Here is a 72,089-nt window from a genome sequence, read left to right on the forward strand (position 1 = left end):
AACTACACCCTGAACTACATATCAGACCACACAAGATACACTTATATGGACAGCTAAAAAGTATCCAGGACATTACTATGCAGATTCACCCTTTTTGGTTTTTTAAACCTTCTCTGGGGGAAAAAAAAAAAAAACAAACACCAAAAAACAATTGTCATAAATCCCAGAGTATGCCAATAGAAATATTTTAATTTTCAGGCACTTTGTTGTGGTAGGAAAGTAACACACTCTGTCTTTTTATTGAGCATGTCTATGGAACAATTCTTTAAATCATTAATTTCTTTTCTCCTCCCCTCTGGATTAATCCACATATCCATTAATTCATATATACATCTCACCTGTTGTTTGGGTGCTTGGGGGTTTTTTTGTTGTTGTTTTGGTTTGATTTCTGTTTTTTTAATTGATAAAAAAAAAGTAATTCACTCAAGTGTCAAATTCAGATGCAGTCTGCAAATGGTTCTGGATAGCCTGACATAGATCTCATACTGTAACAGCCATGTTATGGTCTAAGAAGAACACAATCCACAAACTAGCTAGGGACACCAGAGTTGTAGCCACAAATATCTTCTGATGTTCTAAACTGATCCTTGCTCTCCTTGCATCTGTGAGAGCTGACACTGGTACACTAGTTGATGTGCACAGACACAAAACTTGTGATACCACCATGAGAGTCATTAGAGAGGAGCTGACATCAAGTGACCTCTTCTAAGTGGCAAAACAATTTTCAAGTAGAACATGGGCCTTCAAGGGCAAGCAGCAGATGAGCAGAACGGTTGGGGGTTTTTCTGGTTCATAGTTTTTTTACTTCAGTACCTCTTTTCCATCTTTTCCAACCAGTTCATTCATTTCTTATATTGAATAATAAACAAAATCCACTGGTTTTGTTTGGATTGACTGGGCCTGAGCCCTTAGAAGTAGAATACTGAAGAATTTGTTAGCTGTTACACAGAGTTTTTATCCTTAGCATAGTTTTCTTTCAATATGTTCTGTGTTAAATGTAGGTCCATCACACATGAATATATTACAGGATGTATTTTTAAAGATAAGCTAACAGTTAATTTTTTCCACTTGGTTAAAAACTGTGTGTCTTTGTTTGAAAATCAAAATAGGTGTTTTCTTGCAGGAAAAAGCTATATCCACAAGATTAAAAGACACAGCAAGATACAATATCTAAGATCAGTTGGGGAATTCTGAGACAATGTTGTATTGATAAATTATGAGAAGTCATTGACTCATCATACGTTTTGAAAGGTCACTCACCTTATGATAACAAAGGTTGACACTTCAGACCCCAGCTTCCTCTTCCAGATACTAAGCATCTGAGAAAACCCAGCAGCATAGCACACCAGAGACTACTCAACAGATGTCTGTAACCAGTGTCCCCAGATCAAGCTTCATCTACCCTATTTCAAAGCTATAGTATTTATATTTATCTATGGTGTGTACCATTTCTGTACATGATTTTCAATTTAAAAGTAAGCTTCAAAAGGAATTTAAATCTGTCTCGCAATGCATATATATCTGTAGTGCACAAATAAGACAAAATCATCAGTCATATCACCTTTTCTGCTAAATCTACAGAATATCAATTTAACACAAAACCAACACTTTGGCAGCAAGTATAGGTACATTTAGAGCTGATTAGAAGGCAGAAATAATACACAGAACCATCCATAATAATTATGCCATTTTTACAGTATTTCATTCTTGTCCTAATTTTCCTGTAAGCTAGTCATGGGATGCCCCTGCAAATCCCATTGATATATTAACATAAGATGGCCTGAAAGTTTGTCTTTCTCTAAAAATACACTTGAACTAGCTGAACTTCCTGATCTACTTCTCTCCCCAAAATAAACAATGAATGAGATCTGTTTATATTTGAGAAGAAGCTGCTGTGAATATCCCTTAAGTGCTTTTTTAGAGTGCATTTAACTGCACATATTATTCTAAGTTTTGTATTATCGATATACCCAATATGAAAACTCCAAAGGATTTAATTGGAACATAAAAAGAGTAATATCCTTAATCTGGTATGTTAGAATTTAGTAATTGTATTTAATATTTTAAAATTTATGAAAATCATGAATTGCAATAGATTATTTTGGAAAAGGTCCCATGTTATTTGTTCCCTAATAGTCCCAGGACCATTATATTTTTTCCAAAAGAAATATAAATCTTATTAAAAAAACTTGAGAAAGTTGGTGTGTATATGTCTAGAGAGGGGTTACTTTCCTTTTCATTTTTTTTTCATCTAAATTCTGATTTCTTTGCCTTTGTCAGCTTAAATTAGGCTTTTAATGTTTTTTAACATTTTGTATTTAATATGTACTGAAAATGGTCTGGGCCTAATGTTAGCACAGCTGTGAAATTTGATTTTTATCCTCTTTGCTAAAAGACTTGCAGGAGTATAAAGATTTTTATAACAATGCTTCCTAAGGAGGTAAAAATAACCAATATAATACCACTTTTAAAAATGTAGATCATTTGCACAGTACTCCTGACCATAGCAGTGATTAAATAAACACTAGATAGGGTCACCCACTGCTTGTAAGCTGGTAAGTATAACTTAGCCATTACCATCCACTCCTGCTTTTTATGTATCAAATTCTCGCACTGTGACAACAGCTCCAATGCATTTCATAGAGTCATACAATAATTTAGTAGGAAGAACTTCTGGAGGTCATCCGGTCCAGCAAGGCCAACCGAACTTAGACTGCTCAGGTACGTGTCCAGCTGAGTTTTGGATATCTCCACAAACAGATAATTCAAAAAATCCCTGCACATGTTTGAAAACCCTTGTGGAGAAAAAATTATTGATAATATCTATAAGTTGCATTTTCCATCCATCACCTTTTATCCTGTCACTGTGCAGCTCTGAGGAAAGACTGGATACGGCTTTCTATGTCCTCCAGGGCAGATGAAGACAGAAGTAAGATGTCCCTTTCACATTCTCTTCTTACTGCTGAACAAAGAAATATCTCAACCTCCCTGCAGGTGTCCTGTGCTCCAGCTGTTGTTCATCCCAATGCCCCTCTGATAGGCTCTCTCCAGTGTGTCACTGCCTGACCTACACTAACTGGGGATAACAAAATGGTCACAGTACTCCAGGGCCCTCCCCTCCTCAGCGCTGAGCAGAGCAAAACAAAGATTTCCCTTGACCTGCACCTCCCCTGGTCATCTCACCAATGTCCTTTGTCTGGAAATTATGTTCAGTTTTCTTCAGAAATGTTTTGGTTGCAGCAAAAAGTTGGCCACAGCTGGAAGTGTGCTACCTGCTCCTGAATGGGACCAAGTGGATGCATGCAGGAGCTGTGTTATTGTGTGACTAGGTTGATTTTTCTCCAGTTTCTCTTTCTCCCATGCTCCTACCTGCAAAAGTGGCCTTGTTTGGCCTATCCAAGACAGGCACTCTGAGCTTTCAGCTTCTCAAGGATGATGTCTACCTCTTCTTAGCCCCCTTTGGAAACATAAGGCTTCAGATGGGAAACAAACCACCTGCTATCTCATGGCAGAGACAAAGGAGAAAACCCAGAGTGCTAGTCCATGCCTTCGTTGCTCTTCACCATCTGCACTCTTTGCAGCTTTCCATGGACCATCTGGTGCACAGTCCACTTCCAGGGCACCCTTCCGCCTTTGCCTGTGCTCCCCCACTCTCCCAAGGCTTACATCCAAGCTTTTACATCCTACACTGCTTTCTCTGAGGGCCCAGTCACAGCCTGCTCTCTCCAGAACCAGCCTCTCGGCAGTCTGGAGAACCACCTGATCACTATATATTACAGCACTTTCCACCCTCAGGTCAAGTTTGACTGGTACCACATTATTTTGGTCAGAAGCTCCCCCTGAGTCTCTGTCACTCAGTGGGGATGGGGACAGGCAGTGAGGGGACCGGAGACCCACATCTGCTGAAGCCAAAGGAATTTTGCAATATTGCAAAGAAATCCAGGTCCTCTCTACCCAACTTCTTCCTCAGCTGGTATAGAAGAGATCCCTCTTCTCCACTCTACAGAGGAGGGCAGAAGCACTGCAGGTCACGAAAGTTGTTACATGAATAGTATTTTTGCTCACTAGGAGACGATGCTCAGTCTGGCCATTTCCTGCCTTCAAGATAGCTCACTATCCTCCATCCCAGCTACTCACTGGCAGGTATCTGTCACCTTGCACTACTTCAAGGCACTGGTCCCAGGCTAAGCAATGTTGTGGGCTACAGATGCTTCCAGTGCCTGCAGGAGATTGGAAGCAACAAATTTGGCCCTTCTGCAGGAAGTTTGTTCTCTATTTCTGGGAGGAATCTCAGCCAGGGCCATGTATATAGGCAGTGGCTGTACCTACTGCTGGTCTCTCACCATCTCCTCTTCAATGTCATCTTGATCTCCAGTGGTTCTGGGCCCCCAGTGACCTGTCAGAGCAAAACTTTTGTCCCACATGTTCTCCCCACGTGCTCATTTCTTGCCCTGACTCTCCATATCCTTCCTCCTCTAGGCTTTCTCCCTTCACTTTATCCAGGCTTGACAGGCAGAGGAGCTGGAAACACTTCCAGGAAGGAGTGGATGCCTACTCCTGCATCCCAGGGGTGTCTCTCCCACTGCTGGTGTAGTTGGTATAGCCACTTCTCATCAGGTCTTTGTTGGAAATACTTGGTTGATGGGGCAGCCTCGTGCCAATCTGGGCTCTGGGGAAATGTTCTTCCTTCAAAAGGTCGATGTAAAGTCCTTCATGCTCCAAAGAAAGAGCTGGCAACAACTCCCCTTTTCCTCCTTACCTGCTCCAAGACCCCTCAATGATCACAGGGATGACACACTCAGCAACTTGAGGAGCCAGTCATGTGGGCAGACTTCTTTCAAGGACTAGGGTACAACAGGTTACCCAGTATAAGCTGTCAGGTGTCTGGTAACAGCAGGCAGCTATTGGAAGATACTGTACCTCTATTTCCTGCCTCCAGGATTTGAAGTCCTCTATCGAAGCCACCCACTGGGTGGCTTCTCCAGGAATGTCTGGAAAGCACTCAGTATGCCAAGATAACTTCCATCCCCATTCAATGGGAAAGCTTGCACATGCGTTTCTTGCTCATTCTCTCACTCTTGATGAGTTTACAAAGAGAAAATAGGAAATGTCAGTAAAGATAAGTTTCTTATTAACATTTAGAATTAATCAGAAAGAGTACTTGTTCCATATGTATTTCAAGATCTCTGGGTGAGAGTGAAAATATTACACCGAAGTAAAACATGTTTTACAATTATATTTTCAATTATTCTACTTTTAATCACCTTCATTTTTTAATTTATTAGTGTCTATTTAGCATGTTTTTTCTCAATAAGACAAATACTGATCATTCATGATCACGACCTCTGTCATTTTTGACATGTAATTTATAAAACCCTCAACATAACACAAGTTCAAAATTATAAGCCTTTTTTCTTATATTACAGTGTACTCTATTTAACTAGTAGTATTACTTAAATCCAGAATCTCCAAAATGTAATCTGGCATCTAAAATATTTTACATCAATGGCAGAAATGTCTTGAAAGTAATGTTGAATAATATTAGTCTGTTCCATGTACAATGAAAAGTAATAATAGAAGTTAGTCCTAATGAATTGCAATAAATTAAAATATTTTCTAAATTGATATACCACACTGTTTTCTTAACCACTTAAAAGCAGTTATCTACCAAGATCTGGACTTCAAAAAAGATAACTTCACAGAACTGTGTTTAAAATGATGTAGAGGAGTGTAACACTGTAGTTTCCATCATTACTAAGAAGCAGAAGCTTGAAGAATCACATAAACCCACAATCAAACATTGATAATATATTTGTCACAATAGCAGTAGCAGAAATATACTAATACCTTAATTATTATGTTGTACTTTAACTGATAGCCATAGAGGTTAAATAAGGGGATTTGAAGAGAGTTTAAATAAGAGGATATTACTGTAACTTTTGGCAAATTAAACTGTCATTCTATTATCTGACCTTTTAGTCAGGTGGTTGTCAGTAGCACTCCAGATTGTTTTTTGATAGAATTAAGATATATTTTTCACTAAAACCACCTTGGCTAAGCTTATATCAAGAAGTAGTTCTTTTATATTACTAGAAAACCAAGGTATTACCTGTCTACATCAAATTAGCTACATGTCAGATATTTGACTAGTAACACTGTTGAATGTGTTACAGCTAGCAACTAGCATTGTTTAGATATGACTTTTATATTCACTGGTTTTAGTTTTATAGCAAAAGATATCTCTGTATGTGTGTGAGCTATCCACTGGTATGTAAAACAGATGAAACAAAATAACTGCTAAAACTTTGTACATTATGTATTTGGTGTAGTTGGGGAAAAAAAACCCACAAATCTTGAAAATATTCTGGTCCATTGTTTTTAACAAATTTTATCTGAGGGACAAAAAAATAGCCATTATTGGAAGTGCTTGTCTTCTGTGAGCCATGGATTTTTATGACTGTCTGTGCAGATGCATGAAAAATGAAGCGAAGGTAAGGAAGAACAGGAGGGACAACATAAAAAGTTGCTAAAAAAGACACAGTGAAAGACCTGACAAGAAGACCAGATTTAATTCAAGAAGCATCAAGGACCCAATGAAAGCATTACAATGCATTTTTTACTCTCAAAGAATTCCCACAGCTCTTTATAATTATTCCAGCTGATACTGCAGTGATTGTGGAGGTAGACTTACCAAACAGTGTACCATTAACAAAACTAAAATATGCATAGACTTTATTCATTACAACCAGTTCTTACTCTTATGAAAATGTTGACCCATACGCTAGACTTCTTCCTTCTCAGCTTTGAAAAGCAATACAGGGTTGTTAGATTCCACCTAAGGAACCTCCTACAGGGCCAAAAGAGATATATGCTTAATATGGCATTGGTTTAACTGGAAAGATTTCTTTACTGTATAAAGAAATAGAGTATTCCCTGTTCTTCCACTTCATTATCAGCACTGAGTCACTTCAGCTTTGAAATGAGTTTATTACTTTCCAGACTAAAGTTGAGTGCTATGTTGGCACATAAAGGAAAAACTATCAACATACACCTTTGTTTCATGTGCTCAGAAATCTCTGAATAGTCCCACCACAATTTTAAAACCAGAGAATTCCCTTCCTCCCTATTTAGGTAACTGCTGTAAAGCCCCATTTTTAACAGCATTGAGAATACAAAAGATCTTTAAAGGGATACTGAAATATGTCTGTGGAAACATTTTCTCTCCATGTCTTGAAGGTAAAGGAGAGGAGAGGTCTGTAGTTTATCCCCTCAACAAAAGCAAGAAATCTTTAACATTAGGGACACAGCTAAAAAGTAATAATTACAAATTGTCAAACATGTTTATGTGATGTTGCCATCAACATATATTTAGCCAGATATATGTTGTCAAGACAAAACTTCAGGGAAGGTAAAACTTCAGGCTTACATAGACTCGTGAATCAATGTTTGAAACCCCCTAGATTAAAAATGTATGGAGTGTGAGTGCACTATTCCAGTTCTACACAGATGAAACTTCATTGATTTCTGGCATGAAAGTAGAGTATTGTAGTGATAAATCAGACCTCTGCATTTCCTACAGGTCTAACACAATGTTTTCTAAGGCAACTTAAGCAAAAAACCCCAAAACTAAAACCAACCAAACAAAGAAAGCAACATTCCCCCCCTCCCCCCAAAAAACCCCACCTCCTAAAAGCACAAAAGGCTTTGCAAAAAAAAAAAAAAAGAAGAAGAAAAATAGTATTTATTTAATGCTACATATTGATTTTAAAATCTATCTCTTGAACACATCATGAAAGTAGAAAAGAAATAAAAGTTGTACTTATTTTGTAGTGACCCGAATTTAGCATCAGATGTTAAAATCAAGACATGAAATTTTGGTAGGGAGATAAAAGTCAGAACAGAGACCTGACCACATGCCGGATGATATTAGTGGCAGATGTGATCGTCAGAAGTGTGATGGCATTTCCTCTGAATAGGCGAATGTACTCTTCAAACTTTGATGTTAACATGATTAGCAATGAAAGTATGCTTTGTTCCTTTGCCTTCACATGGTCTCAATATTGGCAGTTATCGTTTACTTGTATTTTTAAATCAAATATTATCCTGTCCTGTATTCATGTGCAGATGCTTTGCACAATGCTGCTTTTTCTGTTGAACCTAAAAGAAAACTGTGAACCAGTGTACTGAACAGGGGCTAAATATATATTTTTGTTCTTTTTTACTCGATCCAAGTATTTGTATTTCCTAGTTCTAGAAGACCCAGTACCATGCTTTCCACTTCACACCAATATCCCTAATACTTTGTCCATTGCCCCCAGCCAGCCATTAATTGACTACAAACACAACTTTATTGCAAAATGACTCCAGCTTTATTAAGCAACAGGATTTACAGGCAATAACATAATCAATATAACATTAATATATCACTTAATTAAGTAAGATTCTTACAAGATCTGCCTGTATCCTGAAATATATAGAACATCATTGTGACCAGTGATAGCAGTTCTCCAAAAAGATATAAATCATGATTTCTGAAGTGGGAAAATACATATCCTCTCTCAACTGAAGGAAAAATGCCCTGTTTATCCCACACACATCCTCATCAGTCACCTAAAAAATCTCATTTGTCAATCTTAAAATATAACAGCTGTGTAAGAATGTTACTATAACGAAAGTTAGAATAGCAAGGTATGTTCCTGAGAACACACTGGGATCAACTCCTTTATTCAAACTCCTTTGAGTACACCTGGAAGTCGGTGATGCTTCCTGTATTTGACATGTTACTTGCGTGAGTAACGATGGCACACCGATCAAAATAGATAAAATGTTAAGTCTTGCACATTAGAATGCCACTGAATGTCTTTCAGCTGCTGCAATAAATCTGGGTGTACTTATGAAGTTCTGTGAACCTAAAATAGAGTTTACTATTTCCATGAACTCTATCTGTACGTGAATGAATGACACTTGAGATGATGGAATCTATTCAAATGGTATCTCTCAAGAGCAGAAATGCTCTTGAACATATAATTTTCCAAAAACTTGCACAGATAGTCTCTGAAGTTCTTCTAGGCCTTCTTTTTTAGCCAAAATATTAATTATTCTTACTACAGTGGAGACACGCCAACCTGGAAAGCCGTGTCTGCATTGCTCTGTTGGAATTGGGTTCTGTTGTCAACCCTGAGGTCAAAACCCTGGCCAAGTTCCCTTACTGCTTCCATCTACTTTTGAAATGTTCTCTGGGGCATGGTAGGCATGTTGTTGCTTGAACAGGGAAATGGGTAGGAGAGAACCATGGAAGTGTCCACCTCCAGTATATACCTCCATACAGCCTCAACACCTGTGCTCTGTAGTGCCTCTCCTGAAGAGCCTAAGCCTACCCACACCTCTCTCACAAGACTTTGTACAAGATCATGAGATCTTCATGCCATGACCCTGTACCTCCTTTCTGCACACAGAATGTATCTCTTCAAAAAGACATGGCACACATAAGCCTCTTATTTCTAAGTATGGCACCCAAGCAAATAACAGTATGCTATCTCTGAGAAACCATCAATCTGGACAGGGTTAATTTAGGAGTATGGTCTGGGAGAGTCAGATGCAGCAATTCTAACTCTACAGAAAGCACTGACAATTTGGACCAAGCCAACTTAATGCAGAGAGGAAAACAGTGACATATTAAGAAAGAAAAGCTGATGGAGCTTTGCAAGTCAAAGGCAGTAACTCTGCCTGGAAGGGGGCTATGTATAAGGAGGTCCATCATAATAGGCTACTGTGCAGCTCATTCTATTCTTGAAATGGAAGATGGGAAGACAGATCTCCAAACTAGTAACTCAGAACATAAAGGAGAAAAATGGGACAGAAGACAGTATCTCCTAAAGAAGGATACTTCCAGAGAGACAGACAACAAAACATCTGCCATGCACATAAGCCCATGAGTGACCTCTTCCTACCATTTGATTTGTAGGGACTTCCAGCCAAGCAAGACCTTTGTCTTGTTTGGAATCACTGCCTACATGCAGTGAGAATTATCCCAAAGCTATTCACTGTCCAGCACCATGCTTCCAGGCTGGCAACCTCTTCCCTCATGCAACCCGGAAGTTATTCTTCCTCCATATATCAGTGAGCACTACTCACAAGCCAGAGATCAGTTATTCTCTCACACTGTGTAGGATACAGTTCTACTACACCTGCAGTCATCTGAAAAATCCATATTGGGATATTCAGACTATTCTACAACAGATGAGGTGGTACAATTATCTTGTGTTGACTCCCTACTCCACAAGCTCCATTTCAGAAATTTCTGAGCAAATTCCTCAACATCTCTAGGAAGCAAGACAATTGAATCTTTAACTGAGATTTACAGCAGAAAATCCCAAGACAGCATTCATTCTGTAGGAGAGGAAGCAGAGGGAAGGATGGAGATCACTTTCAGAGCAGACTTCACACAATTTTCCCATCGCTCAGAGGGACTCTTGATTTACACACAACACACTTACATAACTAGTCCTATTGCTGCTGCCTGAACATGAGAATGAACATGGATGTAAGCCCAGAATTCCCTCTGGCAGAGAACTGTGTATTATCAAACACAACAAAAAATAACCAGATCAAGGGCTGAGTCCCAGGAGAATCTCAGAATCTTATCCACTCTGGACACTTTCTTATGAATAACTGGGCAAACAGCCCAAAGCCTGATCTGGTTAGAATTGCACATCAGGTTTATACATTTGACAACAATAAAATATTTTTGTACTTTCCAACATGTGTTTGTTCTCTGGGCTTGAGGTCCTTTGGGACTGCCCTTAGCTCTACTGCTGTTCCCTGTCTTCCCTATGAGATCTGCATGTACATGGCTCTGATCCTGGGAGATGAGGACCTCTGCACATTCAGGTAAGGACTAATGGTCTCTTACAGAAGACCTGGGAATCCCAGAGCTCATTCCAACGAAAGACATGACTCTCAAGTGTAAAAGTTCTCCCTGGGATGAGGGATATGAGAGATTGTACTTCTGACTAGGAGGTGCACAGCCAGCATTTTTCTGTCATCCTTTGAAACTGATATAAGGAGCAGCTTCTGTCAGGCAAAACAGCAGTATTTTTGTATTCCTCTGCTTGGATCAAGACTAGCAGAAGACTGGCCAGGATGACAGGCTGTGATGTTTGTAGTAATGGTTTGGGAGCAGCATCCCATTGCTCACCCTGTCCCAAAAGTTCAGTAAAATGGCATCTGTATACCCTCAATAGTGAGTTGAGTATGTTTTCTGGTGTAAAGGGATAATGGAGGCTGGTATTCAGTGTGGAATGATTTTTTTTTTTCCTTGTAGTTTCACATGAAGTTTAAAAGTGTCATTTTTTCAAATAAGGGGGGAGAAGAATGTTTTCAGTTTGGAGAGGAAAGCAAGAGTAGAGGTAGGCAGACATTGAAGTCTGTGGTAGACAACAGAATGGTCAGTCTGTCTGCTGACAGCAGCCTATTCTTGCAGCAACCAAGGGAAAACCTCCTACCTGCTGAGAGGATACAGAAAAACAAATAAGAGAATATTATTTGAAAGGGAGGATGAAGAAAGAGAGAACCAAAATAAAAGTCTTGAAGCCAGAGAAAGACCCTGACAAAAGGTGATGAAGATGACCAATGAACACTTATACAAATGGCCTCCAGTCACAGCCTTCCAGAAACAACTGACTGAAGCCACATCCATGGTCAATGAGCCCAGAACTATGAGTGCTTATTGTCTGGAGAGACTGAGCAGACTGTGGCTCTCAAAGATAAGAGCCACTTGCCAGTGATGCAGGTCAGAACCCTTGCATTTTATATTGGTGATTGTACCCAAGACCCCAAAGACCTGTACTGCGGGCATAGATATCATGTACTATCAAAGGGTACTTTCCACAGAGGTGTGAGAAAGCTGAATTATTTTCTCAAAGCCAATAAGAGGCTACCAAACAAACGCTCAAGTACTATAAGCAAAACATTACTTTTGGGGGGGAAAAAAAAAAAAAGATGGCAAAACCAATAAACCAATAGCTTAGTGAGACCAAGAACATGAACGCACCACTTACAATGGAAAAGCAGTCAAGAGGGACAAGTTTGTTGGCAAGAACAGCACTTCCATTCTGCTCCTCTGATCCTACATACACCTTGAATCAATTGGTAAGAGAGGGCCTAGGCAGACTGTAGGACTTGTCCTACCTAAGAAAGCCATGTGTTTGGGCATTTCAAGGAGGCCAGCAACTCAGCTTTCACACTTTCTGAGAGCATCCTCATACCCTGATAGCAGCCACACAAAATGTAAGGCAAGATCAGACTTCATTAGCTTCCTGGTGGATTTACCACAGATTACCAGAAGTATACAAATTTCCTGTGTTCACAGTAAATCATCTCCTCTTACCTCTTGTCCACATGTAATCACTTAGACTCACAGAGTGGCCCTTATGAGCAAGGCCTGGGGGAATAATTTCTTCACTCTCTAACATACACATGCACACACATATACAATAGTAGAAAGTCATATAAATTTTAAAAAAGTAGTTGGTGACATGAATTGGTTTCCGCTTCCTCCTCTGTTCTACCGCCTTCATTTCTTGTAAAGTTAGTAAGAAGATCACTGCAGAGAAAATGTAACTTGAGAAGGATTTTATATGTTCCCTCGAGTTATTCCTCTCCAAAGGGAGATGTTGAATTAAAGCATCACTATTCCCTTAAGGTTCTGGAAAGTAAGCCACGGGAGACACACAGGTTGTACACCTCCATATCCCATTCCCCTCAAAAGACATTAATCTCTTCCGTTAGCATGCTACTCTATATTTTAATTCTACCAGAGGCACCATCACCACTACTTGTCTTCATTGTATCCCACTCTCTTTTTCAAAATGACATCCTGTTTTGTTCTCTTTTGTTCTTAAAACCTCCCTCTAGTAAAAACTTTGTCCTCTGTGGCATTTATCAGTATTATTTAATTCATATTCCCAAACAGATTCCAAACTGCTGATGTTCAGAGCAGCAGTGAAGTATTTTTGCCAAATCCATCCTCATAAGTCTCCTGCTCCCTCACACAACCTAAAACATGCCTGTCTCAGATGAAGAAAGTATCCATTTTCCCTTTTCCTCTCTGTATAGGAGAACCACTTATATGGATAGATTTATCATAATCTCACTTTACAAAACAGTATTTTTCATGGTTTAACATCTCTTTTGAAACTAATTTTACAGTTTTAAAAATTATCTTGTTTTACATATAGTTCTGCATGTAAATTATTTATCCTTTTATTCAAAAACTTGAAGGTTTTGCCTAGCATTTTTAGAAATTTGTTCATAAAAAAACCTGCTTATAAATTTTCTGAAATGTTGCATCATTTTGTAGGTTAGATTGCTACTCTAAATATACAACATGTTTTTCAAACTGAAGAGACCAAGAGTAGGTTCCTCAATCAATTTTTAACCACTGAAATACATGGATTAATTTTAAAATATTTTTTTAAGTTAAAAAAACCCAAAACAACATTGATCTTAAGGCCTTCCTTACAATTGTAACCCTTTCTAGGGCAAGCCACTCTGTTGACTTCAGCGAGAATAAGCATCATCTGTAAATACCAGACTGCTTTCACTGACGTAACTAAGAATGGATTTCAGTGTGTAAATTCAGATATGAGAGTCAAAATGTCTCCAATGACATCATGGGAGTTGACACTGTGGTGAATATATTATGAGGCTGTGGATGCAGTTTAACAGCACCAGTTCTGGCTCCGCCACTCACCTGCAGTCACTGTAAATCTCTGAAACATCCCATTACACCTGAGTCTCTGTCAAGTGAAAACCCTAATTCTCAGGCTCAGGTTCTCACTTCTGCCATAAACAAAGCAGGCATCTTGGGGAAACCACTTCTCTATCTCTGTGCCTCCATCCTTCGCCAGTCTCACAGAGGCAGTGTTTCTTTGTTACATTCTGTGCAGATATCATCTAGTACAATTTCACCTGTTCTAGGACCAGGGTTTTCTTCTATGTTATACAGAGTCATTTTCAAGAGGATTCCAGGTACTGCTATTGCAAGGCACAGAAAAATAATAATCACTTCCCATGGGATTATGAATCTGAGCCTTTTGCTCTTTGATAGCCTAAAAAAAAGGTAAAATGCATATATTTGAGCAAAGTGCTACCATCATAGTAGAATCAAAAGCTGATGGATGAAAATGAAAAAAAAAGAGAAAAAAACAACTTATTTTAAAATTACTTTGTGTAGTAATTATGCAGTTTATCTTGCCCTTTGCTCTGAAACAGCTGGTAAAAGATCCTCTGAAGTGCAGTGTGGCAAAACTGAACACTGATCTGATCTGTTTATGTAACTTACATGTTCCCACCGTTGCTTGCAGTTAACGTATGGATTTTCTTGAAATCAAGTTTATCGGATACATTTATTAAGGCCTGTGAAGTGCTTCTTGTATGTAAATTCAGTGGAGGTTCATTACTAGAACAGTTTTATTACTTCAGCTACTGTATTGTTATCAGACAGACAACATCCCGAATTTGAGTAAAGGAGATGCTTGCTGGCTTTCTTTTTTTCATTTTGTAGCACCTAGAATTAATAGATGGAGGAGTCCCCTTCACAGTCACACATGAAGAATGCAAATAGTTACTTCCAGCCAAATGCCACAGCTCCCACATCATGTTATTCTAAGCAAGTCTTTATTCCTGTAACTGTTGTGAGGTGAATTGTTAATATTCAATTATCAATAGTGATGTCACTAGGCAAATGCAACTGTATCAGAGGGATCAGCCCAAAGACAAAACCAAAGTTTACAATGATTGAGCTGAAAGAAATCAATATAAATAATGAAAGGGCAGTACTACAAGGCTCTGCAGTGGTGGACTTGCTAACCCTAAACCCTTCCACCTGAATTCTAACAAGTAAATCAAAGCGCTCGTATCTGGATCAAGGCACTTTCCAGCTTTGCTTTAGTGACAGGGGAATGGGCATTACCCAGAAGCTGCAGGGTGATGTTCAGAGGCAGCTAACAAACCACCAGCTCAGCTTTTCTTTTCCACAGGGCAAGCACTCTAAATGCTCCTCCTCCCCTTAACTTGCTGAAACTTGCAGCTGTGATTCACAACCTGACCAACAGTGATAGATAACAAACCACTGACCTTGAGGGCGGCTTTGTGTGTCAGCCTTCTTATTGCGTTGAGTCACCGCACTCCTCGTGTGTGTTATTTTAAGTAGCACATTTATCAGCCAGTACCAAACAGAATATGTGGCCATGTGTATTTTATTAGTGGGTTTTAAATATTAAAAAAAAAAAAAAAATCGGAAAAAAAAATCCACTTTATTTCAAAAACGGCTTGAAGGCTCTGACACACTTTAAAAATCTCCTTGTTTTCAGTTACAACATAAGGAATCTATATGGATGGTAATATGTTTGCATTTGTAGATTTTTCCAGACTTTTTTTTTCTCCCAGCACACTGCAGTATAGCAATGTCAGATATATACCATTCCCCATAACAGGACACATCTGTGGTGAATCTGCACAGAAGCAATTAATTTCCTTGTGGTATTTTTACACTGGGGGCTTAATGCAAGTCCCCATTATACAAACAAAAAGCTCTAGACAGCTCCTGCTGCCTGATAAAAAAAAAAAAAAATAAATAAAATAAATCAGATTGAGAAGGGCTGTTTGGCCTAGGACTGCTACAGGCAATGACTTGTAATGAGGCATCCCAACACTAATTATGAAGCTTATTAAAGAGAATTGTCTAAGTTGTACTAAAGTGCATGCTATAATCACGTTAAGGGAGACATGCATACTGAATTGGGGTCCTCCAGCTTCTTCCCTTAGAGAAGGGGACCCACTACTTAATGAAGCCAATTTGGGTCTCCATTTATAGCAGCAATATTATTGTGCTTGGCACACTGGTCAAGATGAATTTGATGGAGAGGCAGGTGAGAATCCCAGCAGCTTGGTGATAATTCACACATCATAGCCTTCACAACTAACTAACATCTGTGGGCAAGTGGGCCAAGAAACTGTCAAAAACAAATACTTCCAATCCATGATTTTATTATTAAACTTCTCCCAAATCTTCACTAAGGTTTAAAAAGCAGTATTTCAGTGTACTGTTTCAGGAAAGGGGAAAAAAAAAAAAAAAAAAAAAAGATTAATAAAGACGTTAGGAGGCTGAACTGCTGTGAGATTTGTTTAATTATTCCCCACAGTACTGCCCCAGCAATCTGCTGACATTTAGCCCCGACCTTGCAAATCCTCAGTAAATATTAATATATCAACTCAAACAGGGACCGTTGTTTTATTGGTTCACGGAGCTCAGAGAGATTCGCCACAGCAGTGAAAAATAATGTGCAGAACTGAGGAAGAACGGCTCCTTTGATATCACCTTCTGCTGCACACATGTGCTGGGAGCATCAACAAAATGGAAATTCTGTTACTTTGCCACAGCTGTAGAGTGACACTTCAGATGCTTTTGCTTCCCTTTGTACAGCCTGCTGGAATAATCCCAAAACCACAGTGGCAAGAGATTAGAAAACACACACACGCACGCGCACGGAGATACACACACACAGAGGAAAAGAGAGGGAGAGAGAGAGAGATCACATTTTATTATCTGACACAGTGGATATTTTAATAATGGTAAGCTCCCATCTTAAAACCTAATAAGCTTTGCCCAGAACAATGAGCACGCTAATAAGAGCCAAGGAGAGCTAAGCGCAATGTACTGGAATCTGTTTACTACGGTGACTTTGCTGTTTGCCTCTGTGAGCGCCACATAAACTTCGTTTTTCTCCAAACAGTTGCCCCTATTGACTGCTTCCTAATGTATTTTATGTGCCTACCAGTCCTCACAAATCCTGACAAAATAGTCCAAATTTATTTTCTCCCTTTTATTTGCTTGCCTCAAATGTAAATGTACATTATTAAAATATCTTCTCATAACTACACTGCCATTACTAATAGACGAGTGTTTGATGTGGGTCAATACTGCATCCAAAATTCTTGGGTTTAGGGGAAAGGGCTGCTGTGCAACATTTGGCATTCAGATGTATTGAGCTGCAGAGTTAATGCGTGATTAATTTTATTCATAAAAATGTTAATCACTTCATTGTGAGATCTTTTTAACATTCTGTGCACCGAACACCTTTTAACTTCTTTTTCACACAAGCTCACAAATGTATTTAATATTTTCAAACATTCTGTTATTACCAATAACACTGGTAATTAAACATACATTTAAAATGTAATAAAAAGCTGGCAAGTAACAGCACAGCACCAAACACAAATGGAAGCCCGTTGCCCGCTGCCTCTCCCGTGCCCCCCTCCCCCTTGGCAGCAACTGACCAGTTTCTTTAATGTGCACTTGTTCACAGAGTCCCGGAGGCATTTTTTTTCCTCAAGCATGTTTCAACCCTCATTGACACAGCCAAATATCATGAAAATAATACAGCCCTGTAGCACACTATAGATGGTGCTAAAAATATTTCTGTTCTCAGGGAGGGGAGGATCACATTGTTGGGCACATTGTGGCAGGTTGGGGGCTCCAGGGGGGTTTGTTTTGGGTTGGGATGGGGATTTTTTTTTTGAGACAAGCACTCGAGCCTCATCCGAAACTGGTGTCAGGCATTGGTGGGTGTGCCGGCTGCACTCACTGACTTCTTGTTTCCAGCTGGGCAAGGCTATTGTGAGCGTATTCAGCCAATGCACTCATGAAACTGGATAAATGGATTAGTGGATCAGAGACACCATCGGCATCTTCAAAAGGAAAACAGCAGCCTGCAAAAAGACTGACATTTGTGTACTGGGGCAGAGGGTGTGTGAATGCTCTGCCTCCTCCAAAGGGACAAGACAGTGATAAACTTTCCACACTGACCACCTCACTTTGTGCTACAATTGACCAACAAAATAAATGGATTGCTTCATTGTTTTTGAACCGTAGGCAGCACAGGGAAAGCGCTACTTGCGCAGCAACAAAGGACAATGTATTGTGTGGGGCCAACAGCTCAAAATAAAACCTTTAATTATCTACGGGTCAGCCATAAATCTGGAATAAAAATAAATGTTACTTTTTAAACTCGCCTTTAATTCTGCACGGAGTTTACGCCGGCACTTTCTATTCTCTCAGGAGAGGCACTACCAGGACTTGGTGTGTGCCCTGTGTTTGCATTTCTGCATTAGCTTGACTCCCAAGGAACGTGTTGGGAAGCAACTATGGCTATCAGACGTGAAGGATGTCTTTAATGCTAATTAAAGTAAGTAAAAACAGATAAAACATGTATTTTTTTCCACTTTTTTTACAAACACCCATGTACGTATTCTCTTCACATGCACAAAGAGAAGCCAAAACTAATATTAATAACGATGACGGGACTTGAGTAAATTAATTCCTCACAGAAGTACATTGTTTAGTTTTAAGAGCTCATATTTTCGAAGTCTTAAATTTTGAATACCTATTTCTATGGGGTTTTCAGTCTCCTGGTACTTCCAGCGATTCCTGTCCACATGGCTGGTTTTACGGGCAAGCTATGAACGGCACTGCATGGGGGCACCGCACAATGGGGAACACCAACCTCGCCAGGAGCCGTTTCTGTAACTTTTCACTGGAAAACACGCCACGCAGGCCATGTTTATTACATGTTCCAGTGTTTTACTTGATTTGCTAGTCCCAGGTAAGATTTACTGCTGAAACGTAAAACTTGGCGGCTCGAAGCCTGGAATCGGGCGCCACGTCCCTCCTCACTGCAGCCCCCGTGAAGCCGATGGCGGGCGCAGGCCCTGCCAGCCACCTCCGTGACCGTTCCTTGCAGAAGCGGACCGGCGGTCCCGCACGGTGTGGCTCCACGTCTGCCTCCCGCTTCCCGCAGGCTGGCAGGACCTGCCCCGGCTGGTTGAGGCCACGGCGGCCAGACCCACAGCCGACAGCTGGGTTTCGGGGCCTGCGGGTGGCACGTGAGGGTCTGGGGCACGCAGGCGGCAGGCCTGCAGGGAGGCAGGTAGCACCAAATGCAGGACTTGGGCGCACGGTGGCCACCGAGATGGGGGGGGAGCCTCACCCCCGAATTGCACCGGAGGCTGCGGGAAGGAGGACACGTGCCAGGGCCCATGTTTTGAGGCTCCCATTCGCAGAGCACGTATCGCTCATCGGCCCTTCCCCTGCGCTGCTTGTGTGCCGACAGCCTGCCCAGCATGCCTCCGCCAGCCCTGGCCAGTCTTTACACCTCGCCTTTTAAGGGCATTTGGGAATTAAAAAAATAAAAATATAAAAAATAAATAATAAAAAAAAAACCCACAACAACACTGGAACTAGCCAGGCGGTGGAGACTCCCTTTAACGCCTTCCCTCCACAGACACAGACACAGGCGCCCGGCCTCCGCCGCGACGCCCAGGCCCGCCGGCGGGCTGGGCCCCGTAGGCCAGACAGGGCACACCCCGGGTCTGCCCCAGCCCGCCGCGAGGGGGGCGAGCACCTCTCCTCTGGGGCGAGGCGGCCCAGCGCGGCCTTTCCCACCTCCGCCTGGCCGAGGGGGGCGTGGGGCGAAGCAGGGCCCCGGCAGCCCCTTCTCCGGGGTCGGGGAGGCGGCGTGGGGCGGCGGTGGGCGGCCAGGGCTGGCCGGGGCGGGGGAGCTGCGGCCGCGGGAGCCCCGCGGGGCGGAACTAATGCCGGGCCCGCATTGTCCCCCATCCGTCGCCGGGTTATTTCAATACGAGCCTGTTCAACACGGGGCCGGTGGCCGGCAGCGGCGAAGACCCGTGTCTCCAGCCGGCCCCCGCCTCCCCACCCCCGCCGCTCTGCGCTCTTTGTAATAGTCTCATCTACAAGGGCGATTGAAACTTTATAGTGCATGATTCATAGAGCGGGGCTACGCTCGGAGCCGCGGTGCATATTACATTAATCAGTGTCAGGCCACTAAAACAGAGATATGAATATGAATTCTCCATATTGCAGGGGAGATAAATGTGCTTGTGAATAATTGATCGGCGCCCATGAAAAAAAAAAAAAAAAAGGCTGGGGGGGCGCGGTGTGTGGAAACGTGGTCACACAAGGAAAGTTACGGGGCGATCTGACGAGCCCCGCGGCGAGGGCCGGTGGGGGGCTCCCGGCGGGACCCGGCGGGTGGGCGCAGCCGCGCCCCGGGGGCGGCCCCGCTGCTGGCTCCGGGGCTCTTCAACTCGCGGAGCGGGCGCGTCAAAAACTCAACCAGTGCGACAAAAAGGGGTGACGGGAGCCGGGAACGATAGCGATCATAGGAACGAGCCAGCTTAAGCACATGCACCCTACTAATTTTCTTGTTCCCTTTCTCCGGACTTTTTTTTTTTTTTCCCCAGTTAAAAATAGACTTCTTCTCCAGAACAAAATAGAAAAAGAATAAAAAATGAGGCATGCATACCAATGAGCACGTTTCATAACTACGTCTCTGTGACAAAGCCAAATCCCCGTAAAGCTGCCGTTTGCTTTTAGTGTGTTCTGGCAACTGCTAATTTCGGAGTTTGCTGAACTCGAGTTTATATCAAGTTTTCCATGTCCTTTCTTCACAGATTTCTGCCATTCTTCTGTTAATACTAAGTAAATAATAACGGAAACAAGACAGGGAGACAATTTTTACTGAGGGAGGATGGAGGATTATGCAAACATGTATGAAAAGTGGTTTCTGCCACCCTTTTAAACAGCACGAAAATGTATCTTGGCGCTCGGCTGTTGTTCTAAAAGAGGCATTACTCGATGTAGCTGCCACCCGATTCAATGCAAATTTTCCTATTGACTTTATTTATCAGGTTCGGGTACCGTCATCGCAGGAGAAAAAAAAAAAAAAAAAAAAAAAAAAAGAGTAGGAAACTAGGACTTTCCAATTTACTCTTATCAGCTCGAAGCATTCCCAATTAAGGCAAATCGTTTAGCTTAAGCTTCTCTTTTATTATTCTCCCTACCCTCTGGTATTTGCTGGTATACATCTGCCAGGGTGGGTCTCAATGAAAGTGGAAAATATGACAGGAAAACTACAAATTATTTTCCTGTCAGGGTGACGTAAAGGATCATTCCTAGCACGGCTCACGTGACAAGCGGAACCTAGGAAATATGGAGCCCCCGCTCCTTCCTAAAACTGCGGCGGGGCGCGGGGGCTCCCGGCGGCGGGGAGCGGGCGGGGGCGCCGTGTGCGCATCTCGCCCGGCTCCGCACCGCGCTCCGCACCCCGCCGCACCGGCAGCCGCCGATTAAGCGCGGCGCCTCCCAAGGCTCCGTAAACAAACGACATTCACTCTCTCCTCCAGGTGACAGCTCGGCTGAGGCGGCAGCCCCCGGGGGCTGCCGGGCGCTTAGGCACCCACCCACGCGAGAGCTTTTCTCGCTTGGACGACACGACGTTTCTCAGCTGGGTGCTGCAGCTGCCTTTACTACTTTTCGGCTTCTCTAGGGCGAAGCCACTTGCGCTCCTCTCCAGAAACTTTGCAAGCGGCTCAAGCACCTTCCGTCGGAGCAGGCAGCCCGCGGACCCGGGTGCGCTGCTCCCGCCGCCGCGCCCCGGGCCGCCCCCCGCCGCCTTCGCCAGCCGCCGGCGGGAGGCGGGAGCCGGGAACAGGCTCCTTCGTCCCGTCCCCGGCAAACGCCTCCGGGCGCCGTGGGGGGAGGCGGTGGACGGCGCTGGCGCGGCGCTGACCCCGCGGGGCTTCAGTCACCCCCGCCGTAACCCCCTCAGCTGGCTGGGGAGGGAGCCATCACAACTGTTGGTATTACTGGGAGGAAGGAGGGTGGGAAATTCAAACAAGCAGATGAAAAAAGAAAAATAAAATCAAGTTTTGCAGCAGAGATGCTGAGGCTTCCAAAGGCGGAAAACTGCCAACCAGATAACTAGTGGGAATTATCACTCTCCGGAGGGTAATCAAAACTGGAAGCACCCTCCGGAGGACGTTGCTGGCTTTCTGGCTGAATTAAAGGCGGGCAGAACCCCCACCCCCGGCGGAGCAGAGCTGCGGGCCGGCACCTCCGGCTGCCGCCGCGCCGGGCGCGGGGACGGCGCCGCCCGCAGCCCACAGAGGGCGCTGCGAGCCTGCCCAAAACCGGGCCCGCGCCCCGCCGCTGGGCTCCGCTCGGCTCCGCGCATCTCGGCTCGGCGCAGCCCTCCGCCGGCGCACACGGAGCGGATGGTGCGCGTACACGCGCGCACTCGCACTCCTGTGCTCGCCACAGTTAAAGCCCCTTCTGACGCTACCGTGCCGCAAAGCGCTCCCCTCGCCTCGCCTCCCGAGCCCTCTTGGCACCGCCGCGTTCGCTCCGCCTCGCAGCGCACCGCTGCGCGCCCTTTAGGTGCCACCTCCGCCTCTGGAGCAGCGGTGCCCGCCTGTGGCAGTCGGGCGGGTGGCGGAGAGGGCCCGGGGCCGGGCGGAGGCGACACCCCGCACCGCCGGGTGGCTCGGGGCCGGCTGCGCCGCCAGCGAGGAATTTGGGAACCAGGCCCAAGGGGGGCGAGGGGCAGCCGGTGCGGGGCTGCAGCTATTTCCTTGGAATTGAGAGGAAAGAGAAAGCAATTCCACCAGGTTTACACCAGCACTCATCTGACGCGCCGTTTGACTTTACAGGCGTGAAGTCTTTTTTCTTCTTTTTTTTTTTTTTTTCTTTTTAAAGACGTCTTCGCTCTCCCTTTTCCTCACTGAAAGCTAGGTTATTATGGTTTGGTTAAAACTGTAATATACTCTCCTGTTGGAACCGATACCAACTCGGGACTGCCTGTGATTTAGGAAAAACAGAACAACTAAAAGTCAGAAAGCAAACTAATTGGTGTTATGTTGGGAACCGCAGGATGTCAAAATAAGTCTCTTTTCAGAGACAGCCCTTCAGCTACCCCGCACAAAATCTATTTCGACTGATCTGTTCCTCTGATCCATCTGAAAAACGCAAAAAGTAGAAGCCTACCGCCTCTGCTGCTTTGTCAACAGATCTCTAAGCGACAGTTTACCGAGACCCCTCTTTGCTCGCGATGATTTTGCAGCTAAATCAAGATCAATATTCTGATCTCGGACAAGAATTTTATTAATATTTTATTTGAAAATCTCATTTTGTTTCCGACAAGTCCTGCTTTGAGGTTGGTTCAGTTTGGATAGGGCGTCACCACATTATTTCTTAATGACTTTCCCAGCTGCTTCTTTCCATTTTCCACCATCAACAACCATCTGGTATCTTATTAGCACCTCAATGCTCATTTAGTGTTCTCATTTAGGAGAAAAAAGAAGTAAACACTCAAAATATTACACATTTTAACGGACCGTCTCCGGAAGATTAATGCCTTTATAAACCGATAGATTGTCTCTCTCAGTCTCTTTTTAACCAACAGATCGGAATCGCAGAACTTTCTTCTGGGAAGTGCAAGAGCTGCCTTTTTTTTTTTTTTTTTTTTTTTTTTTTCTCTCCTAAAATTGTGCTTAATCTCACAGGGAAAAATCTTTCACAGTCATATTTCCTCTGTTTTTACTTAAAGCGTAAATCGTTACAAATAATTCTATCTCCTAATCTCTTGGCTTTTTTCGGCTTCGGTCGGAATGTATACCAACGCACTAAAGCTCTTGATCCAATTTAGGAACCGGTTTGGACAGCAAAGTTATACACTAGGGAACTGTGAGAAAACTTGTCCCTTTCATTTTCAGGTATGTATTTTATACCATAAGTGTAAGTTCAGGTCCATTTATGTTCGGAAAATGGATACTACGGAGCACGTCTGACTCATCACAATTGAAAACGTTCATTTTACTAGTCAAGAACCAGCTTCACTCAGCTTCTTAGATTTATGTGTATGAAAAGGGAAGCTCACAGATTGTTTTCGACAAAATAGATAACAGAGTCATTAAAAGGTTGGATTTGGTATTTTAAGTTTCAGTTACCCAAAGGCAAAGAGACTTGGCTTTTTAGAAAACAAATTTTAAATGTTTGAATAGATTTGTAATATATGTATAAGATCTGCAGCAACAGAACACATACCTGAAGAGAGCTCGTAATTTCATTTAGTTTATTAGACAAAAATATATGATTTAGACAAGTTTTGCTGACGCGCTATTTACAATCTGAAATCACTCTATATACAGAAAAAACACAAACACATGGGAAACATTTACCAAACAAATAATCCAAGAATGGTTAGAATAACACGACCTGAAATGGTACAATGAAGAAGGAGATCCATCTACAGATTTGTGTAATCGCTTTTATGGATTTGCACCACCTTATTGCAAAAAGAGATTGATGGGAGTCGTTTATATCGTTTCCTTTTTTTTTTTTTTTTTCTGTCCTTAATACCAGTCTCTGTAATATTTTTTCACCAAACCATTTAATCAAGCGGAAGGGAGAGCTGTTAAAATTCTCGGTGTTCCCTCTTGCTGAGCCAAAGAGCTGCAGGGGGGAAGGGAGGGGGAAAAAAAAAAAAAAAAAGACGTAACAATCTTTCAGGAAAAAAAAAAAAAAAAGATAATCCTTTCCTATAATTGCTTGTCTATTGCTATAGCATCCTAGTATTAGTTAATTGCACAGAAATCATTGTCACTGGTGTAATTAGCACAAGATCTTTGAGGTCTGTTAAGTTTCAGAAAAGTTACAGGCTGGCTATTTACAATTGCAATTTAGCCTAACTTTGAAAAGATTACAGGAACTTCTGTGTTGCTCTTGTCTGTCTGTATTATTATGGTGATGATTAGGTGTTATAATTAGTCTTTATTATTCAAACACTCTGTTTCACATAAGTAACATTCCTGCAGTGAAAACAAACAAACAAACTCACTTGTCACGGACAGGCTGGAAGGGCGATTTTAGCGGCTGAGGTGGGGATTCGGTCCTTGGTGCATTTTCTCTTTCTAGAAGGAGACAGAAAGGAAAAAAAAAAAAAAAAAAAAAATTAGGAGAAACATTTTAGAATAACAACAATAAAAATCTGAACAGTGAGCAGAGAACACACCTCCCTCTCACCCCCTTGTTCAGACATGTGTAGATATGTGTGTGTGTACAACACTATTCCCTACTTTCATTATTTAAGGAATACGCAGGCTTTTCTTGCCACACTTTTGACTGTCATTGAAATTATTGGGAGATGAGGGTCAGGAAGGAGGGAAGGAAAGCAAAGCTCAAATAATATGTTTCACAGCGCTATTCCTGCATTTTCATCTTATTTGATGGGCGTATAGGGTGAGAATGTAATAGCCCAGATGAAATGGGCCTAATATATGCAATCAACATGCTTCAGGGGGAGGTGGGGTGGGGGGTGGTGGTGGAAATGAGCACTAGGATAAACTGTCTGTAACTCCGTTCAAAGCAATCAGTTACACCAGGGCTGAATCTGACACCATTCCTTAAGGAGAAGTTCACGTGCATGTGTTGAGGATGAAGGGAGAGATGGATGCCTGATGTGCTCATTACCTATGTGTTTGGGACTGGTCCTCTCTGAAGGTTTTTCACTGCTTAGGGCTCCCAGGGTTGCTGTTAAAACAGAAGGTTGTTGCTGGGCCTGGAGGTGGTGATTGTGATGAGCAGCGTGGTGGTGATTTACTCCCAAAAAGGACCTCACATTTAGCAGGGAACTCTGAGTGAGGAAAGCCCCATTTGTCCAGTTGTGAAATTTGCCAATCTGGCATGTATAGAGTCCGTGGCTGGGGAGAAAAGCGGGGTGCTGGATCTGTGGAGAAGTGTGGTTAACCTGGGGAGGAGGGGGAGGAGGGGGAGAAGATTTCAGGGCACCATCGGGACTGGTTGCCGTCTCCGCCAACGACCAAATCTTGGGTTTGCTGTGAGATGGCATCTGTAAGTTGTTCTGTCCCCCGGGACTGATGATTCGCGTGCTGCTGTCAGACGCCTCCTTCACCATGGCCAGTGCGTCTTTGGGTTTCAGCCCTTCAGACCCTGACAGCGCCAAATCCTTCTCCTTTTCCAAGTGCTCCTCTTCACTGCTTTGTCTCAGGAGCTCGGGCTTCTCCTCCTCTTCCTCGTTGCTCTGCTCCCCATCGTTCTCGTCGATTTTATCTATGTCTATGCTCTCCAGGTCGATTTCCTCGTCGTCTTCGTTCTTCTCGGGGTCCCCCTCGTTGTCACTCCCGAAGAGGTTTGCATCTTCTTGGTCCTTACTCCTGGAGCCCCAGGTCACCTTGTTCTCCTTCTTGAGCCGCCGGCGGGCGTTGGCGAACCAGGTGGAGACCTGGGTGAGGGTCATCTTGGTGATGATGGCCAGCATGATCTTCTCGCCCTTGGTGGGGTAGGGGTTCTTGCGGTGCTCGTTGAGCCAGGCCTTGAGGGTGCTGGTGCTCTCCCGGGTGGCGTTTTTGGGCCGCCCCGGGTCCCCGTACTGGAACTGTCCGTAGGGATAATAGCCGGGGGCGGTGTGGGCAGCAAAGGTAGCAGGGTGGACACCCGGATTATCTTTCAGCTCGTACTGGGAGCCCTGCAACACATTCAGACAAGCGGAGAGGAAAAAGCACATCAATTACCTCGTTAGCGTCTCTAACAGACCTGAATAGGCTACTCCGGGAGCCGGAATACGCCTTTGAGCGGTGCAAAGGGTCTTCACAGGCAAATTCGGCCCTCCCCGCTCCAGGCTCTTCACGTTTAGATCAGACAGAGGTATTCCCAAATGATCCCCCCTTCTTGCAGGGAAAGGAAAAGAGAGGGGCTAAGCTGGGCTCTGCCAGACATCATGGTATTTTCTCCGCAAACAAAATCAAATCAAACGCTGGGAATGCAGCAACTTCGCATTCGCCTCGGCGAGACAATTTATTGTGCCCTCGAAATTATCAGACAGAGAAAGCAGGTACTACACCACAGTTACACACTAATGCCTGCGCACAACGTCGCCTTTATCTGCAAAATATCCAGGAGGATATTACAAATGCATGCAGAGCATTCTTCTTTGGCCCCAGATCTGCCTTTAAAAGGAGTTGGCGTGAGACGAGACTGGGGAGATGAATGCACAACTTCAGTACGAAGACACTTATAATGTAAGAGATTTTCCACATACAAGCCAACTGCACACACACACCTCCGCCGCCCCCCAAATCATACACCAAGATTCTGGTGTAAAACATTAACTTCTAACTGTTAGAAGAGCCTTTAAACTCTGGAATGAAAACTGATCCACGCATTGTAGAATATGGATATGCAGACACTTTATCTCATAAGTTTTACTTTGATCTGGGCAGAGCAAACACAAATTGTTTACAAGCGTTTAGAGACGGTGATTTATTTGCAATCAATATTCTTTTTATCATCAGTAGTAAAACACAGCAAGTCAAATTATCCCATCAGGTGTTTTGGTAAATAACATTTTATCTTTCCAGCAACCTCATTAGGCCTCATTATTACCGCAAATTGTCCAGATATTAACTTAATATTTTAGCTCTTGGTTTACAAATGCTAGGAATTTGGGGATTTATTTCAAAATATCATCGTCATGATAAATCACCGTAGGAAAATACCAGGATACTTTGCAAGTAGGAGAGGGAACTGTTCCTAAATAGCTAATGTTTAAAGCCGTTTTCTTTTTTTTTTTTTTTCCTTGCTTCTACTACAATCTCGCTTTTTTTTCTAGTTCAGAAATACATTCTTAGTATTACTCTTGCGAAATTTGTCAGCCTTAAAAATGAACCTCTTCAAAAAATGTCCGCGAAGAAACCGATCTAACTTTGTCAGACAGTTAAAAAGAAACATGTATTTTAATTTCAGAGACAAAGCTTATACACAAAGAGAAGCCCGATGTAATTTTTGTAATGTGTTACAGAGTAGGCTTTCTGCACTCCCTTTATTCCGCTGTCTTTTGTTATTGTTGCTGAAATGATATTTTTTTGTGTAATCTCTGCTGGGAATTCTTTTGAAGAAGCCACTTGTAAATCACTCATTGCTTCTGTCTCAACTTTTACTGCATTTCCAAAATCAAGGTTAAAAAAAGTAGGAAACGCACGCTGTTAAATGTGCCTTCGTAGGAAATGTTTGCAGCACAAGACTCCCTGTTTTCAGATGCCGACCCTTGTTCAACAGCCTGTCTACCTACTCGCCTACATATATATATTAAAAACCCTCACAGGTTATGCCTTGCATGCGCCCAGTTATAAATATTCACACTTTTATGTTTCGGGGGGAGAGAAAAGAGGGGCGATCAGAAATTAAGTGGAACCTATGTGTACCGCCGCCGAGAAATTTGGAGATACTAGCAACGAAAACGTTTCACCGACACCAGAGAGAAAAACAGTTAAAAAAAAAAAGATGTTTCACTTTCTAACCATTACATTCTAAAGAAAAGGAAAAAAGAGATCCGAGGACAATCTGGGTGACGGCAATTTGTTTCAGAGTTAACGCCAATATCCCTTTCTGCTCCGATGCATATAATGGGATGTAGATGTCCTCCTTCGCGTGATGCAAATCCGATCTGTGATACTCGCCATAATCAGAGTAAGAAAAGTTCAGGGGACAGAACGGGCCATTTTTAGGGCTTAAGGAAAAAGTCTTGAAATAAACGGGCGTACCAGCTACTGACACTGCACTTTGGCCTTTCGGACGGAACCTGTTTATAGCTCGGCGGCAAAGAAAAGGACCGGGCGGAGAGAGGAGCGCGCTGGAAAGCCAACTGAAACAACAGGACCGACAATATCACCCGTCAACAACAACTACACCAATAACAACAAGGAGAGGGGGGGGGGAAGCCGAGTTGCTAGGGAGAGCCGACAACACAGAGGCAGGAGCCCCGCTCAGCCCTTTCCGCGCCAAGGAGAAAAACTCGGAGGAGTTTTGCCCGGCTGGAGCGACGGGGCGGGTGGGGGCTGCGCCTGCAGACGGAGCCCGCCGCCCCCCGGCCCCTCTGTCCCTCTCCCCTCCCTCCCTCCCGGACCCGCCGGCACACACGCTCCCTTCTCCGCGGCGGGACCCGCCACCGCCGCCGCCCCCCGCACCGCGGCCTCCGCTCCCCTTCCCTCCGCGGGTGGCGGGGAAGGGGGGTGAGGGGTGCGCGGGAGGCAGCGCGGCGCTCACTCACCATTTGGGAGAAGAGGCCGAGGTCGGCGGTGTAGGGCAGGAAGGCGCTGTAGTTGGGGGCGCTGTAGGGGCTGGCGTACATGCCCAGCACCGAGGTGACAGCGGCCGAGCCGCTGCCCAGCTCCGCGCCCGCGGGCCGGCCCGAAGCGGCGGCGGCGGCGGCAGCGGCGGCGGCGGCGGCAGCCAGCACCCCGGGCCGGTCGCTCCCGTACACCGCCTGGCTGGCGCTGAGGTACTGCGGGTAGCCCAGCTGGGGGAAGGACATCTCCGGGGCGCGGGCACAGCGGCGGCGGCACTGGCGGCGGCGGCAGAAGCGGCAGAAATATAAAAAAAAAAAAAAAAAAAAAAAAAAAAAAAAAAAGGCGGGGGAGGGATGGGGGGGGGGAAGGAAGGAATGATACAAAAAAAAAAAAAAAGAAGGGGGAGGAGGGAGCCTGAACAGCCAGGGAGGGGAGCAGAACAAACCCGGGCTTCTCTGGATCTCTCTCTCTTTCTTTCTCTCTCTCTCTTTTTTTCCTTCCCCCCCTCTCTCTTTACTGGAGGCAGGCAGGGCGAGAGAACAGAAATCGAGCCGATAATTTTCTTTTTTCGTTCTGATTTCTTTCTGTCAGAGATATATTGCAACCTAGGTATGGAGGAGGAGGAGTGTGGAAGGATTCAGTGGGGTGTCTTTCCTCAAATCTCGGCTCTTCTGTGCTCCTAAATCCCTTAGATGTGATCTGATCAACAATTGAGCTCCAACTGATGTGTCTGCCCTTAGGTCCTAGGCTGATCTTTCAGATACAATTTGAAGTTGATGTTTTGATTGGCACCCACTTGAGCTGCAAGCGCCGCCCCGCGCCCCCCCGCCCCCCTCGGCGCAGCACGTGGTGCACAGCCCAGCCTGGGCCACTTTCCTCGGTGCCTGCGTGTGTGTGTGTGTGTGTGTGTGTGCGCGCGCGTGTGCGTGTGTCCGCGCAGCTGCTGTGCTGTGCTGTGTGTGTATTTAATGTTTAGCAATGGGCTCCTTTCAGAAAAGCCCCCACTGCTGTATGACAACCTGTCTACACGATTTTACAGCTGTCCAACATTGGGGTTTTGCTGTTTCGCAGCCTTAGTGTGTCCCCTTTTAACAAAAACAACTGTGTTGCTGTTTTTTTTCCACCTTTAACATTGAGTCCCCCTTGTCGTCGTTGGACTCGGGAACAAACGAGAGTGGCCGTGAGAGGAAAAGGGGGCTTTGCAGCCAGGCGACTTGTAACAATTTACCACCAGGAAAAAAAAAAAAAAAAAAAAAAAAGCATATAAATAAATAAATAAATAATTGCGGGCTGTCTATAGCAACCCACAAACGCCACACACACACGAACACACACACAACTTTGCTGAAAGTCAAAAGGCTCCTAGCAGTTCTTCCCAGAAGAATCTTTAGTTAAAAAAGGAAGAAGAAAAAAAAAAAGACCCGCAGCGATCCTTCCCCCCCCGCCCCCCCCGCTCTTTCTCCTCCTCCTGCCACCGATTGACACTCAGGGACAATTATCAGAGGCATTGCGACAGTTCTCAGAATATTAGCAATAAATAATCCCGCAAATCAACAGCGGCGACATGTATGCCGAGGGGCACAGAAGACCCCCAGCCCTCTCCCCCGGGGGGGGGGGGGGGGCGCTGAGTGGCTTGTAGATTGTCAAAACTTCCCTCCGCCCGTTTTATCGGGGACCAAAGGAAACTCACTGGGGTGGGTGGGGGTGGCGAAAGGACCAAAAGGAGCTGTTGCCATTATCGTTATTAACAGCAACGATTAGAGGAAGGGATTTTTTTTTTTTTCTTTCCCTTCTTCTTCCCCTTTTCCCCTTGGAGCGGAGTGGAAGGTGCAGCGGGAGACAAAGGACTCCTCTGCGAGGGACCGAGGGACTCGGCCGCCTTGAAGGAGATGAGTTGTCACGGCTGTGACCCGCCCGCGGGCTTGCCCGCTTCCTCGACGTGGCGGGGCTCACCCGTAGCCCTCCGGGGCTGGCACCGCCCGGCCGGCACCTCAAACTTTCCTTTCCCTACCGCTGCCGGGGCCCTCCCGACCCCCCCGCTCGGGGAAACGGGGAGCGGGGGGGCGGCGGGCCGAGGGCTGGGCGTTTCCTGACCCGACCCTCCCAGCCCCAGCGGGACTGCCCGGGGGCCGCTCGGCCCCACGAGTCCGGCCCGGAGCCCGCGTCGAGGCTGGCGCTGCCGCTCCGCGGGCGCGGAGAGGGCACGGCAGGGCGCTGCTGCCCCCCCCGGCCCGGCCGGCCGCAACGGAGCGGCCCCGCGGAGGGGCACGGAGCGGCCGCCCCCAGCCCAGCCCTCGCCGCCGCCGGCCCCGCCGCCCGGGAACCCCGTCTTTGTGCCGAGCTCTGCTTCCTCGGGGCCGCAGAGCCCTTCCTCAAGGGACGGCGCGGCGGGGGCCGCAGAGGCGAGGGGCCGCTGCTTTTCGGGATGCGAGTGTTTGACGGGGGAGGAGGGCGGGAGGGAAGAAGGCGGGTGGGGGTGGGACGGGTGTCTCTCTCCTCTCCTCGAGCCCAGGGCGAGAGCCTGCTCCTGAGGTCCGCGCCTTTCCTCGGGGCTTCGCGCCCCCGCTCCCAGCTGGCAGCCACGGGTTCAGCCCCACACCTCGGGTCCCGTCGGGTCCCGGCCGCCGCTGGAGCGGGGGGACATGCCTCCCCCACTGCAAACGCCCCTGCGGGATGTCTCTAACCCCGGCCAGCCCTTCCCTCCCCGCGCTCCGGGGAACCGCTCCGTCTCAGAGAGTTGGTTAAACTTCCTTCCCCCAACAGTTGGAAATAGCGAGCTTTCCCCTTCCTATGTCTAACAGGGAGAGGAGGACCTCTCCCCTCCCGCCCCCACCGCTCCAAAATCTCACCCTCAAAGCAGGAGAGCGACCCTCAGACAAAACTGCACCGCCGTAACAAAGCTGAGTGGGGCTTGAAAATTGCAGCGGTGTTTTGCGAATGGAAGTGTCACATTACAAGGGCTGCAGGTAAATAAAGGTGGGATAAGGCACCGACGCTGCCGAAATCTTCTTAGCGCTTTAGATGTGGGTGGAATGTGTATCCAGAAAAGGTTTCCACTTGGAGGCTTAAGAAATGTGAGTCATCCCCTCCCCCACCCGCCCCCATCCTGCTCAGATCGGTTCAGGGGAGAAAAAAAAAAAAAAAAAAAGGAAGAAAAAAAAAAAGTCTCACTTGCTTTTCTATCAGCCTAGCATCTTTTCGGGGAGAACTTTGTTATTCTTCACCTTGCGTGGAAACAGAGCAAATAAATACAAAGTGCAGGTTACCTGTAACGGTGACTTGGGGGTGGGGGGGGAAGAAATAAACAGAACAAAAACTAGGAAGAAAAAAACAGAAAAGAAAGAAAGGAAGGAAGGGAGGAAGGAAGAAGGAAGGAAGAAACCCGCCGAGGAGGGGGAAAGTTGCAAGGCTGGGAGGAGAGCTTTGTTCCTCATCGGCAAAGTTCCCGGCGCAAGGATGAGCAGAGTCCTGCGAACGCCATTAATTATGCACAGTCCTGATCAGTAAATGCCAATCCCTTACCACACGATTCCTGCTCCTGCATTGGAAGTTGCCCATTTTTCTGACGGTTTATTAAGTCACTTTAGTAGGCAACCTTTCAAAGCCCTTTTTAATTTCCCCCCCCCTCGTGCAAGTAAGCCGGGACCAGAGGTGCTACACTAAGCTACTTAGCTTGAAAATCAGTTTAGTGAAGGTCTGGGAGATTCTGGGTTTATTTCCCCCCATACAAGACCTATATCAGGAGCTTAATAACAAAAGTGCGAAAAGAACGAAACTGTACGGAAAATTACAAACAGCAGCAGCAGCTGCCAGAAGCACCAGGAAAATCTTTCCCTAAACCCAAGACCTAAACAGTCAAAAAGGCTGGTGTGATCAACCCCGCTATCCATAAATTAGCTTGAAATTGTTAAGAGATGAAATAAAATACTGTTTAAAAATATATATTTCGCAAAAAAATCTCTCTTATTTTTATTTTTTTTTCTTTCTGAGATCTGTGTTTTAGTTGCTCGAATGCCTCCTTAACTTTCAGCAAAACCTAACAAAAAGGCGTGCGGTGCCAACTCATCAGACGCACAGCGTTTTTAAAGACGATAAATAGTCACGTAGCAAAAAAGCATTTGGGCTCAGAGTGAAAAGCAGAGTCACCTTCCCGTTGGAGAGCGGGTGCACATCTGAAAACAGGCGGGAGAGAAATAGATAGCAGGGCTGGGCATAATGTGATTATACCTAAGGTAATCGCTTAAAATAAATTGTATACTGTTTAAAGTAAATCGACCTAAATGGCCACGCTCAAATAATTCAAAGATCATTGGGCAGATAAACTTCTCCTTAAAGACCCTTTCTTGAGAAGGAGTTTGCTAAGACAGTGTGATCCTTCTAGTTTCTTAAGGCGATGCATCCACCGCCAAGAGATTTTCTCTTTATTATTAACAAATCAGTTTAGATGGGGGTCCGATAAGAAATGCAAATCCAGACATAGGGGTCGCTGCTTGGCCGAATTTTAACTAAAGGCTGGTTCTGCAGGAACCGACTAAAGGGTATGTTTGTGAAGAGGATATGTGAAGCTTTAACACTGACTCTACTAAAAAAAAAAAAAAAAAAAAAAAAAAAATGAAGTCAGTGATTTTGATCTGCTCCAGATGTCCTAAGAGTGGATATTGCAGTGCTGGGAATCCGCACCAAATATCTGAGGGCACTGATGGTAATCAGCGCAACACATCAGCCAGGGGGGACTGGCAATTGTGATAACCTGCTGCAAATGTGCAGGGCTGGAGATGGCAGTGATAAACCGCTGAAAATATCTTCAAATGGAGATGACAGAGATGTTGAAAGGAGACACCTAACTATGGGGAGAATAGGACACTAAGCAGAGCACAGTCTAAGAGTGGAGTTCAGACATTTACTAGTCTACGGTTCACCCGTGTAATTTCCACAGAGATACGCGCGTTTGCGCGCCGTCTCTGCCTGCAGATACACGCGCGTATGGACCTGTTAGTAAAATTCGGGGTTTATGCGGCGTTGATAATAAGACCTACCAAAAGAAAGGGAGGCTTAATCGCTAAAGCGCCTTGTTTGTGGCTTGGGAAGAAAAGTTTTCATTTAATTCTGTGGCTGCTTTGAAACATCCTGGTAACGATTTCTTTTGCAAATCCTCTCTTGATTTTCAGCTCGCACCGGTAGTAGACGAAGAAATTTAAGAAGATCTCTTCAGTTAATAGTCTGTTTCAATTTTCTTTCCTGTGGAAAGAACGTGCGGGGGGGGGGGGGGGGGGGGAGGGGGGGGAAGTGCCAAAAAAATAGATTATCCGTATGTTGCTAATTTTCTGACTGTTCTCAGCAGGTAGTTTCACTGTCTTTTTTTTTTTTTTTTTTTTTTTTTTTTTTTTTTTTTTCCCCTCGCTGTCTTTTTTATGTGTAAGTTTAAAATAACTCTACCATGTTAAGTATCAATCCTATACATTTTAATGATACATCTGTGCAGAACTGAATCCATTAATTCAATATATCTCGCCTAGATTCTAATTATGCACTGACTGTCGACTATTTGGATCAGTTGACTGAGTTTTCATTAAGTGTATTATATCTGATTTAGCATGGGACCGTGTTTCATTTGACGACGGGTACTGGTTTTGGGGGTGCCGGTAGCACGGCTGCGGCTCCGCAGGACCTTGGCGTTGGTTTCCCCTCGCTGGTCACCCGCTGCCAGGCCCCGTCGCCTCCCTGCGACCGTCCTGAGCTCTTCTCATCAGCCCTGATTTATGAGCCTTGTTAAACACTCATTATTACTTTGCACCTTTTTTCCAGCAGGGTCTGGGAAACAACCCCACTTTGTGACAACAGGGCATGTGTCAAACAATTATAGGCGGAGAGGTGATGTAGCGCTGGAGCGCCAGATTCCCCCCTCCTCCCCTTCACGCCCAACCCGAGGAACATTTCTGGTTAAAAAAAAAAAAAAAAGGTAAAGGGGAAAAAAAAACGATTAAAAAAATTTTCTCACTCTCTTTTTGCAAATTTAATTCACAGCAACAGCAGCCTTCAGACCTCTGGCCGTGCAAACGAATGGTTTGGTTTGTCCAAATAAACACAAAGTTGCAGTCAGGGATACCTGGTCGATTCCCTCAATGTGAACATACCCATATCCATAGTAGAGGTAGTACAGGAAGGAATCCAAGTCTGAGCAGCTACAGCGTTTGATTGTACTCAAGGTAACAGCTAATAAGGCGTTTACAAAGATTATTTTATTCAGAGAGAGAAAGAGAGAATTTTAAAAAGAAATTATGGTCATCCCTTTTTTTAGTAAATTAAGATAAATCGGGTTGTGTTTTTTTTTCCGATACCCCGGCGGTGACTTTTTACTAATCCTTTATCAGTCCACCTCAGTTGCAACTTACATTTATTTCTGATAGCAATGCGAATACACAGATGCTCTCTTCCTTAGCGCTTTTCCAACTGCATTGCTGAAGCTATGCACACTGGCCTATATGAACAAGCACACAAATCTATAGAACGAATCATCTGCCTCTATCTATCTGTCCGTCTGTCTGTCTACCTATCTATGAATATTTTATGGGTCTGAACTTAATTAACAGAATAATTTCCATTTTGTCTCCAAAATGATCAACAGCAATTATGTGAGATTTTTAAGGTTTATAATTTTGTGTCACCAGACTGTTGCTTGGGGGCAGAGGCACAATTGCCGTGCCAGCTGCAGTTGTATTTATTTGTTTTTCTGTCTTGTTCCTGTAGGGCTGCATTATGCAGTTTTTAATTAGTTTGTGTTTGTATTTCACCCGTCCCAAATCAATGCCATCCTGGAGCAATGCAATGTAAATTCCTGCAGTACAGGTGTAGCTGCTAGCTCCGGAACACTAGGAAACTCATGTCTTACAAATGAAAGCAGTGAATGCCATTCAGCCAAACTGTCAGCTTTAAACAGCCAAGAGGAAGGAGATCAAAGCAGAGAGCAGGAACTTCTACTCTCCAGATTAGTCTTTATGGTTTGAACGCCTAATGCTATTAAAGGGAACCAGGACATACAGCACATCGTTGGCTACAAAGTTACTTCTAATTTTGCTAAAGTCCTGCCTTATTTTGGCCAATGTAAGCCTTCAGAGCATTTCAAGATGCACTGTTTCCTTTGAGGCCTAGTAGCTACTCATCTGAAATTATGCAGAACTAATACCTTCAGAGACACATTTCTGTTTGTGCACATATTTATATAACTTATCGCCTTTTGAAAGATAATTTTGATTTCCTCCTAGGTTCCACAAAGTCTTTTAATAGAACTCGCAGCAATAAAACCTGAAATTCTAGTATCTCCAGACATGAAAAGTCCCTTTATGTTGTGTTTGGTGTCTCTTCTTTCTTGAAATGACCTCTGTACGGTGGTGTATAAATCTATTATTCCAGTCACTGGGGAATTCTTTTAAAGCTTTCTTTTTTTGTCAGGAATAAGAGATCGTTCATCTTTAACTAGGCCACATAGAAATTATGATTCAACAGCAGTGTATATTTAATTAGAGTAATCTCACTTGAATTTAATTACCTAATGAATTATTTGTTTAAAAGGTAAAAAGGCTTGTTTGCCAAGTACAGTGCAACCCACTGATAAGAACTTCCGTTATAAGAACATTAATATTTAAAAAAAACATTTTATGGTTTTATATTTTAACTCTTTGGGTCTGCCAGCCTTCGGTGGGCACGCTGAGCCCACTACGACCGGAGCTCCGACCCCGTCCCTTCGACTTGCCGCAGTGAGCCTCCCGCAGACGCCGCCGCCGCCGCGGCCTCGCGTAAGTAACGCGCCCCACCGCGCCGTTCCGTTCCGTGCCGCGGCAGGCGGCGGGGCGAGGGGGGGCGGCGAGGAGGGAGCGGCGGGACACGGCCGGCTTTGCGGGTGAATTTCGAGGCGAAACGCCGGCGCGACTCAGCCAGCGGCGCTGAGGCCGCCCAGCTGCCGCGGGGAGAGGGGCTGCGCGCCGCTCCGCGTCCTGCGCGCCGCCGGGCAGCACAGGGCTGCTGTCCCCTCCCCGCAGCGCCGTGCCTGGAGGAGGTCCTGGCCGGGAAGGTGTCAGAGCGGGGAGCGTCAGGCTACAAAACAGTTATCTTCCCTCTTTTTTTTTTTTTTTTTTCTTTCTCCCTCCCCCCCCCCCCCCCCCCCCCAGTCTTATGGACAGTGTAGCTAATGACAGTCCTTTGATTATTTACGATTCTTCAGCCAAGGCAACAAAAACTGACCAGCCTCTACCCTTGACCTTTCTCCTCGGTTCCCAAGTTTTCCAGCTACCGCATTGTTTGTTTCCAAGATACAAGCATACAGTGCTGAACTGCAACACTTATCAGAAGGTTTGTCTGAAAGCACCACAGCTCGGGGGATTATCCGTCCCAAAAAAAAAAAAAAAAAAAAAAAAGTAAAAGCAGTTGTGTTTTTTTTTTTTCTTATGCAATAGTGGGAAGCTCTCCTTGATGTATTCTACTGACCCACTGCAGAAAACCCAGGTCCGAAAGAAATTCCTTTGTTTTTGTTTCTTTGTTTTCTTTTGCTGTGGGAACCCTTCCATAGCGTTTGGCGATGGGACCTCTCGGAGGTACCACTGTGCCGGACCGAGAACTTTCGGTCCGTCCTCCCCCCTTCCCCCCAGCACAACGAGGCCACGGGCAAGGCCTCAACCGGAGGGCGGGGAGCAGCGAGGGCTCGGGCCGACCTCTCCTTCCCCCCCTCGCCCCCCGCAGTGATGCTCTAGCACCACGCAGGAAGCCCGATCGCTGTCGGAATAGGGAACGGGCGTTAAAACGTATCTCTGGAGGTGGCGAAGGTGATCAGGGGATGCCAAACGTGAATGGGTATTTCTCCCTTACCTCCCTTTGGTAGGTAAGAACCTACCAAACATTTCTGCTTGCGAAGCACCAGCAAGAGGGAAAGAGAAGCTTGTGTGTACTCGAGCCGTGGGCAGGGAGGGTGAAAGAAGAAGCGAGCTTAAAACTAAGCTTCAGTGATGCTGAGGCATCAGTTGAGCCAAAGCCGCGTTTGGGGGTCCCTAATAGGTGGCACCGAAGGACCGCACCGCTAATTAGCCGGTGGGCGCGCAGACGTACCACGCAGGCAGAGGCAGAGCTGGAGACGTACCCACAGTTCGGAACACCGAACCCGCCTGCTCGGCGGGGAACTCTCCCCCGCCCCCCCTCCGCCCCCCGCGGCCAGGTAGGAGGTAACCCGCCGGGGGTGGCGGGGGCCGCGGGCCGCCGGTGGCCCCGCTGCCGCCGGGCGAGGGACCATGGCTCCCGCGCAACTCCCGACCCCACGCGAGCCTCCTCGCCCCGCTCCTGCGCCCCTTTCGACGCCGGCGCTTGAAATGAAGCTGGGCTCGCTACGGTTGCCATCCATCACGGGTGGCTGCTTTGCCGCAGGCATGCCTGCTCAAATCCTCAAGCGCAGGGCAGCTTCCGCAGCTCGCTTAACTACGCGCCAGCGCAGCCGGGCCGGGCCGGGGCAGAGCGGTCGTGGGGAAGGCGGGAGAACCCCCCACGGGGCGCGAAGTCAGGGCGCGGTGGTCTGGGGGTGTGCCGGACGGCTGGCAGGCGAGGAGCAGCGGAGGCGAGCTCAGCCTTCGCCGTTCTCTGTCCTCTCCATTTCAGGGCGGGGATTTTTTTTTTTTTTTTTTTTTTTTTCATGATTTTTGGAGGTCTGCTGAAGAGAAGCAGCTTTATGCACAGGTCGCACAAGCTACTGGCACCATGGCGGCAGTGGAGCTTACCCGCTCACCAGCACCTCAACGCCTGTTTCTTGGTGCCCAGAAGGGTTTGGGTCTGACGTCTTGTTTCACACTTTCAGGTAAATATGCCAAGTCCTGAACCCGAGAGTAGCCCCGAATCTGTTACAGTGAGAATGGCATATTGACTTCAGAAAAACCTCAAACCTCACGATTCTGTTAAAAATGTTTAAGACATTCAAAGCTGACACTGCAGTCATTTTCGAGCCCTATAGCAAAATTATCACAATATCTCATTGGTTAGAGGCACGTAAATATGTTGGTCTCCTCTACTATGCGTCATTTGCACACAGTATTATTAGAATCAACTGGCAACTCCACTGAAATATTTGTAATGACTTTAAGATATTATGTGGGTTATAGATCTGTAGGCCTGGCATTTTAATTCTTGAGGGTCTATGCTTTTCTGAAGGTTACGAGTGCAGTTGTCACAGCACATCTACATAATGTAGTTTACTCCATTAATTCTGATAACCAAATACATATATTAACAGATTATATTTGGCTGTGTGTTTTTATTCTTGCACCCTTTGGAAGAGGTATGCATTTCCACTGTATTATTATTGATAAAGTACAGCTGTATAATTTCAATTGTGTGGTTATGGTAGGACACACTATTAAATAAATCTTAGACTGGAACTTGTTGAATTAAAATTCCTCACAAAAGCTCCTCAGATTCTTTTTAATATTCTATAAACAGCATAATTTACAATGCCATTCTATCTCTTCTGTAGCTTTCTTCTAACACTTCAGCATTAGTGGCAGTTGGTGTATTTGCTTTCTTTTTTCTTAGATGTATAGTCACTCTTTTTGCTAATATAATTGACTTATGTATCCATTGATGTGTGCTGCATTTTAATGATGACTTTTTGTTTTATCTAATAATACTTTTTAATAAGATTGTTTGGATCATATTTTAAGGACAGGTGTAAACTGTTGCTTTGGTTTTTAATGCCCAACGTAGACCCGGGTAAGATTTTTGCCTGTGAACAGATTTGCACTCAAATCAGACTATACGTTTTTATACATTTATACACTTACATACAATTTTCACTTGACTTGACTTTAGGCTTACTAAATTGTAATTAACTTCTCCCTTCTGCTTCTTTCCTCTACATTAATATACTGAAGTCCATGAGGCCCGTATCTCTTCTGTGTTTGTTCTCTCTAAAAACACAAGAGTATATTTGAATGGCAACACAGTTTGAGCCTGGCCTGTATCAAACAGCACTAGTCCATCGAAAGCATTGCATGAGGATAACAGTGAGACCAGAAAGAAAGTCGTTTTAAAAAAATAATAGTAATTGAATGAAAATAATTCTTCTGAAACAGTATCATGAGAAAATCCTTCATATGTAGTGCTTAGAACAAATATTGGCTGGCAGACTAATAATATAGTTTTTCTTAACAAGAAAGTTAATCATGTCCTCCACTGAATTACTGATCTAGATGCTGTAAGAAACAGGAAGCTAGACTGTTCAATTTTTTTTAGGACTGGGTCTGTGTGGTACTTAAATCACTATGTCAATAAGTAGAACTTAGTGTGGAATCACGAGCTGCATCATTGTACTCCACAAAGTAGCGCTGAATTTATTTTCTTGATTCACTGCATTTCCCCCCCCCCACCCCCACCCTGCCAAACTGCTGTTCCCCATCTCATATGTTTCACTTATGCATGGTACTTCCCTGCCAAAGATGGCAATTTTTAGGATTTTGCCTGGGCTTGAGAACACTCAAATAATAATGATAATATCACATCCACTGTTAGTTCTTCACGCATAAATAGACTGCTTCAGTTTACAAGACATTTTATACAATATGGATAGATATATTTTTCTTTCTTTTTTTTTTTTTCCATGTCTATTCTACTGTTTCCTCATATGTTTTGCATTGTTCACAGACAAGATAAATTTTAGAAGTCATGATGTTCAGAGACTTACAGATGTTATTAAAAACAGTAAGGAATTATGAGCATTTATAAACACAACAGGCCCAAATTAAGACCCTCAGTTCAGCAGCTGCAATCTTTTTGGGGTTAATTACTACATGCAAAGAGAAAACATGCAAGGAACTATGTACTCAATGTATTCTACACCCTCAAGTTAAAGAGACTACCAATGGAGTAAAACAGTCGTTAGCCTGAGTATAGATAGTGGAACCTGAATTTAAGGGTTTTTTTGTGTTCACCTATGTCCATAAGTTCAAATATTTAACACCTGGATGCTTTTTGAATGCCACGGGATGCTCAGGTAAAGTCACATACAAAACAAATGTAAGCTGAGCGGGTGTTCTGAGGGTAAGGAAAGTAAGAAGCCATATCCTACAGAACTGGGCTGATAATGGGCAGGGAAATGTTTGCTTTTCTGTTTCACCTTTTATTTCTTTCCCCAGCTTTTCCATGAGGGCCAGAGAGTTAGACAACAACATGGTCATTCAGTAGTTCACAGATGGTTTTTTTTCTCCCTCTCTCTCTCTCACCTTGTCTCAGGCCAAGTGCAAGCATTTGCAGTAGTTCATACTGTGCTGGCATCACCACTGTAATCGCACTAACCCAGAACACTGTTGCCATAAGCATTTCTATACTAACCTTAATAATTCTAATGCTTTGTGGAAGCAGTCTTGGTGCAGTTGCATTGATGTAGTAGATACTGCCAGCGTAACTCACAATAATCTTGCAATCCTTACAAAGCCTGCTCTGTGCAATTTCCTTCTACTTCACATTATTTACTTGGTCTAAACTACTTGCTGCTTCATATAGTGATGAATACCAGTTCATTTAGTTCAAATAAAATAATCTCTTCAGATATTGATTGGTGGTCTGACTAATCCCCACTTCATGAGTCCATCTTGGGACCTGTTGGGAAATTTCCCCATAATGCAGTGCTACTGCATAGCTGAACAAACTTCTGTGTTGATATAAAAAATTTCCACCTACACAGAAGCTTATTGTGTATTTCTTACATTGTTGCAAGTTTGTACACTCTTTTAAACTATGATAAGCTCTACAGGTATAAAAAGGACTTCCCTAGCAGAAACTGGAGCATGCATTGGAAGAGTATGGTCAAGAGTCTCTGACATCTCAATTTCACTGTCGTTTTATTTGCTTGTTTGCTTTTGTTGTGAGTTTTTGCAACTGCAGCACTGCCTTGAAGACCTGGGAGCAGGAAACCCAAATTGTTTTCATTCGATAGGGCACAGAAGCAGTAAAATAGCCCTTCTTGGGGGAAGGAACAACTCAGTGTTGGAAAGGCTGCTGGACCCCCGTATCGCCACTAACCAACAGAGTTTCCTAATGATATCAGGATGCTGACATATAAAGCTTGGATCCTACTAGTTACTTTCTTTAGGGTGCCAGCCTTTCTCTCCTAACTCAGTATACTTTATTTTTTGTCATTCTTTTTTAGATCTTATCTTGCTTTCTTATTTTTTGCCCATTCATTGCCACATTTATTTTTTTTGTCTCCATCTTCCATGTTCCTATTTATCCATCTCCCCTGTCTCAGTCTTGTCAGGTCCATGTTTGACCCTACATTAAAATCACTCTTGTTCTTTCAGTTGTTTTTATTAAAAGCAGCATCCCTATATTCTTCATGTTTATCTGTACTTGGTAGTTGATAATGATTTCAGAGAAGGGATTGTCTTTCTGCATGTTTATATAACACCTACTCCATCTGAGACACTAAAGCCTAAGCAACAATAATTAAAAAAAACCCCATCCATTTTCCACTGATGTGCCTACTCTGCTTAAAAATGCTAAGTTCAAGCAATTAGGGGCTCAGGTGACTCCTCATGTAACTACACTTGTGTGACTAATTATGCTACCATTTTCACTCCACTAAAACTTACACTTGAAAGAGCATGTATGTATTCAAGATTGAAAAACATTTCGGGATTTGTTTGCTTTTGCGTTCCTAACAGTTGCTTGTTAATATGAACATGTTTTGTGGAAAAATGGTGGCCTGTGGATGCAATCTGACCTTCAAAGAGAAAATATCAAGTAACTTTACAGTTTGTCATCTGACTGCAGTGTTAGAAAAGAGTATTGGTGTACACGCATTTAACTGGACTTAATGCTTCCATGTATGTAGTACTTGTACTATTTCCCCAACAGTAAGGGAATTAATTCATACACATACAATTTTGAACACTTTTTTGTATTATCACTAGTATGTAGCTTTACCAGGCAAAAGTAGAAATGAAGGAATAAATGTAAGAAAGAAAGAAAATAAAAAGCATTTAACACCACCTAAAGGATGACTTCAGGCAGCTGGACAAATCCATGGGATAGGTGGGGATGCAGCCAAAGACATAGAGAAGTAGATGAAGACCCTTCAAGGCCCACTCTCCAGGTCAGGACCTGAACCTGAGAAGTGAACAGAGTCCTGCTGGGGAACAGTTATTAGTGGGGTCCCTCAGCAGTTCATGTGGGAACCCGTACTTTTTCTTATTAACCTAGGAGCTAGGATAGCGTATACTCTTAGCAGGTTTGCAGATCATACCATGTTGGGTGGGAGTGGCTCTTTCACTGGAGGGCAGGCTGTTATTCAGAAGGACATTGATACACTGGAGAAAGAGTCCAGCGGGAATCTTATGAGGTTCAGCACAGGGGAATGTAGAGTTCTCACCCGGGTCTGTGAAGACATCCTACTTTCATCCAGGTTTGGCATCAACTGGTGGAAAAGCAGCTTTGTAAAAAGGGACCTGAGGACCCCAGTGGACAGCAGAGGGAACACGAGCCAGCAGTGAGCAGCAGTTGTGGTGAAGAAGACCAGTTGCATACTGGGCAGTAATAGTGTGAGTGTAGGAAGGAAGTGATTATTAATGAGGTTGGTGTTGGTCTCTTCTCCCAAGCAACAAGTAATAGGACAAGAAAAAATGACCTCAAGTTGCACCAGAGGACGTTTAGATAGGGTATTAGAAAAGTTTTCTTCACTGGAAGAGTTGTCAAGCACTGGCACAGGCTGCCCAGGGAACTGATTGGGCCACCATACCTCAAGGTATTTAAGAGATGTGTAGACATGGCACTTAGGGACATGGTTTAGTGGTGGGCTTGGTAGTGTTAAGTTAATGATTGGACTCGATGGTCTTAAGGGTCTTTTCCAACCTAAGTGATTCTATGATTCTTTTCTATTTAGCACTTGTGAGACTCCATATGAAGGACTCTGTCCATTTTTGAGTTTCCCAGTGGAAAACAGCTATTGACGTGCTGCATTCAGTGTAATGGAAGGCTACCAAGATGATTAGAAGCCTTGAGTACATGACGAGAAGAAACTGGGAGAATTGTGCTTGGTCAGCCAAGAAGAACGGGCTAATGGGAGATCTTATTGATGCCTTCAGGTACTTATTGGTAAAGTGTAATCAAGACGGAAACACTCTTCTTAGAGTGGCAGGATGAGAAGCAGAAGACACAGGTTGTTATACGGGAAATTATTATTAGATACCAAAAAAAGGGGGGGGCAAAAAAAAAAAGCAAGCCATAAGTGCCCAGACAGACTATGGACTCACCATCCTTGAAGATATTCAAAACCGAACTGGACAAGGCCCAGAGGAATCTGACATAGTTGGACCCACTTTGGGAGGAGGGTGGAACTAAATGACCTCCAGATATCCTTTCCAACGAAAACTATTTCATGATTTTGTAACAGTTTGAACTCATAGCAAGGTAAGAGTGGAGTTAAGATCCTTGCCCATGTTACAGAGCCATCTGAGGCAGTCTTCAAAATACGTGGCAGTAATGCCTGTCGCTGTAATGCGTCAGTTGTGTTGACTACAGATACATTTATTTCACAGCTTTGAACTTTCATTAGAATGCACTGTGTAACAGCACTGATGCTTCTCTTATGTGTGTATAGTACAGCTTATATATAGCCACGGTAGCTAATAAGATGCTGCTTGATACAGTGAATAAGGCATATTAGCAAGCTAGAGAGATCTGGCAAACACTGTGCCATCTTTATCAGAAAGCCATTTCTGTGTCCAGGAAGGAGTGTAGAGGAGGAAGAAAGGAGTGAGCAAGACCTGAGGAATAGTCATCATCCAGCTGATTAACTGACGTTTTGACCCAGCTGGTGTTTTAATGGTCTGCTCCAGGGGACATACAAGAAATAGACTTGGATGTAGATGTGCAGGATAGCACTGTGAGAAAGTAGAGCTGCCACTTATTATCATGTGTTATAATTCTGAGGATAATTTCTCTGAGTACACAAGTAAGGGTACTTCCTAGCTGAACAGCTTTTGTCTATGGCCAGGCTAACATGATTTGGGTCTCTTGGCTTGTGACATCCCAGGAGAGCCTCTTGCCCCATACTAAGATTAAGATCCTTTGTCATTTGTTACGAAATAACAAAAGGCAAAGTCACTGAATATAAAGTGCATGGAGGGGGGGAGCAGGAATGGCTTTAAATGGGTTTTGTAGTGTTGAAATGGAAGCATTCTCTGACCTTTCTTAATCCTAATTATTGTTTATGAAAGAACAAGTGATGCTAAATAAAAGATATACTCTTAATTGTGGAATTAACTGTAATTATATGTCATTCTGAAATATTTCATAATTTTGTAATTGCTTAAAGTGTTGGTATTTAGTGAACATAATTTACAGTAATTCCTTTATTCTCTCTTTGTCTAACCAATAATCATCTTTGTAATAGGTAATAGAATCATGAACTGAACAAAACTGTACACGTAAGTGTTCAAAACATTTCTATTTGTCTTTTGTTTCAGTAGGAATCCAAAACAAAGTTAATCTGATCAACGGGGATCAATAGAAAAGTGAGTGAAGATTCTTATTTCTTTGAAGCCAGTGAAGGCAATGAAATAATCCTCCTAAACAATGAAGGCCTTTAATTCAGAGTCTCAAACACTGAAAGCCATTGTAAAGTGGGATTTGCAGTGTTTCTGGTTTTAATTTAAACTGTACAAGCAGGTGCAGTAATGGGAGGTGAATTACTCTTATTATATTGTTGCAGTACTATAAGACAAAACCCACAGAAAAGTCCCAGACCTGATTTATTAATGACTAAAAAAATCTTAGAAGAGCTTACTTCTGTTTTACCCTTCATGTCCCCACCCCCAGGTTTAATGTATCCATTTTCTTTCTTTCTTTGTGATTTCCTTATGTCTACAAGCTGAAGGACAACTGTGTACTTGGGGCTTCACACCTGTGTGAGCTGGCCACCTCTGGAAGAAACGTCAGCCAGTTTTTCAGCCTCCTGCTACTTGGTGCCTTCACCTGAAGTGCTGGTATTGGATGGGGCTGACACTGGACTGGGGCTGAGGAACGCATAAGACAATGTGGGACAGGCCCACCACTGTGAGTCACAGGTGGGTAACACACAACCAGCAGGGCAGGGACTTGTGATCCAGGACTCTGTCCAACCATTCCTGAGAGAGGGCATCAGGGCAGGCCCAGGGGTGGCAGTGGGCGTCAGCTGAGAGTTCAGAACACTTGGCATCACTTGGTGATGAGGCAAGTCCAAGGAATGTAAGCTGGCAAAGCAGGATCAGGTCTGGTGGCAGCAGCCAGGGTCCTACTCAGCCTGGTAACCACCAGACGGGTCCTGAAGTGAAGTAGCAGGTCTGAGGTCACGCTGGGAAGCCAGTCCATGGGTCAGGGTCCAGTCCAGCCGAGTGCATGGCTGGGCATGGCTGTGATAGACCTGAGCATAGCTCAGGCAGGGACTGATGGCCCCAGGCTGAACTGAAATAGGGGTGAGCCATGAGCAAGCCTGTGGGGCACCACCCAGACAGGGCTATTAAAGCTTATTAGTGCCCTCAAGGCCTTGATAAGCATATGGGGCAGTGGTTGATCGGTAATCTGAGAGCAGGATTAACAGGTGGATCTTTGTTGGAGTATTGGAGAGAAGACAGGATGCAAAGAGGGGCCCTCTGGCTCATGCTAAGGCAGCAAACCGGACTGGCCAAAGGAGAGCATGAAGGACTCTGCTTATGCTGAATCTGATGGCAGTGCTTTTATGGACAGTAGGAGGATGATGATTTCACTCTCTACATTTCTGTCTTCCACACAGGCTTGTGAAAATGCAACATGCAGTATGACCCCTGTTGTCAATCACCATTAGTCTGTTTGAAGTGAAAAGAGTGATTTCCTAGTAATGTTCTACTTTTTCTACTTCTTCTCCTGATTCCTTTACTTCATATTCAGTTAGAATCTAGTTGGCAAAGAAAATATTAAGTATTTATATTCAATATTTTTGATTCCATATCTCTTAGAGAAGGAATTGAGGATTGATTGATTGTGTCTTGATTTTTCACCTTTTTGTCTGTCCCTTTTCTTGTAATGTGAGAGGTAGTTCAACTTTCGAACCTTGGGTTAAAATGTTTGTCTTGGCCCTAGGCTGAACTTGCTGATTTTGTTACTTTATGCTTTTGTTTGTAGAATCTAGGAAGGTATAGATGGGCAAAATCAAGCTTACATTAATCATGATGACTGCAATCATTGTGAGAACATTTGAAAAGTATTTAGTTCACATGTTGTCTTTGGGGTTTTCTGTCCACCTGCAAGAAAAAGTACTGTCCTCCAACCTACCTACCTCCAGGAACTCAGGGACCCACAACCATCAAAGCTGTCACAGAAGATTGGTCTCATGGCACTGGGGGGGAGAGGCATCATGCCAGAGTGTTGGTCTTATCTTGAAATAGCATCTCCCTGAATAAGGTCCTCTTTGTTTCAGGAGCCATGGGTGTGTTTTGAATGCACTGTTCATTTATTTTTTCAGTTGCATGTTCAGAGATAACAAGGGTTGCACTAATTGCCTAAATAAGATTTGGAATTTAACAAATTATAATGTTCAATAACATAATTTTCTTTGACAAAAACAACACAGGTAGTGCTTTCCTAATCTGACAGCACTGGGAACCACAGTTGATTCAGAAGTACAAGAATGAGATTCTAATAGCATAAGAAAATAAAAAGTGCTATTTATCACTGTTTCAGTGTCACCAACTTGTTATTTTTATTGTTCTTCAAAATAATGGGATTTATTGAAGCAGTTTATCCTCAAGTCACATGATACATATTATGCATGAAGAACGAAGAGGATTCTAAATAGCAAAACATTAAAAAGCCTTAAATTTAACAGAAATCCACAGCAAGGAGAGCTACACTTTAAAAACTATCCTATTTCTATCTGGAACAAGCAGAAAACAAGTATATATGGAAAAGAAAAAGTTCAGTTTTTAAAACCACACAAATTGAGATATTTGCATAGTTACTGCCATGCTCAAATGAAAGAAGATAATTGTGTATATGAAAGGTTTTCAACAGCTGTCTTTGGAATCAAATAAAGAATTAGATAAACATGCTGGCTGCTATGCGTCTGGGATATATACACCAACACTCAATATTCACAAATCACTAAATGGTTGTTGGACACCTGAAATTCTATTGATTACTAAAGCTCGATAATGTCTGAAAGACTTGTTCAAAAGAGCAGGAAAACAAACAAGCAATTACACAGTATTGAGACTCTTCACATATACAAAATTCACTATGATAAGAGCAAACATTCTGACCAAATAAATAACCTTAGTTCAGTATGGCAGCAGCCATAACAGGAAACCTTTCAAATGGTGATTACATAAAATTAAGGATGATACAGTGAAAAAGAGTATTGTAAATCAGACAGCAGGGAATTTCAAGGATCACAAATCCTTGCCTAATATAAATTACAGCAATAAATTCTAGCATGGATTGTTTCTTTTATAACAATGGTTACCAAGAAAATAGGAATTGTGAGCTAAAATTCCAGGACATTTAAATCATGGTAGTCCCTAGAAGTTTAATTGTTTTATTTAATTTCCAGCTTGCTGAAAATTGAACACAAGCAATAGATATAAAACTATTTGATTATATAAATTAACATCTGTTTGCTTAGATTCTATGTTAAATCAACAAATAGGACTCTTAATGTAGTTATTATGGTAACTGGAAATAGTTAACCTTATTCCTTCTCTCACAGATTTTTAGCATGACCCTAGTGACATACATTCATGTATCAAGAATTCCACTGCAAACTGTGGAAAGATACCAGTATAAAACTGGCATGTGAGTCAGTCTCAGCAATTGGCAGAGGTTATTGTCCCCTGGATCTTCTCATTGTTACAAAACACTCAAAAAAAAAAAAAACCAACTGCCTGAAAGATGAGAATAGTAATTTAAAAAAAATTCTTTTAAGATTAACTCCCAGAGTGCTGTGCCTTGCTTTTCATCTCATTGGAGTTATTAGTCATCTCTCAGATGGCTTAACAGGGATGGTCATTGTACTGTAACCCTGGGCTCCAATTGTGGGCTTGTCCTTATGTCGTAATTAGAGAAAAGATATTGCCTCAGAGGAAACTGTAATATAAACATGAACTGCTCTGGATAGCATTAATCTGTTTTGATATGAAGTGATCTGGCATCATGGGAAGCCAAAGAAGATTTTCTTCATGTGGTTTACAAACAAAAGAAGAGCACTGCAAGACTACAGAAAAACATAACTCCAACAATGCTTATAATTTGGCCTGGGGTTGACTCTACAGTACCTGCAGGCAATCTCATGCAATGCAAAATACCACTAGTGAATTCCAGTCCTCTGTAGAAGGCAGCTTATAACCGACTTTGGCTAGTCATCGTGCCCTTATGCTAGTTAAATGCCAAAGCAATGTTTTGCATAAATTAACCTAGGTTCCCATACATTTCTGGTCAAATACTCCCAAAAGAAAAATTATTGTGTTGCACATTGTATGTCCTTTGAGAACAGTCCAAAAACAAGCCCTAGATAAAAAATTCCATTTCTGTTTTTAGGATCAAAATTTCACTGGCCTTAAAGTCTTCAGCAGGTCCAGTTCAAAACCAGAATTTCAACTCTATATCCAACGATACAAGGTGTTGAGTGGTAAACAGTTTCTGCAGTTTCCCCACAGAATGATAATGGTTTGGGACCAGTCTGTGACTGCTCTCTTCAAAGAGGAGTGAGAATGACAAGTGTGCAATTACACAGTGTCATCTGATGTCACTGACTGTGTGATATAGCTGATTAACTGTGAACATGGATTATACATAGATGATGTCCCTGAATTGTTCTGCAGTTCTTCAAGAAACTGTAAGTGAAGATTTGGACCCATTATTTGTTGTCCTTGAATACTTCCACAAGATATTCCATTATGTATCTTATTCAACATACTTTGGAGCTTCAGCTAAAGTGGAGCCATTCCTGAAATAAGATAGAAACATTAATAGTAGTTCTAATGCCTTTGCAGTGAGGCAAGAAGGAAGCATAATTTCTATGACTCATGGGATTGCTATATACAGGACTGGTTGTACTGGGACTTGCTGCTGAGCAGTGGTGTACAAGGTAACCTCTCAGAAGACCCAGAGTTATGGCCTTCAATACATCTGTTTACATGATGGCAACATTGTCTGATCCTAAGGGCACATAAAAAACTCATCTCTTTTATTTTCCTTTTATTTCCTTGAGCTAATGAAAGGGTTGGGAGGTGAGCAATTTCTTTTCAGAGAGTTTGTTGTTTAGTTCCATTATATCAATAAGAAATGAGGTATTAAAATCATTAAAAGATAAATATGACAATTTTTCTCTCTGTTTTTCCAGTGTGCTTTGCCTTCATTGTGTCTGTCATTCAGGCAGCAAAGACTTCATGGGATAGAAGGTGGTTTTTTGTATTGTCAGTGTCTAAGAAATAGTAAGATATGAGCACAGAGATTAAATTAATATGAAATTTTAAATATTGTATTTATGATGGTGGAACTGTACCACATGTTCTGCAATAAATTAATTATTTATATTCCATTTACCTATTACAATTCCAGGAATGCACTTCCACCAGTTCTTATTTTTTTCTATCAAACACTTCAGATCAGGGCCTTGACAAAGGAGAATTAAGTATTGTACTGCTGGATAGCCTCTTCTTTTCACAAACCAAGGAATTACATTTCTAACAAGTCCTCAAGTGAACTTGAAATACTGAATTCTGCTGGCTACCCTCAACTCCTGCATTTTCACCAAGGAATTGTGGAGAAAAATGGAAACATGTCCTCCTCAAATCCCTTCTCTGCGACTGAGACCAGTGTCTGGGTTTTCAGTTCTCACCTGCAGAGCCTGGCAAGGTTCAGCCTTCTTTCTGTGAGGGTTTTTTTTTTTAGCAAACAAAGCTGATCTGCTCTCTACTACAAATAGCTGCAGATGGTAATAATAGCACTGGTAGGCAACCAGGTGAATGCCAAACCTTCCTTGAAATGCCCCAGCCTCTACTGATGAGGAGGCCTGCATGCAGCACCATCTGTCAAGGGTGTTCATTTATCATTAACCAACTAGGGAGGCAACATGAGCTCAAATGCCACCAGAAAAGAGACAACAGCTCTGTTTTAAACACTGTACATTTGTTTCAAGGAAAATTTGTTAACAGAAAGTAGGGCTAAATGTATTAAATAAATTATTTGCTCTGAGTCAGATTCTGCTATGTTTACTCACACAGAAAAGTACTTTATTTAGCAGCTGAGTGAGCATTTCACATGGAGTGAAATGTTATCTGAACCAAGAGAAAAGATCAGAAATTTGTATTATGTTGTGGAAAATATCAAAAACTCTTTAACCATGGGGGACTATGCTTATAAGGCTTCCAGTAACAGCAGGTAGGTCACTTCATCTTAGTGTAGTCCATGCAGAAGGACTGTCTGGAGAGCTTACTATCCCATTTCTAAGAAGCTATCTGTTACTGATATTCAAATGATGATTTTCAGAGGCTTAAATCTCAGCCAAGCTTAAATGAATTTTCAAAAGGACAACAGACCCCGTACTGGTCCCCTGCTGCATTCCTGCTTCCTGCTCCAAACCACATTTGAGGCTCCTGTAAGAGTTAACTCCAAGCAATCAATAAGAAGAAATGCAGATAATACATACAAATGCAGGATAACCTAGGTTATAAAAGATTCCAGGAGGTCTCCAGTCCAACTTCCTGCTCAGAGCAGGGTCATATATATGGGATCAAATCAGGCTGTGCAGGACTTTATCCAGTTGGGTCTTGAAAACTTCCAAAGACAGTCTGCACAGCCTTTCTGGTCAACATGCTCCACAGCTTGACTGTTTTCAAGATGATAAAATTTTCCTGATATCCAAGATGGCATATTTTTGTGGCTTTTGTTCTCTTGAATGACTGGACAGCTTCAAATGAAACTATTCTTTGTGTAAAACTATTCTTTGTTTTAGTTCCCTTCGCCTTGTTTTGTGTAGGATTTGATTCAGATGGCATTTTCCAAAAATATCTATTAGTCTGGGTCTGCCAAATAAAGTCAGTGGATATTTAGATCCATGGGACCTTTGGGTACATCTAAGTTAGGATGGAGGTAACAAAGGCTCTGGTGATCTTGACTGGAGGATGTACTCGAAATCTGCAGTAGGTATCCCAGGCCTTTTGCAGTTTTTTTTTCCTGTTCTTAGGCAAGACTTATTCTTAGTAAGAACATTCACAAGTTTTGTGGGGCTGGCACCCTTAAAGAGCATGTTTGTGATATGAACAAAGAGAGTTTTAGAAGTGTTGATAGCTTGTGTATTTTCAGTTTCGTGATGGGAATCACATTAATGAGAACATCTGACTCAGAATGTTAATGTTTATTCTCATATAAGATAAAACAAGTAGACAAACTGATAACAGCATCACATTCGTGTAGCTGATCTTTTCTCTTTTACTTTTACACAATGCACTATTTTCAGGGAAAACAACAACAGCAGCTATAAAACTTCCTTTGGACACTTAATGAATAAATCTATATCAATTAACTTTAAACCACTGTTAACTGCAAAACCAGAAGTTTAAATCAGCCATAAATTCAATTATATATTCCATCCCCACCAGCCCCATTGTGACAAGCAATTTCTAAGGATTGCTAATGGAGTAATATGGAGGGTGGGAGACATCACATAGTGCATTAACTCTAGTTCACTGTTGCTACTGAACAGAGCATGAAGGATAGAGAGTTTGTGAAAACCTGAATGAAAACTTTTTAGATTCTTATAGAGCAGCCATCATGTCTCCCTTTGTACTACTCCTCATCGTCAAATTCCTTCACAACCAGTCCTGTACACATTCTTCAGGGAAAATTGCACTCGGCTGCTTTTGCAGCTAGAAAATGTGGTGTGCCAGGTACTTTAGAAAGCAGACAGTTAATCTGAACTCATCAGCATCAGTGCTTGAGAGGCACCCGCTACTTGGCCATTCACTATATAAATGTATCTGGGTTGGAGGTGCAAGCAGGGGTAGGCGTGGGACAGTGGAAGAGTAGAAAGTGTTGTGAGGAAGTTACTTGGAGGGGAATATAGCACATACAATGAGTTTTCATTGTATGGATGAATTATACTGAAAGTAGACAACATAGGGGATCTGAGGTAATGTGGTTATGGATAAGGGGGTTAGAAGATATAGGGAGGAGCTGCAGATGTGTACTAGGGGATAAATTGCCTTTACCGACACACCTACAGACCTGGGCTGGAAGCATGGTCCCTTCTGCCCTTTGTCAGTGAAGGATATCTGTAAGCTCCAGCATAAAGAGCATTATCAGATGATAAACTGACAAGAAATACTACTTTTACTGTAGCCCTAACCAACCTTTTTCACATTGCCTGCCACACTATAAAATAGTTCCAAACAGCTTTACCTGCATTTTCCTGAACTTCCCTTCCAAGTCACTTACCAACAGTGTTTAAAGGACCCACTAAAAAGGGTGTTCTGATTGAAGTGATAATGTTGATTGTGGTTCATGGTATTTCTTTACAAAGGCTCTAGGTTCAGGAATATATAAAATATGGCTTTTTTCTTTGTCAGCCAGGAATCATGTGGTTTTCAGATGTGGTTTAATTTAGACCCAGTCCTGAATTCCCTTTTGGGTCAAAATTTGCATAATATCAATGGCTGTTTTGGTCATGAAAGGATTGTTAATTTGGCCTCTGGATGTCTGGGCTGGCATCTTCTGAAATGTTGATTTCAGATATAAGTTCCATAAAAACTTAAATTTAGCCCCTAAGTATTTCCCCCTTACCATATCTATCACATATTTTTTTCCTGTGGTAAAGAAAAAGCTATCAGAAAATCACAAGAGATTAACATATTGTTAAAATCTTGGTTCTGAAAGTGGAAATAAACCATGAAAGCTCACCCCCAGAGCATTAAAACCACCTGTAAATACCTACACATTTCATTCCTGAAACTTTTATTGCTTTTCAAGTAGGAAGAATATCTCAGTTGCTCCGGTCATCATAAATTTTAAGACACAGCCACAGCCCCATTATAATGTACCTTCCTAAAGCCTGGTCTTCTCTCCAGTATTTTTCCCTCTTGCTTGCTCAAGTTACAATGTATTTTGAGACAGAAAGGCAGTAACAGACAACTGTCTTTCTGTAAAATATAGTGAGGTTATTCTGTACAAATGGAATGAACCTCATTTTTTCATTTCAGATCAAAGTAGAAATCTTTTGAAGTTTAGCTATTTGATAAAAAAGGGCTTTATAACAAGCAGATATAGAAGTTAATAGGACATAGAGATATTTTATTAAACTGCAAACCATTATTAATATTGCAGTTTTAACTTGAAAGAAATATGTGAAATGACACCGGAAATTAATTAGATTATTTCATCATTCTTTTACATTATAAACTTTGATACACTTGCATAGATATATAGGTACATTGATAAAAAGACACAAAGACAAACAGAATTTTAATGAGTGGGGAGCTTTTATCTACTATCACTTTGTGACTTAATTTTTTCTGTTTATACTGCCTATTGATTCCAGTTGAAACCTGCTGTTTTAATGTTGTTATTGATATTCTCTCTGGGTTTTCTTCTAATTCTGGCATTGATATTACCTTGATCGGATTTAGTTTATTTGAATTGCCTGTAGGTTTCAGTCTCCGGAGTTTTTCACTGCTTATAGACATGCAAAGATAAAACCTCTCTTTTTATCTAAAAATCCTTGAGAGACTCTGAAAGATACAGCCGTTTTCTGAGAACATTAAAAAGAAAGAGACAACAATCAAAAGGAATATACTTCTCACCCAGCCTATTCAAGACATCATTTCTATACACCCTGCATATTCTCTGACATGCACAGACTTCTCATTTAGTCAGTTCCATATTACATTTGGAAATGATGTATGGAGAGAAGTTGGTTTATCATAAAGTCACAAATGGTTCCAAGCTCTGTGTTACCGGCTGCATCTTCACCAGACCATCTCTGGTCCTGGTTAATTTGGGAAGTGAACCTGCATAGTGCTCCATCTTATTTATTTTTGCACCCTGGTGAAAAAAGTAGGCTTTAACACATTCTTAGGATGTAGAGAAAATCTCCCTTCCCAATGAGAGAAGTCAGTGTGCCAAGGTGGGTGGGGTAAATGAGGAAAAACTTACTATGTGTATGGGTTAGAGGTAATTTCGGTACATTGTTTCTGTAAGTTATGATTTGGTAGATGTCCCATCCCTGGAAACATTCAAGGTCAGGTTGGATGGGGCTTTGAGCAACCTGATCTAGTTGAAGATGTCCCTGCTCACTGCAGGGGGGTTGGACTAGATGACCTTTAAAGATCCCTTCCAACCCAAACTATTTTATGATTCCATGACTGTATGATACTATGATTTCCGCAATTTTCCTGTGACTCAGAAAGAAATAAGAAAAATAGTACTTAATTTTTTAAAAAAGCTTCTAAAGATTTTTACTTTTCAAATTGTTAGGTTTCCTTTCTTGTAAAAGTAAAACAAAAAAGAAAAGTACTGGTACCTCACCTTTCTGCTTTTTTATCTCTCTGTCTCTAATTTGTTTGTTTCATTTTCTTTCTCTTTGTAAAGGCTTATTTTTCTTTCTTTCTCTTTTCTTTTGGCTTGAGTTCAGTCTTCATTCCCTTTTTGTTTTGTTTTGTTTTATTCCCCCCCCTCCACCCTGCTTTCTTCTTCCTGTAGGCTTATAGTTTATTTTCTTCTCTTTGTTCTGACTCCTTTATCATCTAACAGTACACTTTTTTGGACATAATTATTTTGCAGGAAATAATGAACATTTTCAAGTCTATAATTAAAGCCAGGTAAAGACTATGAATATATGTGTAAACATGTGTTTTATTTGCCCATGATTTATTTCCTCTGTCCAGCTGTCACAGGCCAGTTATATTAACAATTTGACATCCTATAGAATTCTTTAAGATCTAACAGTCAGCTTGGCAGTATAGGGTATCCATAGGAAGAAGGCTGAGAATTGTTCTCGCGGTTTAACACTGAATCATCCTGGTATCACCATAAATTTAATTTTTACTTAACATTGATAGGGAATGGTAATAGAAAAGTGAATTGGAGACTGTGGAAAAAAAAAATATCATTCCTCTTAGGTAGAGAGTGGTGGACTCTGATGGACTATTGGAAAGCAGCAGAGAGAGAAGGGAAGAACTGTTTGGCTTTTACTACAGTCTTCCCCATGGATCACCTGCACGGGGCCATCCGCACTACTGTCTATGCCCTGTATGGACTGTATTGTTAGAGTTACTGTGCTTCTGACAGCAGAAATGAAAATGGGTTGTAGGGGTACCTGTCAGGCCTGTGTGAGGAATGACAGGGCAAGAGAAAAGTTTCTCACTTAGGAAACCGGAACCACAGCCCCTCAAGTCTTACAGCCCCTTACTTCCTGCTCATATGTCCAAACACTTTTCCTCCAGAATCCTCCAGTGTCTTGCAGCCCAGAGTCCTGACTGCCCATCTCAGCTCTCCTTTCCATCCCCAAATCACTTTACTACTCTCACCTATTCAGAGTAACCCTTTTCCTCCTTCATCCTGGAGCTTTGTTTCTTCTCCTAACCTTTCTTAATCTTTCTCCTGCAAATCTCTTCCCAGTTTCTAGCTCAGTCACCAGATCCTTCTGACTCTTCTCACGCTGGGTTTCCCCCATCCTTCAACCCACTGTCAGACACATGCACCAAACTCTTTCCTTCCCATGTCACTGAAGGCATAGCTGAACTTCTCCCCACAAAGTTACATCCTTCTTCCAACACCACAGTCACCCTGGGAGTCTTTTACCCCAGGGATCTGATATTCTTTAACAATTTATGGGAACCTGCCATACCAACTCACACATTTGATGCCAGGCTTCACTATTGCATTCCTCTTGATCACTGCAAATAGCAGTGCCTTCTTGACCTTGGCAAGGAAATGATCTCCTTACAGCTCCAATGAGGTATACAAGCCATAGGCAAGAGTGACTGGAATCTGTTGGAAAGGTGTCATTCACATGTTTTACAAGAAAATCACAAATGGCCCACATATATTTGCCAGAATTGCTGGAGGGACTTTTGTCTGAGGTGGTTGCAAAACAATAAAATGTAAAAAAGTGAAGCAGTGTGAGCAAAATCTGGGTGGTCATTTTGCACTCTTACTGAAAATAGAGATGATGGTGAAAGTGCTGCTATTGTGTTCACTTAACTCCTTGTGGTACAGATTTGCTTCTGATGAGGAACATAGATGGCAAAAAAATTAATAAAATGCCCAGGAACTTTTGTTGTAGACAAAAACCATGCTGTGTAGTCATTGAGAAAGAACAGAATAGGAGGCTATAGAAGAATGTGTACTTGAGGGAGTATGTCATGTCTAAAAATCAAGGAATAGGAGAAAAAGGCTGTTTTCTTCCTCAGAAGGTTTATCCATATAAGGAGGTAACAAGGAAGCACTGGGGAACTGAGAGAATGCCTGTGTTGGGTTTTCGTGTGGCAGGTTTTTGGTAGTGGGGGAGGGGGCTACAGAGGTGGCTCCTGTGAGAAGCTGCTAGAGGCTCCCCTGCTCCAAGTCAGACCCGCCTCTGGCCAAGAATGATCCAATTAACGAGGGTGGCTGCACCTCTGTGATAACATATGGGGAACCTGAGAGGAGACAGAGTTATGAGGGAGATACCTCTGCAAACACCGAGGTCAGTGGAAGAAAGGAGGAGGGAGGGAGGGAGGTGTGCTGGAGCAGAGACCCCCCTGCAGCCCATGGCGAGAGGACAGGCTGTGCCCCTGCAGCCCATGGAGGCCCATGGTGGAGCAGATGCCCACCTGCAGCCCATGGAGGACCCCATGCTGGAGCAGGTGTCTACACCTGAAGAAGGCCAGGACTCTGAGGGGAGCCCATGCTGGAGCAATTTGTCTCTGGGAGGATTGCAACCTATGGGAGGGACCCACGCTCGAATAGTTTGTGAAGAGCTGCAGCCATGTGACGGACTCATGTCAGAGAAAGTTCGTGGAGGACTGTCTCCTGTGAGAGGGACCCCACACTGGAACAGCGGAAAAGTGTGAGGAGTCCTCTCCCTGAGGAGGAAGGAGTGGCAGAAATAACGGGTGATGAACTGACTGCAAACCCTGCCCCCTGCCCCTTTGAGCCACTGAGGGGGAGGACTAGGTAGAGAAATAGGGACCAAAGCTGAGCCTGGGAAGAGTGGAGGGATGGGGGGAAGGTGTTTTTAAGATGTGGTTGTATTTATCACTGTCCTACTCTGATTAGAAAATTAAGTGGTGGTGGTGGCGGTGTCTAAATTAAATTGATATTCTTTTTCTTTTCCTAACAAGTCTGTCTTTTGCCTGTGACCATAATGAGTGAGTCATCCCTCTGCTCTTGTTTTGATCCCTGAGTCTTTTGTTGTTTTTTCTCCTCCCCATCCTTGAGGAGGAAGGAGTGAGCAAGTGACTGGTGCTCAGTTGCCCTCTGGGCTTAAACGACAATGCCCCATTTCAGGAGTCATGGAGTCAAAGTCAGGTGGTATCTCACACTGAAAGTGCTATGCCATTTCAGACATAAATGAAGGTAATGATATTCAAAAATGGTTTTGCAGCAGGCCATAAAAACTGCTTATTACATTGACTAAAAGGAGGACAAGACATAGCTGAATCCTGCAGTATTGCTTTGCCTGAGGCACTGGGGCTGATGAGACACAGTATTTTCTCAGTAAAGATCTTGACTTCATTTTGAGAACTTTCATACAGAGATCCTGTAAGTAGTGAGTAGCAGATAGTAAGGGATGATAGCAGAAGTGAGTACCGAGTGAGATTCTGACTTATGCTCACAGATTTTGGGAATTAGACAGATACACTATACAGATCATGATTTTCAATGGCCCAATGTACAAGTTATCCTTTGTTATACTTTTTGAGGTCATTTAGTCTTTGACTTACTGTGAGAATGAGTTCCACAACAGAAGTGTGCATTTTGTAGAAAACAGTTCTTTCTGCTACCTGATAGCTTCTCAAAATGCCCTCTTGCTCTTCTGTAATAAGAAATAGTGGATGATCATTTTCATTCACCTTACCCATCCTCTTAATGATTGTGTAGACAAAGTTACATCTTTTCTAAGCTGAAAAGTCTATGTACTCTTTCACATATTGGAATAATCATGTACCTCTGATCATCTTTGCTATTCTCTAGCTTTTCTAGTTCATTCTTTTGAATACTACACACAGCATTTAACGTGTGGGTTTAACATGTGTTTACAAAATGTCATAATGACATTTTCTGTGTTGTTTTCAGTTCCATTCTCAGTATTACTGATAGTCTATGAGCACAGCATATACATAAATATGCACAGTAACTTCAGGATCTCTTTTTTGAGATCCTGACTTTAGATGTTTCTGTCAGTTACCTAAAAACTAATGTAAGCTCTCTCCTTGTGTATAGTTAGATATATTTTTCCTATGTGCATCACCGTTTATTAAGAACTAATTTCGTCTGACATTTTAGAACCCAATTAGTCAGTATAATAAATTTTCCCTTTCAGATTTTGTTATGCTGTATCTGTGTCTCCACTGAACTTGATTTTTCCTCCTTTCTTCTTTGTCCCACTGTCTTTCACCTCACTCATATATATTTAACAACATGTATCTCTGTACAAGTCCATGTTCATCACTGGTAAACCTTTGACTGGTTCACCCGATGAACTTCTGAGACTGAACATTTATTTCTAGTCTTTCTTTACTAATCTTTCTTTACTAGTTTTTTCTTCAACTAATTATTTATCAGTGAGAGTACCTTATATTTTAATGCAGACTAGCTTAGTTTCTTAAAAAGTATTTGGTGAGCGATCTTAAAAAACCTCAGGCATCCTCTATCAACAAGGTTATCTTACCTACCTACTTATTGATTTCTTCAATAGTTTTGGGAATCATGATTTCTTTATGAAGTGTAACATATTTTATTTATCCCTTCAACCACTAATTCTGTTTCTTACTAAAGTTTCTACCAATTTGCCCACTTGGGCAATCAAACTTATTGCTCTGTAGTTTCTGGAGTAGTTTTTAAAAACTGGTGTCATATTTTCCGTCTTCTTTTCCTTCAGAACAGAGGTAAGTTAAACAATAGGCTACACACTTGTCTTCCAAACTCTTTTCTGAGACCTGTCCATTCTCTGACTTGTCATATTTATTTTCTTTTATTTTGTTCTAGAAATTTTATTTTATTCTAGAAATTTCTAAACTGATAGTCTTGTTTGGGGCTTACTACCGCTTTTACATCAGTGTGAGTCCAATGACTTTCAGGGAGATGCTCATGTTTTGCTGGTGTATCAGAATACCAACAACTTGTATTATGTGGAAACTCTTGTCTCTAACCATTCCCCCTGTATCTGCGTTATTTACTTGCTCATCTCTGGTTTGTCATCATTACAAAAGTTAATTGCCAGCTTCCTAATAGGTAAACAGTTAATCTCAGGTTGGCAGTCATTGAATCAATTCATCTCAGACTACAGCACTAAAATAGTCTGTTGCAGACTGGTTGGCAGTATTTATTTGCTGACTGGCAGTTAAATATTTAATTGTTGGATTCACTAACAATTAACTGTATCACACAAAAATGTTGAATAGCTTTTAATTTTCATATCAGTTTACTTCTCACTTTCTGTATTCTCCTTCTCAAGAAGAGTTAGAAGCCTCAGATGTATCAAATCCAAGACAACCATAGAATTCTGGCACCTTTTAAAGAAGTCAGAAATATGCTATACTCCAAATATTCTCAAATTCATAAATGTCTTCTCTGATTCCTTTCAAATTTTCATGCAAAAATATCCCAGTTGAGATGATCCTACAGTATTAAAATCAAAAGGCATTATGAGGAGTGCCAGGCACCTCTGATGAGTGTTGTTGTTGGAAGGATTGCAGAATCAGAAAGTTGTTTGGGTTGGAAGGGACTTCTTCAGGTCACCTAGTCCAAGCCCCTGCTTAAGCAGGGTCAGCTAGAGCAGGTTGCCCAGGACTGTGTCCAGTCAGGTTTTGAGTAACTAAATGGATGGTTTTGCTGGTCTTGCCTTTGACTTCAGTTCTCCCCCTGCTGGCTGCAAGGCGGGATGGAAAGGTGTGAGTGCAAGGAGGAGGGACTATCTGGAGTGGAGGACTGGGAGGAGGAGGAGAGATAGGGAAGGACCCAGAGGCCTTGGTATGAGCAGAAGTCGAGACTACAGGAGGATGTCGAGGCAGAAGGCAGAGGTCTAGCACACAGAAAGAGCAGAGACAGGATTCTGGGGAGAAATAAACAGAAAAAGAAATTTTAGAATATTCCCTATCCAGAACCTGTCATGGAAATTAGATGGGCTAACCTCTACATTTCCTGTGGTCAGTGAACAGGCTGGAAGCCTACTGCTTAAAGTGTGCATCATATAAATTTTTTAATGGTTAATCAATATATTCAATCTACTATCACCAGCACTTTTTGCTGTTAGCTCAGTTGAAGAGGTCTATGTAGTGATTCCAAAAGTCCAAATCCTGATGGTAACCTCAGTATTAACGCTAATATAGGTTCAAATGGCAGATGTTTCAGTATTACAATCCTTAAAAATCTGTGTGAAAAGAGCATTGAGGTTGTAAAGTCAGAAATACAGATACTTGAAACTGCTGAGTCTAAATATGTGTACTTGATCCTACTTTTGTCCTTTTTCTGTAACTGTTATGCTGCAGCCTTTAATGACAAGTTCAGACACCGGAGAAGCAAGGCTGGGCAGAATTGTGTGACCTCACTGACTGCCAAAGATGTCTTCTCTGAGGGTGAACCAGGTTTGTTGGCCTGTTGTCCGTAGCATCTGTGCCTCACATATTGCAGTAAATAGGGCAGGGGGATGCAGAAGAAAACAAGCACAGCCTTACAGCCAGAGAATGTGAATGTCTCTGCCTCTACCAGAGACTTACAAGCAATATGAAGAGTGACATGTAATCATTCTAGTTGATCAAAAATCCTGGCTTCCTCACACTCAGTGGATACCTATGCAGGATTCTGGCACCAGATTTGTGGAACTGTGGAATTGTTACTTCTGGAAATTGAAGTAAAACTGACTGTTCCAACCCTAGCTGGTTTTGAACACTGAGGGGGGAAAAGAAAGAAAGAAAAAAAAAAAACCGAGTAGGATCTGTCTCTCAAGTGAGCTTATTGGATCATTTTGACTATTTTTGCCTGAGATTCCCCACCTGTAAAAGCATGATAATACTTTTCTTCTTTTCATACAGATACTGTAAAGAAGTGTAACTAATTACTGTTCATGAACACAGCTATGCTCAGAAATTGCTCTGTATATAGTATTTTGTTGCTTTCACTAATATCGTACATGGAGCTGAGCACTGAGAAAAGGATTAATTCAACATGACTATATCAATCTAAAAGTTAAGCATTTAGTCTAAGTTCATGTCAACCCAATGATCAGATGATTCATCCTATTCCAAGCAGACACTTATAACAAATCACCCTCTGTAGGTGCTGAACTGTCTGTCATTGATTACTGAGGAAGCAGAGATGACTATTTCAGACTAAACACCCAAGTTTAGGAGCATGTGGAGTGAGTGAAGGTCTATAACCACTGTGAACAAGTATGCATGATTTGGAAACTGGACAAACTGGTTTTGCCTAAAACCTTTCAAATTAAAGTTTGATGGAGTTGTAGGCAATTTAAAGAAAAGGCCTTGTATTTTGCTGGGTAATATAGCTGGAGGGAGGAATTGCTCTCTGTTGCAGCTACAAACTAATGAATGAAAAAGGTGGAAATCAAAAAATGGTATTTCAGTCACGTAGAACGTCTGTAAACAAGATCAAAGTGTTTCAGCTGTTTGACTGATGATGAGGTGGGCATTTTAGGCCTACAGTCTAGAGACACATTCCATTATATATTTTTTACACCGTTACAAATGATCAGTTGATATTATTTGCTGATGTTAAAGCATATAAAAAAATCAGTGTATTAGCTACTGTGTACCATTACACAATGTATGTTACATATGGACTGAATATCATGTCTGATGACGGAGAAATTCTGTCTGTGTCTAATACTGTTCCCTGGAGAAATTGTTCAAAAGCTGTTCATCCTTGTGGAAAGATTACTCTGATATCAGTGAGACTTATCTGCTGTGTAAGTGCCAGTTGAGTTGTAAAGTTTCTCTAGGGCATTTTATCAGGTGTTCTTACTCAGCAACAGTGGTCTTTATGAGGAGAGAAAGCTGGGAAACAAGGCTTGGTTCTTTCAGTTGAAATAAATAAATCTGGTAAATGTGTTTTGTTTTGTTGTTTTAAAATATTTTTAGTGTGATGCAAAGTATATCCACCCATCTCTTTGCTGTCACAAGGGTATTAAAGCATATAGCATTTCTATTTTACTTAGTTTGTTCTCTCCATTAATGCTGAATCTTACTTCAGAGGAAAGAAAAAAGATGTGCTAAAAAGGATCTCCATTTAAAGAACTAGTTTTCTTGTGCTTATGCCAACAATTTCATCTTGAAAATTCTTCAAATTCTGTCCACAGACAGACTTATATATGGACTATTCACATATGTTTCAGTGAGAGTTTCACACTTTTATCTTACAGAAGAATTTGACCTCTGGGTTTTGTCTCTCCTAGGAATAGTTTAGGAATATTAGTTGTACTATGCCCTGAAAATATTTCATGCCCATTACTGCCTGACTGAGGGTAATTCAGGAACCACTTTGTAAGAAACTGAGAGTGGATTTTGTAATCCTTTTGAAATCTTTCCTTTTTTGATGTCTGTTTGTTAATTAAACTGAAAACAAAATGTAGAAAAAGTTGAGGCTGTAACAGTAAAATGCAGGGCTATTAGCTAGTGGTTGAGTGGAAATGGAAGTCAAAAGATAAAAGTTCTCAATTACAAATTTTGTCTATGGCTTGGGAAATATCCCTTAGGACCTGAACTGCTCCCTCTGTTGTAAGTAGAAGGAAGAAATACACATTTTTGTTACAGCTGTTTTTTCAGCTATCAGATGAGTTTCTAATTTTTCCCATCTACTGGTGTGTGAAGGTTTTTAGATCTCTATTTTATTTACTTTCAGAGTCTTGAGTAGGTGGAGTTCTGTTGCCCCTAGTATTACATTTTGTGTATTTTTGTACTTTCGTTCTGTAAGTTGTTTTATCATTGTAATGGGATTGTTCACAATTCTTTTACTGCTTGTGAAAGCAGGCATCACAATGAAGCTTTAAGTAGGTGTTATTATAATAGCTGGGTTTTGTTCCTGTTGCTCTTAAATGTCTAAGTAGTTCTGGGGAGAGTGGAGTGAGAGATGTTTCTCTAAAATTTCAAGGAAGAAAGAGTTGGAATCAGCATAATAATAAAGCAGAGGAAAGAAGCAGCAAAGAAAAAAGGAAGCTGAAAACACTGCTTGCTTTTTTTTCCAGAATTGCACAGCCTCTTTTCCAGCTAGCAAAATAAACAATTAAAGGCTTTTGTTTGATATATTATTCAAGTTAATGAGCAAAAGCACGTTTGTTACTCTCATAATGGAGCTGAGAGAAGGAAATCTGTTTCAAACTTGTCATTGTTTGATGCCAGGCTGAGGATTAATATTCTTATTTCAAAGCAAGAGTATCCCATTTCAGTACAACAAGTTGCTATTTTGTGAACTTATGTTATGCAGAAATCAGAGTGTTCACAAACAGGATTACATAAAAATAATAAAATATATGAAACAAAATCAACTCTGTCATTTCTGATCTAACTTTTGTGTATTAAATCCTAAGAAAAAAATCCCACCACTGAATGCCCCATAAAAATGTGCAATAAGCCTATGCAAAATTGAGAAAATGAATTAAAAATGTTGATGCAAAATAAAATGTATAAAGAAATAATTGTTGCAGCCCAAGCATGTATTTGATTTAGTCTTTTCCTGACCTACTGGGTTCCTAATATTTCCATAAACTCAGATACTGGACCGCACAGTTTTGTGCTAACTGAACCTTTAACTCTCCATGTTCTTCATGGACTTCTGTGCACCCTTATTATCAACATCTAAACTAATACAAGCACAAGCTGTACTTTCTAACACGGTTCTTCCACTAGTCAAAGACTATTTAACCATGGTTGCATCAACCAGCTCTGGTTTCCAGATTCTGCTTTAGGAACAACCACTCTAAAACATGTATGTGCTTTGTGTAGAAAATGGGAAAAACCCCACTTCTATTTATTCAATTAGTTATGCAGATAATAACTGAATATTCAAAGTTTCGTTCAGATTTAGAGAATCTTTTCCGCTTTATCATTTATCCACTAAGATGGATGGAAACGAGTCAAAACTTTTTGGTGACTAAAGTTCAAATCATATTCAGCTATTTAAATAATAGGATTTTTTTTTTAAAGATATGACATCTAATTCTTGAATATTATCTCTGGCATCTCCTGGTGTTCCTGGACTGTTGAGTTCTGGTTTGAATTTTAATTTTTTAATCTGCACAATATTTGAAAGAGTAATCTAAAGCTAATTTCATATCTTGTCATACAATGTGTAGTGTTTCTGAGAAGTTTTGAATTGAGTTTTTGAAATTCCTCCTTTTTCTGTGCTATCTTGCTTTCCAATGCTATTTTTGTCATATTGCTGATTCTAATAGAAGTCTTTCCATGGCATAGTAATATCCTCTCTTGGCAACAAGGTCTGGGACTGCATTGGTCAACAGAGTTGAAAAGCAAGTAATATTAATAACTCTAATTACCATTCTTATAGGCTAAATGGAATGGAAGGATTCCTAATTCCTCTTTGGAATTTATAATAATTTACCTGCCAGCTGACCTGAAACATCTAGCCAGATGACTATTATAAAAGAGAGTCTCTTATCAGTGTTTGCATTGTGTGGGATGAAGGAATTATTTACCATTAGTGCTTACTGATAATGGTGATTAGGCTGCATTTCCTACTTCTGTGGAGAAGCTTACAGACAGCAGTTTTACATTAAATGAACCTGTGAGCTCCAGAAGTTACATCAAAGCACCTGAAGTGTCTCTGCTCCTGTGACATGTGAATCACCAGAGCTGTCCCCATTCCAGCTTCCCTTGAGCCTAGAGAGCCACCCAATCTGGACAGGAACTTTTAACTTTGAGAATCTTAGGGCTGATAAAACTGTAGCAAGTGTCCACTGTGCCTAGCAGTCTTTATATTGTTCCCCCTATCCTTTTCTTTATATGCAGTAAAATGCTATGTAAATAAAATTTGTATTTAATATGTTCTTGCTTGAGGGTTTTTGTTTTTTATTTTTTGGTACTGCTTGTAACATGTACCTAAGGTTTACTGTACACAGAAATTTCAGTTTACCTGCACTGTCTGCAAACCCCTAATTTTTATGTAAGTGCAAGAACAAGGTGTTGATCTCACTGATCCCTTAATTAGGTGTAACTACTAAGTGCTACTGAGAATGGGACACTATTAAGCAAAACTCTCCTTGTTATAATCCCTCAAAGATATATACTTGGGTGTAGGGTAAAAGGGTATAAACCAAAAAGTGTAATAGTATTCCAGAATAAGAAGCCCAGAGAAAATAATCACTGTCATGTAAAAGCAGAGCTGGGCTTAATCTATAATACTAATGCTTTTTATATGTAGGTTACTGTATGTGAAATGCTACAGTAATTGCCTCCTTAAAGTATTATCTTGATTTCTCATGTAAAAACCAAGCTGTACACAGTAGCATTAATAGACGCAAAGGGTCTTTTTTTCAACATGTCTGTGGAAATGATCATGCCAATTATCTTTTGCTCTTAAGCTGAATTTAGTTGTTATTCAGCACGTTTTTGTATCATGTCTGGTGGTGTCACAGAGGATTTCTGTCCAGAGACAGCATGCATCTTTTTTCTAGGGCTTATGTCAAAACCCAAGTTATTGCGACAGAAATTCTTGCAGTACATGGTGCAAGAGAACTCTTACTCCATTTGATTAACAGCCAGGTAAGCTTCTGAGGATTTCTTTAGGAATTACAGTTCTCTGATTTCTTTGGAGTGCTGCATCCCTTGGAACTAATGTCATCTGCAGATGGGCAGCCCGGGAATGGAGGTTGGAGGAACAGCTGTCTCACATACAGGAACCAGCAGTGCAACTGAGAAAATGCAGTTAAAGGGAGCTTACTTGCTTCTAATGAGCTATATAGATTATACTGCCCTCACTAGAGAGGGCGACATAAATACCTCGATAGGAACTTGCCACTCTGGAGAATTAATATCCCACTGTAAGTACCCAGGCCTGTGAGTGTGAGCACAAGGGCTCAGATCTTGATGTCCTTAAACTTGTTCATGCAGTTGAAACTTATTGGTGAGAGTGAGAGTTAAGAGCTACAAATTTGGCTCCAAAAATTGCCTAACTAGGTATCTTTCTGAAAGCTGACTGAAATCAAGGGGAAGTGTTTTGTATCAGGCTTATGGTTTAAAAAAGGAAAGGTGACCTGCTGGTCATTCACTTCTTCCTTCAGGCAGTTTTATTTAACATATTGCTGAGAAGAAGCATTATTGGGGTTAAAATTAGAAAAATCACTTTTGAAAGATATTCTATCCCAATTTATTCTGGGAATTGGGATCTGCCATTCATTTGTTCATTCATTTGTTCATTCATTCATTCATTCATTCATTCATTCTTGTATTTCCAAAGTAACAGCGAAATGGTAATTCAGCAGACTTTGTAAGGCTTTTCATCCCATGTCTAAGACCAAGCATGGGAAAGTCCGGATGGGTGTGCATTCCAGAAGCCATGTCTGTGTGAACACAGCACAGCTGGAATGATGAGGCCTCTTGCAGCACATGTCTAACGTCCAGCTGCCCAGGGGCAGGCAGAGATCATCTTCACAGCCTCTCTACAGCTGCCGTGATTTCAGCCACTGTGTCTGTGTCATCCTGTATCTAATTATTGCACCAGAGGGCTGCAGCATTCCCTATGCAAGGAATCTTTGAGTCCTAGCCCACAACTCATGAGGGAATGGCTTCCCACAGCTTCTCTCTGCCTTGGAGGATTTATATACGCTGAAGAGATAATTTTAGGTTTTTTAAGATTACAAAAAAGTATTTTTTGAAATGTAATAGCATTTCATAATTTAAATAAGGATGCTATTAACAAAACAGAAATAAATTTTTGCTTTGTCTACTTCCTGATATCCTGCTTAGCCTGGAAAGAAAAATATTCAGCTGCTGTTCTAATTGCTCTGTGGGGGCAAATAATTTATATATAATTGTTTAAAATGAAAGGGGCATTCTCCATCTTACTGTTTCCTATCTAGACTCTAGATCACAGTTGTGATTGCATTCCCTAGGGAAGCACTGAGCATGTATTTAAACTGTAATTGATTCTAATTAAAAATAACTAAATATGTACAACCTAAAGAATTATTTTTTCTAAATGAGAAAAAATAATTGTTCTTCTCTCTGCTGTCTCCTGATGAGGTATTTGTTTGTGAATTTGATATAATTGTCGTTTGCTGGCAGGTGACAATGTGGAAGATGGCCTGTGACATCCTGCAGGTGTGTACTGAATGCATCCATGTAGGATCCTAGCCCTTGTTCTTCTGAAGTCAGCTGGAAGTTCTGATGGTGACTCCAGTGCCACAGAATTATTCCTCCCCAGAAAAGAAAAAGTTTATTTAGTCACTCTCTTCTAATCGGTGTAATAGTTGCAGAATAGTTAATAACATGGACAAATTAAGAAATCAAATATGTCAATTTTATTCCCAACATCTGTCATGCACATTAAACTTTGAAATAACAGTTTCTTTTTTGTGAGCTTTTCCTCCTCAGTAATGCAAAATGCATCTTAATGTCCCATAACTATTGTTGTGTCACCCAGCACATATTGAATCTCTTTTAAATTTTAAAGCTTTCTGTTGTTCAAGGTGGTACTGAGCTCCCACTGCATCAGCACTCTCCAAGAGGCACAGACAAGTTCAGGGAACACAGAGTTATATATTCTTATCACTACACCTGAGGTCATATCTGTTAGTGCTAGAGGTTATTAGGCCATTATCAGCCACTGATTCTTCTCCAGCTGTGAGAATAATTTGGATTCAGGGAGGAAACATAAACTGATCTCCTTTCACTCATCCACTAAATTTAATAGGATTTGTCTTCTCTGTACTGTAGGTTGGTCCATTGATACACCAGTGTTACTGTAACAAGTGTATTATTTTTAAATTTCCTTTTCTGTTAGATTATCAACCCTGTTGTGACTTATGGTTGTGATTTTAAGCTGGTTTAAGACAGCTGGAAAACTCACATTGACTTCATTGGCTTTAGATTAGACTTCTAGGCACAAGCTCATGTCATTTAAAGGATCACATTGCTGAAGCAGCGACTCCAAAGGTGTTTGCTTTTGTAGGCAAGATGTCTTCTAAGCCTTCAGGATAAAAATAGTATTGGTTGCTCTTAAAAGCATGTATCATGTGCATGATGTTACCTTTTACTGGCTCTGAACATATACCCTGCTACTTCTCTTTCCCTCTCAGTCTTTTCTTCATATATATAAAGAAATATTTATATATATATATTTATATGTATATAAAAGCAGTGTACTGATTTTAGTCATATATTTCCTATTTTGTTTATTCTTGGGTAATGTATAGAAGTAAACAATATTATCAATGCATGAAGTATCACTGTGACCTGCAGACTTATGTTTTAACTCTTTCATTTTACCAAAGAGTAGTCATTATTATAGTAACTGCACCATTTTATGTTATGATAACCATTACAAAGAGAATAATATGAGAATATTAGTAGTAGTTTAGTATGTATTAGCAACTATTGCAAGCTGCTTAGATAACTTTAGCTAGGGTTAGGCTATTTGGAAGTCAAATGAGTAGCAGCAGATCTTGGGTGTGACAGGGAGTAGATTAAAAAAAGCAAAAGAAAGGTCTGGATAGCATTTTTCTGATCATGAACATGGATTTGTGCAGATGTTCTTATCTGCAGGTGAACAAAGTCCTTCTTAAAGCAATGTCTGTAATGAGCTTAATTCTCTTATTTTGTAACAGCATTCTTAAAGACCCTTTTCTTCTGGTGTTAGTTCTCTCTTCTTGCACTTATTTTTTGTGCATTATCCACATAATAACTAGCCAAATACTTTCCACCTCACTGTATAACCTGAATTATCCATGCCACATCTGTGTTGCACTGTTCTTTATTTAAACATTACATTTTTTTTTCATTCCTATGGAATTGTATCTTTTAGAAAGACTTTAAGAATCTGTGTATCTTAACCAGAAGACCAGTGCGTAATAGAGAAATTAATGAGCAAAACTGTCATTTCCATTATTCTTTTTACTTTAAAATCTATGAGTTATTTCGATGTAGTAATTGTAATTGTGAGACATTTGAAGTCTCTTTTGCTTTGCAGATGGGAACATCAAATAAGACTAGTATTTTTCAGAAGTAATGTTGGGATGCTTCCACTTTTGGATCCTCAAGTGAACACATGAATGTGCTACAAACTAAAAATCAGCTTCTCCCCACAAAAGTCAGCAACAATGTTTTTGACAACTTTTGGCTGTGAAATTTCACTAAGCCACAGGAAAGATTCCTGTGAGAGTCAGGAAACCAGTTAGAGACTTTTTTACAGAGTAAACAGCATACCCTGATCATAAAGCTTCCTTCAAATGAAGATAGTCAGCATACAGAGTCTTTGAATCATTTGCCTGTAAAGACAGGTCCAGGTACTGGACAGCTGTTGAAATATGTGGCTCTGTCCCTTGAAAAGTTGCCAGCCTTGTCTTGTTCACTCTATTGCAGCACAGGGAAAATTAAAATTATCTCCTGTCAGTAACCATTACAGATTTTGACTACAATAGCAAAGTAATAATAATAGTTTCTCTATCAAGTGATTTATAACCCATGATGAAAATACATTATTGTATAAACATGTCATAACCTCTTCATGCAACAAAATAAAGCCTTTCTTGTGGCTGATGCTCAACCTTGTAGTTCTGAGCTACAATTGACAAATGAGAGCGTAGAAACTGTCACCTGAAACATACAACACCACACAAGGAAAGCTCTCAATCTGCAGGATTTTTTAAAAAAATAAAATCTTTACAGATTATTATTTGGAACATGGCATATTTACACAAAATCTTTATAAGACCAGTGGAATCACATGCTACTTCTGCAAACTCGTGAGAATAACATTGCTGAACCTGAGATCCCGGTTCACAGACCTTAATGCATTTGTGGAGGGAGCATTGTATATGATCACAGAAGTAAAAACTGTCCCGATGCATGTTCAGAGAGCCAAGTAGGATAAAGTTTCATTTACATCACTTTAAATCTGCTCTTTTCTACTGTAAGTGCTTGACTTTGTAAATCAAAACGTTTACTATGCTTTTTTTGCACATAATATATATAGTTCATGCTCTATTGTAGCTGATGCATTACACACAATGTTACTGTAGCTGCTGTTTATGTATTAAGTAATATAAATGCAACAACTACAAAAAATCTTGAGAAACACACTGAGAGAGAAATACATATTAACAATCAAGCAGGGCAAATAGAAATGCTTCTCCCAAACATCTCTGAAAGGTTTGCATAAAATTCCTCTTTGCTTATATTCCAATCTCTCCACACAGTCTTTTTATGAAAATTCAGGCGAGTTAAGTTTTGTTCTTTCAAGTGTTCATGGAAAGTGGATTTCAGGCTCGCAGCCAAGATACATTTAATCATTAAACAAAATTAGTTTAATCATGAAACTAAATTTTTTGGGGGAAAGAATTAGAAGTATGCGACAATGTAATCAGGGAACAGAAACAATAGTCTGCTTTAGGTGGCTATAGACATGGTAGGCAATTTGCAAGAAAGCTAAAATGCACAAGCAGATTCCACACCTGAGTAGTTCCAAAGATTTCAGAACTGAATACAACTGTCTGAGCTCCTGAAGGTATTTTATCATTCTGTAAATTTTGGGGCAATAGATGTGGTATCACAGAGCTTGTGTATTTGTTTCTACTAATCTTCAGGCTTGTCACGGTTCTGGATAGGCTCGTCCAAAGTTTTATTTATTTGTTGGTTGGGTCAAAGTTACATGATATTTCAGGTCAGTTT

At 42.0% G+C, this 72,089-nt stretch overlaps 1 protein-coding gene and 1 long non-coding RNA gene across 2 annotated transcripts; one reads left to right on the forward strand and one right to left on the reverse strand.

Moving 5' to 3' along the window:
- Nucleotides 1-23,975: 23,975 nt before the first annotated feature.
- Nucleotides 23,976-29,737, reverse strand: IRX1 (iroquois homeobox 1). Its single transcript, XM_074824258.1, has 4 exons — nucleotides 28,983-29,737; nucleotides 25,388-26,402; nucleotides 24,756-24,828; nucleotides 23,976-24,370 (listed from the first exon to the last, which is right to left on the reverse strand). Exons 1-4 carry the CDS (start codon nucleotides 29,244-29,246, stop codon nucleotides 24,313-24,315), a joined length of 1,410 nt encoding a protein of 469 aa, XP_074680359.1. The 5' UTR covers nucleotides 29,247-29,737; the 3' UTR covers nucleotides 23,976-24,312.
- Nucleotides 29,738-44,051: 14,314 nt separating this feature from the next.
- LOC141933345 (uncharacterized) lies at nucleotides 44,052-46,266 on the forward strand. Its single transcript, XR_012626062.1, has 3 exons — nucleotides 44,052-44,108; nucleotides 45,495-45,539; nucleotides 45,896-46,266. It is a non-coding gene; the product is annotated as an uncharacterized LOC141933345 (long non-coding RNA).
- The last annotated feature ends 25,823 nt before the right edge of the window (nucleotides 46,267-72,089 follow it).

The sequence above is a fragment of the Strix aluco genome, chromosome 1 (genome assembly GCF_031877795.1).
Source record: "Strix aluco isolate bStrAlu1 chromosome 1, bStrAlu1.hap1, whole genome shotgun sequence".
Taxonomy (NCBI): Eukaryota; Metazoa; Chordata; class Aves; order Strigiformes; family Strigidae; genus Strix; species Strix aluco.

What these genes read in the sequence shown, in the direction of transcription:
- IRX1 (XM_074824258.1), bottom strand. Translation starts at nt 29,246, where the DNA reads ATGTCCTTCCCCCAGCTGGGCTACCCGCAGTACCTCAGCGCCAGCCAG. An exon ending in TCGGCCTCTTCTCCCAAATG is followed by an intron (nt 26,403 to 28,982) that starts GTGAGTGAGCGC and finishes AATGTGTTGCAG; the next exon opens with GGCTCCCAGTACGAGCTGAA. An exon ending in TTCCAGCCTGTCCGTGACAA is followed by an intron (nt 24,371 to 24,755) that starts GTGAGTTTGTTT and finishes TCCCCCCTGCAG; the next exon opens with CTCTTTGGCTCAGCAAGAGG.